Below are 71791 nucleotides of genomic sequence, written 5' to 3' on the forward strand. Positions count from 1 at the left end.
TGTGGCCAGTATTCCGGCTAACGGAGGGGGGGGGGGTATCCCTCATGGGCCCAAAATTGGTGGAATTTGAAAAATGGCCTGAAATTTGGTGGGCCATAAAGTTTTGTGGGCCCTACATTTTTAAGCTCGAAAAGGTATGAGCTTCTGCACCATTGGTGCTCTAGTTGACGTTTCCATTTTTCCTCTCTCACTAATGTATCTATATATATATACTATATATGGTCTAGCATAACGCGTGTGTGTGTGTGTATGGACGCCTTGAACAATTGTTCAATTGTGCAATGGAACCAACTGTAGCTGGTCTTGAACTCGACCGAGTCGTCGGGGAACATGACGCATTTCGGGAAGGGGCGACCGTCCCCCTCCCCGAGCAAATTTTCTCTATGATATCGCTAGTAATTTAAAAATAGACAATGCTTAGATGCAACTTACAAGGCCTGGGAAGTGTCATTTCCAGCGATCTGGGAGGCATTTTCGGCCAAAATTTTGTTGTACGCTTCGCGCCAACCCATGGTGGCGCTTTGCTTAGATAGTGTGCCTACAGGCTTCGCCCTTCCGTTGGCAAATTACTCGCTACACGCCTGTTCGAATTTGTAAAGCAAAGAGCAGACATCACATAATATCAGTGAGCACGAAACTGCATCTTCAAAAATGAACAGCCTCAAAACTGTCTATGTGTGTAGTCAAAGGCGTAGGAGCCCAATTGGATTTGGAGGCTGTAACGACTTGCCCGAAAAATATAACCAAAATTTTTCGCGCGTTCAACATGTTAATGTCAATATTATATAAGCAAGCATAGGTCATTACATCGCATGGCATCGTGTACCGTACGGTCCGTGAAAGTTGCGCAGTCATCCTTAGGATGCTAATGTAAACAACGAAATGTCTTATGTAGATGGAGAAAAAGCATACAGGTCCAATTATGTCAAAACTCTCTTTTACAGTAGTAATGGCGAATTAGTCTGCCAAGCTTAGAACTTTATTTTAATTACCAAGGAGATAATTTTTAAACTATTCACTTATTCTCAGCATATTGCCCGAATTTTCAGGGGAACAAGTTTGGTTGGGGGGGGGGGGGGGGGCTGCAGCCCCCGCCTCCTACGCCTATGTGTGTAGTGTTCGGGTTCGAAATATCTGATATCGGAAATATCTGCTATTTTTCATTTCCTTCAACCAAGTTTTATAATTGCCGTTATAAGAGGTTGTAATATTTGTACACCAATAAATTAACTGTGTCTGAATTTTCGAAAACTTCCAGACCAACATTCTTCATCATACTTCCCTCTACTCGTAGCAATTTTGACCTGTCTGTTAGGGGTTCAAGGAGGTTTTTCTATATTGGTTGTCCATAGATTGAATTTTGTGCAACATTATGTATATGTTTTGAAGTGATTTTCTTCACGAGAAATGTGAATTTTCAAATTCTGAACAAATAATGGGCTTTAAACTTTGAAAAGTGGGGCTTTCGGATATTGTGGGCAGTGACGTAGAATCACCTACAAAAGCAATGATCCACAGGACATGCAATAAGGTCGTACATGATGTGTGACTGGTTACAATCTTCAAAAAGGTTATGGATGAAAAAAAAAATATTGGGAAATACTTGGTTCTCAGGCAAAAGTGTACATCTGGTTGGTCATTTTCAAGCCCGAGAAGTGCCATTTCCGGTGATCTAGGGGGTATCAAAACCTGAAATTTTCTTGTACGCTCCGCGCCAACGTGGCGCTCCGCTTAGATAGTAATTCGCGTCCCCCGGGTTAGAAAATCCTGGATACGCCCCTGATAGACTTCATATCGATGTAGACTCAGTAGTTACTTTGTAGTTGACTACTCAGTAATTGACAATTGACAATTCATAATCATGGACGTTAAATATGAATCTAGTAAGAGACTGACTTCGGTCAGCTTGAGGCTTTGATAAGCCAATGAGGCTTCTTCGTGAGTTCCTGCTTGCAGGATCTAAAATACATGTGTATATATATCCCTACAGTGAAGAAATTAAAACTTCCAAAGCACAATTAAATATTGAAGTTGGAAATTGCAAACTTGACGTTAAGCGGCCGAGTCGCATTGATAACACAACTACTGCAATGACTGTTGAAAACTAAGTTTACGGGGCTTGTATTTTAGTGCTTCAAGGCATTTTAAACATAAAGTTCACGATGTGTTTTGTCATTACCACGTAGTTAATTCATCGTAGCGTTTTTCTCTCTCTCCTATATAGGGTCCTTGATGGGGACTTGAGTGTCCCTCCAGATCATTTTCTCTATACTACTACGACTAAACGAAACATATCAAGCGGTATACAGGCTGATAGAAATGTTCAAGTTTGCTCAAAGCATTGATATGATATCTGTTTGATGTGGTCTCAATTAATTAATTATGCTTTACTTGGCACACGGAGTCGTTAACTATACAGATCGACATCAGTAAAAGCTTTTAACATTTGCCCGAATATGGTCAAATATTTGAATTAAAATCGGTTCTCTTTCAGTTTGGTGAACTAATTGAAGAAACTTAATTTCGTAAGGAAGTCTTTTCACAAAGAATTGTGAATGAATTAATGGAGATCATTTGAACCGGTTCTGTTGCGAAAACTGTCTAAGGACTTACGAATGCGTTATTTAGGCAATTAATAATTTAGGAACTGTATAACACGGATTTGCGGTACTTTAATCCTTTATCCCTCCCTCTTCCTCCCCTACCTCCTGTTTTGTTTCTCCCTCTTCGATTCCCTCAGCTTCCAATTAGTAGATCCTTCTTCCCCTTTCTGCGCTTTCCTCCCGGCACCTTAATATGGTCTCCCCTTTCGACCTCCTCTTCCAGACTCCGTTTATGGCGTCTCCTTTCCTACAATTCCTCGAAGTTCTTACCCCACCCTTCTCCGATCGCCACTTTCTTTTCCCATTCTTTTTTCTACGACAGCCCATTATAGTGCAAAAAATATCGTAATTACGAATTAATTACTCGTAATTACGAATTATTAATTCGTAATAACGAAATGATAATTCGTTATTAAGAAATAATAATTAATAATATAATAATTTTGGAGAAAGCAAAATTGCTTATTCAGTGATTAGCTTGCTATAATCGGTCGACGCACTGTGTTTATCGATCGAGAATCCTGATTTTCCTGAATTTTGACAATTTTGGCTGTCATGAACGTCCACTATAACCCCAAAGATTGAGTGAGAATTAGCTCTTGGCACTGTATGTACTTTACACATAGAGCGTCAATTACATGTACGGAGGGCCTACTTGATGTTTGTCCCTTCGAGACTAAGCTATACCCACTGAGTGTGGTGAACTTCGTTCCAAAATCGAGTATGGCAACGAGTCAGTGGAAAGAGCTAGTGAGAGTGTAAATTAAGTCGATATAGTATACAAATTATTAATTCATAATAACGAATTATTATTTCGTTATTACGAATTAGTATTTCTTAATTACGATCATTAATTAAGAATTACGAAACGGTGGGAAGACTCGCGCACAAAGAAACGTGTCATGTCGGTAATCTGACCTAGTTTCGAATGAGGTGTAACACAATTGTTAGACACCACCATCAATCCCAGAAAATACACACTCAGCTTGCTATCGTCGGTAATTAGACACTAGTAGTGTACAGTCAATACATACAGCTACGGTCAATACCCACAACACAGTGTAGATAGCAGCGATGGACATCTCAGGTCTAGATAAAAGATTACAAGGTATCACGTTTCATTACTGTGTGTATTTGTAGCGACAAGAAGAAAACTTCACTTGCAAGCAACGGAAAGTTAACTTTTCTTCAGAGCGCTGAACGCGGTTTGAGCGAGTCTTCAATGCCTTTAATTCGTAATAACGAGTTATTAATTCGTCATAACGAGTTATTAATTCGTAATTACGTAATTCGTAAAAATATGTTTTGTTTGGCACTATTCGAGTAATGGGCTTTCATATTGTGGAGTGTTAGCTCAGTGGTTAACGCCGGTGCATTCCAATCGTAAGGTCCCCGGCTCGAGTCACTCCAAGATAAATATATTTGGTCCAGTTACAGAGTTGTTGACAATTCATAATCATGGACCGGTTAAATATGAATGTAAGAGACTGACTTCGGTCAGCTGCGGCTTTGATAAGCCAATGAGGCTTCTTCGCGAGTTCCTGCTTGCAGGAGGACCAAAAAAAAAATACAAATACATACTTTTCCACTGACTGTTTCTTGTGTTTTTATTGGGCCGCCTTCATACTTACACTATCGCCTTACTGGCAACTATCCATAGAGCAGAATATATTCTGCTCTAGGCCTATGTATGCCACTATCACAAATTGACATTGTTCAGCTACTTTCAATCCATCTAGATACTTGCAAGGCTACAAGGATGGCCAACTAAATTGCTACGTCCTATTTGTAAACAAGACAAGAGACACACTGAGGTACCACAACTTCTGTGCAAGGTACCTGGGAAGAGAAAAACAGGTTGGTTTTCCTTCCAAACCGATCCATTTCGGTAATACGGATGTTTCAGATATCAGAAGCAACTCAATAAACAAGTAAGAAAGAAACTTTCTGTGTAAATTGACAGACGCATGTCATGTATTTTGCAATTCTCCGTACCTTTGGCCGTGTTGGACAACGACTTCACCTCACAGTTACACTCATAGTGCAAACTGGGCATGATAACTATGCATAACATGTACTACTAGTACTAGCCTATCTTCTTAGTACTATAGTGTCAATGGTGTAAAGTACTACCGACTGTTCAAACAACCATAGACCAGCAGTATCTAGATGGATTTATTGAAAAAATAAACAAGCATGGCATCACCAAAACATATTATAGTGACTTACTGCCATTCTCAAACGTTGATGAGGTTGGCTGGGTATTCAACATATTTTCTGCTTTTTATCTTGAATAGTTTATCTTAAAATAATTATGTAGACTAAACTCTTGACGAAAGTTGACAAATTAAACTATTTTGAATGGAGGAAAATTCTGCTTGAAGTGGAAACTCTTCCATTAGTTTTTATCAGTGTATGCATTTAAACCATAGATCACATGTTCTAATCATTGTTCCTATAACCCCTTTCTGTAGGCATTCATATTATCTTCACTGTAAAGAAAGATTCAACATGTTATTCTGTACATTAACATTTACTCTCTCCTCAATTATCCCACAGTAGATATCCAATTTAGTCCCCCTGACTATTTCTGGAGTTCACTATAATTCCTGCCTAATCTTTTCTTCTGTCATTTCAAAAAATGTAAAGTTTGTGACCATTGAGAATCGTTTTCCAACATACAGTAACGTGTTACTTTGGAGATTAAGCAATTAATGTTAATCATTAAATTTCCCTCTTTCACTATATCTTGAGCATATTTGCTCAAGTAGAGATGAACCTTATAAGAACATTCTGTGCCAGTTTTAGTTTTGTTTTTGTTTCTACTGGTTCATTATCAGGGAATATCTGATCATTTTGGGTCCAAAACATTTCGTCTGATGCATCCCTATTCATGTTCATGGCATTAACTTGACTATGTGAAGACAAATTTGTACAGTAGCTCAGCATAAGGTCCTCTGTATTTACCAGCTAGATACAAAAATTTTATTTGCCAAAGTTTACTTAAATTTTTCTGCTTCTTCCTCCAAGTCAAAATGAGTCGTCTATGCCAGGCGGGAGTCAGAACATCCGCAAAAGTGCATGCTTGGCTCAGCTATGCAGAAAGAAATACAAAATGCACACTTCCCATATTGGCTTGGCATGTGTCAACGTCTGAAGTACATCCCATGCAGAGAAGAAATTTTCACATCAGTATGAGTCAGTACAGGACGAAAGCTGTCATCTTTGACATGGGAGGAGTCATTATCCCGAAGCCATTTCCAGTATTCGATGGTAAGTTGCTCTGCTTTTTGTCCAGTAGTAAAGTTAACATTATTTACATTACATAGGGAAGCACTTTTGTATGATAACCACCCAGATATATCTGAAGCATACTACCCCAAAAATTGGGAAAAGTGAAATTGTAATGATAAACAAATTTAGGCAAAACTAGAGATGTGTGGTTTACAATGACATTGCAAACATTATGGAATGTATGTAATAAAGTTGTGTGGGTACAAAGAGCATGAGTTTGATGACAAGCAGAATCTCCCCCCCCCCCTCCCCTTGCATACAGGGGGCCACCAGTCCACAGGGTGCTAAGGTACAAGTCTGTAAGCATTGACTACTTGCTATTATACGTAATTATATGTATAAGGACTAAGGACACAAGCATAAGTACAGGCTCACATAGCATATGTCGGGTACAGAAGTCAATATGCCAATGTATCAGTTTGGTAAATTGTTTTGTCTATTTCTGCCTGTCAGGAATATGTTGTTAATCTTTATATTGTATCAACACAAAGCTGCCCTTATCTGATAGATCAGCTAGTAATGGTCATGTGCTTGATGTTATCATGCAGTGTCATAGTTCAATACTTGATAGATCTTGTAGAGAAACTTAATTGTGTAAGCAACTTTGAAAAGAAAATTTGGTTTTGAAAGGCAACCAGCAATGTCTTTGTTACATGAGTACCTATAAAACTTCTCTCCATTCCATCATAGAATTTGAAAAGAAGTTGGGCGTACCGAGTAGAACCATTCGTGATGTATCGATAGCTAAGGGCCCTGACAGTGCGTTCTTAAAACTTGAAAGAGGCGAACTTACTGCAGAGGAATTTGAAGAAGAGTTTTCTAAAGAATGTTCAGAGAAGGTAACCATCATTGAGCCATCCTTACATAAATAAGAAGACTGCTTTGTTTATTTGTTCTTGCCCTTTTGTAACATTTTAGTATATTAGTATTTGTATAATACTGTTTTTATGCGAGCATTCAGTTACCCTTTGTGGGGTTTAATAAAGTTTATCTTATCTGATATCTAGGGAATCTATTTCTATATTTCCGTTTTTGAATGCTTCGTTTTGTTCGTTTTACATTCATACAATCAATTGGGGAAATAATTTATTGCTTGCGATTTGTATAGCAGTTTTCAGGTTCAGGTAGTTTGTTTATCAAAGAATGGTGTAAATGAATAGGTTGTACAACATACAAAAGTTGTTACATCTTCAAAGTTGTGAAACAAACTCAGGTATTTTGAATAACTTTTTGCTATAATATGCTAGATAATTTTCTGCCAATGCCATAAGACCTTTGCTTTCTTTTGTGAAGATTTATTTCTTGGCAGTGAGTTAACATCTTCATATTTTAGTGTACGTATTTGTTTCTAGCAATAGTTACACAGTAAAGTAAGGATTATGTTAAACAGCCAGATATGGGGTTTTGCTCCTAATAACTACTCAGTTGCTATGGCTACCATTCAGGGAGGTCATATGTCATAATCCTCATCTGTTAAAGATTTATGAGGATATAACCATACATATACTATACTGAATATTAAAGGGATTGTCTGACTTTTTGGATACATAAATGACCTCTAGGAAAGGAAGCTTTGAGAGGTAACATTCTAAACGCTTCTTTCAATTTGTACCTATAGCTGGGATATCCTGTGTCAATGGTGGGTTTACTTGCCTATTTTGAAGAAAAGACGAACAGCTGTTTACCAGAGATGATTGATGCCATTCACTGTATCCGAGCAGAGGGAATCAAAACAGCTCTCCTCACAAATAACTGGAAGAAAGCTGGCCAGAGAGAAGCCATGCTGCCAGTGGACAGACAACTATTCGATGTTGTGAGTATGTAGGGCTAAATGATTGATTATATGGTAGCTAAGTGTCTGTTAAAGGCACTGAAGACTCGCCCCAAACCGTGTGCCGCGCTCTGATAAAGTTAACTTTCCGTTGCTTGCAAGTGAAAATTTTTTCTTGTCGCTACAAAATGCAGACAGTAATGAAACATGATGCCTTGTTATCTTTTATCTAGACCTGAGATGTCCATTGCTGCTATGTACACTGTGTTGTGGGTATTGACCGTAGCTGTATGTATTGACTGTACACTAGTGTCTAATTACCGACGGTAGCAAGCTGTGTGTGTATTTTCTGGGATCGATGGTGGTGTCTAACACTTCTGTTACACCTCATTCGAAACTAGGTCAGATTACCGGCATGAGACGTTTCTTTGTGCGCAAGTCTTCACACCCAAAGTATTTTGTTTAATTTATTCACAGAGATAAAACCATCTCAACCAGCTGATTGCATTTACAACATAAACTCACACTAAGCTTAATTAAGACCAAACATATTGTTTTTTGTTTCACTTAATAATGCTCTAACAGGTTTTAGCCCATATTGCATATCTTTTTAAATCAAACGATGTCCTGTAGGGCCTGTGGTATATATATGTTTATATGCATACAAAATATGCAAATGTACCTAGCATAGCCTATGTTGGAAAATCAGGACTGAAGATTTATTGGCCATTTAGTGGTGAGGATATTAATTACCAGTTAATTGCACCTTGATGAATGAGAAGGAATATTTCATTTTTCATAAAGAAAATTTCATTTGCGACTTGGCTGAATTTATTTGAGTGGAATATGATTATGTAACTATGGAAACAAATCACAACCAGTTGCCTTAGATATGACTAACCCACTATCCATTTCACATTTGTCTTAAATTTTTCATTGGGATACTTGATTGTTCAAATTTCAGTTCTTTTGTGCTTTTGCCATTAAAAGTTCATATGATTTGCATAACATTTAAAGGTTAGTTTCTGGCTTTCTGATACCAATCCAAGTCTTCTTATTCAGAAACTTTACTTATAAAAGCCAGAGGGCTTAATATTTCATCCATAGCAGGATCTTATTCAGAAATTTGTCTTAATTATGAAGTCAGTTCAATGATTTAGAAAGTGACATATTCTTCAACGGAAGTCTGAAGCTTTACGAGTATGGTTTCAAACAACTTTCTGACAGCTCAGATTTCAGACCTTAAATCTTCTGTCATATACTTGTTTCCACTTACCACATTGTTAGCACAAACAACAGCATACTTCCCCCACATATTATTATGATTTTATGGATAAAATTTTTGACAGAAATAACTGACATTGGTTAAAATGTGGCCTACAAGCTTTTTGAAGATTGAAACATCACCAAAGAATCACCCATAAACAACACTTTTACTTTGTTCATTATCATTGATTGACAGGTAGTTGAATCATGTGTTGTCGGTATAAGGAAACCAACTGCTGCCATTTACAATATGTGCCTTGATCAACTCGGAGTCAAACCAGAAGAATCTATCTTTCTGGATGATCTTGCTGTCAATATTAAAGGTGCTGAGAAGCTAGGCATTGGCACCATACAGGTACAGTTTTGTATGTTGTAGACAAGGTTGCTATGGATTCCATACTAGTGCATTGTGTATTATAAAAAGAGAATGTTACCATGGAGACCATATAGGTACTTTATAGATATTAAAAAGCAGGTTCATGTGTAAAGGGTTTGAAGTCATAAACGTTTGTTTTATGAATATTGTTATAATATTTATGCATAAGGAATTAGTAATTATGTAAGAGAAAGCTGGTATTTAGGTAATAAGCAGGGTACAAAATGGTAGAACAGAGGAGTTTGACATGAAGACTATGGTAAATTTACTAATTTTACGTTTTAGGTTGTCATGGAGATTCTATAGGTGTGTTTGTATGAATGCTTAACACATAGGTGGAGTAAGAGGTCATATCTGAGGCAAATTTAGCTTATTAAAATAAGTAAAAAGTACACTTTTTATTGAATAGTAATTTTCTAAACAGTTTTTACATATGACCTACGATACAATATTAAGCATTCTATGAAGAGCACTTGTACACCATCAAGTGCTAAAAGTGAGATCTTTTCTGTTAATTCATTAGCTCAAAACTGTCTGGTTTGTCAGTTGTCTCATTCAAATTGCCCAAGGATGAAAAGTGTTCCATTGAATGGAAATTTTTAAAAAAAAATACCTTTTCCATATTTAGGTCTCAGATATGAAGGAAGCCCTAAATGATCTGTCATCTAAACTGAGCATCAATCTGGAAGGTTTCAAACCTGGAACATCTGCTGTTAGGAAAGGGATGGAGATTTCTGAAGAGAGCTTAAAGGACTATTTTGAAGGGATCGGTGTCAACTCATCCGATGGCAAAATGAACATCAGACAGTTTAAACATGGACAGTCAAATCCTACATATTTTGTGGGTTATGGTGGAAAGGAGATGGTGCTGCGAAAGAAACCACCAGGCAAACTGCTGCCCTCTGCTCACATGGTTGAACGGGAGTACCAAGTCATGAAGGCCTTAGGGGACCATGGTGTTCCAGTACCAAACTTATTAGCTCTGAGTGAGGACAACAGGTTAGTTGATATAGATATGAGGGTAGATAAATGGTTTCACATGGTGAAGTGGGAGAACCATGAAGGCCTTAGGGGACCATGTTGTTCCAGTACCCAACTTATTAGCTTTGAGTGAGGACAACAGGTTAGTTGATTTAGATATGAGGGTATATATGGTGGAGTGGGAGAACCATGAAGGCCTTAGGGGACCATGTTGTTCCAGTACCAAAATTATTAGCTCTGAGGGAGGACAAGAGGTTAGTTGATATAGATATGAGGGTATTTTAATGGTTTCACATGGTGGAGTGGGAGAACCATGAAGGCCTCAGGGGACCATGGTGTTCCAGTACCAAACTTATTAGCTCTTAGTGAGGACAACAGGTTAGTTGATATAGATATGAGGGTATATTAATGGTTTCACATGGTGGAGTGAGAGAACCATGAAGGCCTTAGGGGACCATGGTGTTCCAGTACCAAACTTATTAGCTCTTAGTGAGGACAACAGGTTAGTTGATATAGATATGAGGGTATATTAATGTTTCACATGTTGGAAAGGGAGAAACATGAAGGCCTTAGGGGACCATGGTGTTCCAGTACCCAACTTATTAGCTCTGAGTGAGGACAACAGGTTAGTTGATTTAGATATGAGGGTATACTAATGGTTTCACATGGTGGAGTGGGAGAACCATGAAGGCCTTAGGGGACCATGGTGCTCCAGTACCCAACTTATTAGCTCTGAGTGAGGACAACAGGTTAGTTGATATAGATATTATGGTATATGAATGTTTTCACATGGTGGAGTGGGAGAACCATGAAGGCCTTAGGGGACCATGGTGCTCCAGTACCCAACTTATTAGCTCTGAGTGAGGACAACAGGTTAGTTGATGAGTGTTTACTATTGGTTTCATATGGTGGAGTGAGACTACAAAGTCATGAAAACCTATGGGTACCAAGGTGTTCCATTTTCAAATTTATTAGCATTGTGTTGAAAAAGTGGAAGGCAAAAGTATGTTAGGTAAAAACAGACGAGTCTGGATTGCACCAAACTATTATCTGTAAAGTTTAGTAGCATCATATATTGTCGCTTCAGTTGAAGCTCATAGTAGGACCTGTGTATATAGCATCTTCTTCTTCTTTGGTTGGTCCACAACCTCACATATCAAGTAGGTAATTAACAAACTAATAAGTGATACCGGGATATCTCGTAAAACGGTCGATGTAAATCATGCTTTTACACCACAGTGTCATCGGTACTCCATTTTTCGTGATGGACTACGTGCCAGGTCGAGTCATCAAGGACCCGACACTCCCCGGCATGACAAAGGAGGAGCGTGGAGCGATTTATGACGCAACTCTGGATGTCCTCTGCAGAATACACGATGCAGACGTACAGAAAGCAGGCTTGGAGGGATATGGAAAGCGAGGTAAGAAGAAATAAGATGATTTTTTCATCCAGATCCTAAAGGCAAATGAAAAATAGGCGTAAGATAGGTTCGAGCCTGCAAAATCTTTTTCTTGATTTCTCGCTCCGGTTTATTCAGATAGAGTGTTAAGTTTCACCAATAACTAAAATTGGACAATCCATGTTGCCATGGTATTGCTTCATTTACATGTAAGTTGCACAACCCGTTTCTTCCCTTTCTGTTGTGTTGGAACATGTCAATTTACTAGCGTACTTTTCAGAAGGAAAGCTAGGAGGCATCACTCGTCGTGGAAAAATGTTGTAGTAAGCAAAGTATGTAGCCTTTCTTTGCCTTAATTTCACAGTTAGTTTTCTTTGATCAGACTTCACATGTACAAAATTTGACAGTTATATTCAAGTTAATAAACATTTGTAAAACACATCTTCAAGTTTTTTTCTTCCAGTTCAAATATTCAAATATTAAGAAAGTCAGTAATGATGTTAATAAGGGTTTTTGCTGATTTCAGAATCTTGAATATATATAATCAGGGAAATGTATTTATCTCCCTTGACAGGTAACTACGTAGCTAGACAGATTGGCCGTTGGTCTAAGCAGTACGAGGCTAGTAAGACACATGACATGCCGGCCATGAACAAACTCATGGAATGGTTACCAACTCAAGTGCCTAAAACAGATGAGACCACCGTAGTTCATGGTGACTTCAGGTAATACCAAACATTCAAAAAAAGAGATCATCTTTGTTTTATACTAATTTTTCTAAGTTCTTGTGATTCTTTGGATCCATATTTTGTGGTTCCATGTGACTTTCTGTGGTCATCATCTTGATAGTTTTGTCATAACTGTGATTGGTGATACTAATACCAGTTGCGTAGCGAGGAATTTGCCAAGGGAGGGGTGAAGCCTGTAGGCAAACTAAGCGTAGCGCCACCATGGGTTTGCACAAAGCCTACAAGAATATTTTGGTCAAAAATGCCTCCCAGATTGCTGGAATTGACACTTCCCAGGCCTTGTAAGTTGCATCGAAGCATTTTCTATTTCGAAATTACTAGCAATATCATAAAAAAATATGCTCAAGGGGGGGGGTGGTCGCCCACTTCCCCCCCTCCCTTGGCTACGCGCCTGACTAATACCAGTGTCATACAAACAATTGTGTGTCATATGTTGATTACTTTCCCTTATTTAGTGCCGACAATTACTTACAAGATTCAAATTCTCTTACTCCTGAATGGGGTTTTCTTTAATATTTGTTCATTTTTATTTTGAGAAAAAAACAACTTTGTTTTGTTAACTTTTTCTTCTTGACCTTCTAGAGTAGATAATATGATCTTCCATCCAACGGAGCCAAAAGTTCTTGCCGTACTCGATTGGGAACTTTCAACCTTAGGGGATCCCCTAGCAGATCTAGCTTATTGCTGCATGCCTTATTTCTTGCCACCCAACCCACAGATGAAGGGTGAGTATGAAAATTCATGCATTATGCATAAATTAGTTTTGATACTTGTGGTTATAAATAGCTGCAGCTCTCAACTAACTACAGATATTAGTGATGTTAATTTGGTTGGCAATGAATCACAGAAGCTACGCAATGCTTTCACCCCATTACAGGGTGGATCATGGAAGGTGGAATGTGCCCCTTTGTTTTGAAAATTTAAATTTTAGCATAATAAGGCACACAGTGAAATAGTTTTAGCATCATCTTTCATGCATGGATTCCTTGCTTGCAATATTTTGGTAGGCACTCCAATTTTGTAGTAATTTCGGTATCTACAAATACTTAGCCCCCCCTGCCCCCCCTCTCTCTCTCCGATCTCCATTTCATGAGAACCTGGATACGCCTTTCATCAACCATAAATTATACAGCTTAACTCCACATTATGGCCTTTAAAACTGTTATCTCCTGAGCAAGTTTGTGTGATTTTGTAAAGATAACATGAATGTGTTTTCACTTTTGTTTGAAGAATACATTTCTTTTATTATAATGTGTCTTGTCAGGCTTTCATAATGTCGATGTTACCGAGCTCGGAATTCCTACAATGGAAGGCTTCATTCAGTCTTACTTTGAAAAGAGAGGGCTCCCTCCAGTGGACAATCTTGACTTCTATATCTCCTTCAGTTTCTTCCGCTTGGCCGCAATTGCGCAAGGTGTTTACAAGAGGGCGCTGCAGGGTAATATAGCTTTCCAATCCAATTTTTAAACACTTCAGTTTGTAAAACTTCAAGAATGGTTTTATTCTCATGGTTTTAAAAAAAGGATATGAAAATAATGATTCATCACAAACCTTTGAGGCAGCCATTTGTATTGTGATGTTAAAGGTTAAGTCAAAAGTCACTTGAGGTCAATTAATTGTTGTATGTCAAAGTTCAATTCTCACATGTTATTCAATATTTAATATCATGCATTGTATACCATTTCATACTAAGATCTCAACCTTCATGTCATATTATGTCTTCCATTTTCTTTAAAAATAAAAAATATTGTCTTCTTCAATTCTTTACATAAGCCCATATGAAACATGAATAAAACTTTTTCTTGCTTATCTTTAGATGTTTATAGGATACTTTTTCAGCATTTTCCTTGGAAATTTGGCAATTGAATTTTTACCACATGTTTCATGATAATATATATAATGTATAAAATAGTCTGTTGCCATGGCAACATATTTATGCCTGCTAATTTTAAGAAATAACTACAATCACATATGTAACAAATTTGTCACCTATGGTAGTCTGAAAATAAATATTTTCTCAACTTCTTTTTATGCTGTAGGTCAAGCTAGCTCAGCTTCTGCTAAGTTGGTAGGCCAATTAGCCGAGGGCTTGGCAGAACTGAGTTGGACCATCGGGTCCAAAGGGTCCCATACTGCCTTTGTAACTGTCAACCATTCCAAAAATGGACCAATCTCTGGTAAAAGATCTTACAGTACTTTCAGCACGACAGGAGGCGGGCAAAAGAGATTTCATTCTACAAGTACAGTAGGTATGTTTGTTATTAATCGAGTTTCTTTAAATAGTTCGTTGAATATTCATCTAAATCAAGTCATGAATATTCAGTTCTATCCATTATTCTTTTTTATTATGTTATCTTCTGTTAGCATGACAGTGCTTGGGATTGGGTGGAGAAATTCCTACATTGTGAAAATTTGATATTTCACTTCAAATCCACCCCACCTCTCCCTCCCCGCCCAAAATGTTGATACAATAAATATGATACAATTGATTTTGAAACATGATATGAACCTGGAATAGGAATTTTCAGTTCAGCTACAATCCCCCCCCCTCCCTCCCCCCTCAAAAAATTGATACGATGAGTTTGAGAAATTCGACTTTGAAACAGGAAATGAATCACTTGTACATTTTAAGTAAATTCATCTGATATTTCACATTCACTGCATACTTTTGATATCGGAAACTGCGGTCTCTTAATATTTCAGGACAAATGGCATATGATGTGAAAGGTTTATCAGAACGTGCTCAGCAGATTCATAAAGAAGTAAAAGAGTTTATGAATGAGTATATTTATCCTGTGGAGAGGGAACTGAATGAACATTATGCATCCAAGGACAAATGGACCATTCATCCAATCTTTGAGCAACTCAAGGTCAGTGACTATCATAAACCATTGATCTGACTCAGCGAGTCAGATATTTCACGAGTCGTCTAAAATTGGTAACGTGTCGCTTTCTTTCGTATTCAAGTCGGGTCACATGAACCAAATTTTTTACACCATCCACTGTCTACCTGAATTTTTCTTAATGGGTAAGAGTTGTTGTAATCACTTGTGTCTTAAAGTAAAGACATACTTTTTAAAAATGAAATGATTTGAATATGTTCTGACAGATTGTTTTGCATAGCAGTAATACAGTGGTTCAATGTAATGAAGTTGGTAGGAGTATAACTTGACTTATTTGTCCTCCCATAGCTACAACATGGAATTCTTTGCTTCTTCCCGAAATTCGATTAAATACAAATTAAGGAGATTTTACTTCTTTTCTTCTCCTTTTCTTAGTTCTTTTCTTAATTCTTTTTTTGTAAGTTATATGTGTACTCTATGTACAGGGAGTGTAACACTAGATAAGCCCACAAGGGTTTCTTGATGCACTTCCTTTCACCTTCCATAACTCTCTGTATTCGCTACTTTTGTTGTATATATGTTGTGAAAAAATAAATAAATAAACGAAATGGAGAGAAATATGCATATAAACAGAATCAAGTGTTGTTTTGTGACTTTGCAATGGACAGTACAAAATTAACACTGGTGGAAAAGATCCTATTACTAGAAGCTCAAGTCAGTTTCAAATTTATTGATCTTCTTGGCTGTATGCTGTATTTTTGTATGTTATTCCACCATCTTGTGAAAATGAGGGTGTATGGCCAGCTGTAGGCTAAGCCACAGCTGATGAATTCTCTGGTTCTTGACTAAGTTAATGTCTAAAAATCTCATGTCTAAATTCCCAGGCCATTTGTCTGAGAGATGGCATGATATATTTATTTCATAGGTTACATCATTGATAATTAATTTTTTTATTATGATGATATGCTGTTGATAAAATCATGGTAAGTGGTTCAGAGTTACTTCAAAGACAGTTAACGAAGGATTTTTCGTGCCTCTAGTATTGTGTGTGACACCAGATGATAAAACGCATTATTCATTCTCTACTTGTGTAATAAAACAACAGAGATTTCATATTTAAGATTCTTAAGCTGTAGCAATCTTTGTTTTCTTTCTTTCAGACCAAAGCCAAAGAAAATGGACTGTGGAACTTATTTTTACCCATAGAATCAGATCCAGAAATGAGATACGGAGCAGGTCTGACCAATATTGAGTATGCACACATATGTGAGCTAATGGGAAGATCCCGATACGCACCAGAGGTAAGAAATAGCATCAGTGACTATACTTGTTTTGTTTTAAAAGTTTGAAAATCAAAGAAAATGTTGATACATTTGCGACGAACATAGAGATCCATGTTTACCTTGGGGACAGAAGAGTTAAGGTTTAGTTTTTTCTTTTGGTGAGATCGAGTGATTCCTTAATTTTAGTAACGTACCTCATGATGAACACACAAATGTGATATACTTCGGTGCTAGGTAAGGGCAAAGAGGCAGAGAGCAAACAATATACGTGTGTTATGATGCTCTACGTACTATATTCTAATCTTCATAACTGTCCGTTATCATCCAATACGGTATATAAAGTTAATAAGAAAGGTGGTGGTATACTACTTCATCTTTACTACATAACAACAAACTGTCAGTGCTTTGATTTCTGGTAACAACTAATGGCTGTTCGTTTTTATTTTGCCCCCTCTCCCCGCACCCCATGTTATCACAAAAAGTGGTTTGGTAATTCATAAGGAACCACAGGTGTGTTGTAACATCTGATGTTGTCTGGTGCCATAGTCATAGACAAGGCATTTAATAGGGACCACTAGTTTTGTTATAAAATCTTTAAGGGGTATAGTGCCATATCCTGTGTGGTTACAAATGACATTTGACAGGGAACCAGAGTCTTGCTGACAATCCTGGAAACCTTTGTTGCCATTTTCAGGATGTGTAGGGTAACTTCTTTTCTGTCCCTGTCACAACAGGTGTTTAACTGCTCTGCTCCAGACACAGGAAACATGGAGGTGTTGGTGAGGTACGGAACCAAGGACCAGCAGGACATGTGGTTGAAACCGTTGCTGGAGGGGAAAATAAGATCTTGCTTTGGAATGACAGAACCGGAGGTGGGTGTTTGAAGTCTCTGTATCTACTACAATCTGCTGTTTATTAATGACATATCGTGATTTGCAAGATCTTTATAAAGAACCAGCAGATGGCTGTTTAAATTATCTACATATTTGATATTAATTTAAAGCTGCCTAGAATGATGAAATGAAATCAGAACCAGGATTGCAGTTTATAATTCACATTTTTCTGTAGAAATATTACTGAATGGCTTGTAGCTTACACTAGACTTATAGAATGAAACTGATTGTTTTTATGTTTTTCATCTTTTAAATAAATGAGCAAATAAATGCAAGCAGGGGCGAAAACTGGGTGATCCAATGGAGGGGTGGAGGGGTAGGAGAGGAGTGGAGGGGTGAGGTAGAGGCCTGTTTGGTGGTTTGATTTTGTACCTTCAGTCAGGGAAGAATTATAGCACTCTTTAGACAAGGTTCTTGTACCTCCCTTACCAAAATGCCAGATCTGGGCCAGATATAAAAATTCCGGATCTGGACCAGATCTGCTCCAGATCTATAATTTATATCTGGCCAGAAAAAAATGGGCAGATATAACTTGATATAAAATGAAGTTTTATATGGCCCAATTAAAATTCTATTTGGTTAAATTTTATTGCATCCATATCTGAGCCAGATAAAGCTTTATCTGGTTGATATAAAGAAAATCCAGATAAACTTTTATATGGCCCATATAAAATTTATATGGTTGAAGTTTATGGCTTTCATATCTTGGGTAGCTACCCAAATCAATAGGGTGAATTAAGAATTTACACCTTCCCCTTTCCCCTGCCACATTTGAAATCCTGTAAACGTCACTGACTGTGAGTTTGTTACAATAATGTTGCAATAGCTCTTTCGTTAATGGTCCAGCCTCGATAATTGTTTGCTTCAATATTGTGACAAATTTCTCATAGGTGACCCAGGTGTAGCCTAACTTGACATAAAATTTTAAGACTCAAACTTATTGCTGTCATCCAATGATAATTGCTAAGAGAAATTACCCAAGACAGAGGTTAGGTGCAAAAACCAAAAAACCAACTGTATAGCCTTGTCCCCTTACATGTAACCATGTGACCATATGACAATGTTACATCAAGTCAAGTATAACAAGTCCCTTTGATAGGGAATAGATACTACACATGATATTGGTCAAGAGTTCTTGATTAATGAACATCCTCATAAGCAAACTTGCTGTCCCGGATGTGTAACTTAATCCTGGTCATTAGTAACTTGTCATGCCTACACACCAAAGTGTGCACAATTCAAACAATCTCTCCTGGGGCACCACAGTGCACCACAGCCATGTGTCCCCTGGGGGACTTCCCATAGGGTGCAGCCACAAACCGGCGCACGCAACTATATTTACAAGTCACCTCGCAAGTCCCCATTTATACACCTGGGTGAAGAGAGGCAATGGAGATAAAGTGCCTTGCCCAAGGACACAACGCAGTGACCTTGCCAGGGCTCGAACCTGTAATCCTTAGATCACAAGTCCACTGCCTTAACCACTTGACCAAAATGCCCTCTTGGGGAGTGATTTAAACTGTGTATCATGATACTGTTATTAAATGATGAGGCAAAATTACTCAGCTAATTGCACCACTTTGTGTTTTAAGAAAGTACTAGAAAATGCTAGAATGTACAGTAATAACCTATAAAAATAGTGAGTAGATTTGTGTTATGTTAACAAGTTAATACATTCAAGATACTTTTAATTATGATTTTGATTACAGATATTTTGAACTTGGTTTTGAAATGTTTGAATTTGTTTGAAATAGAATCAAGCATTACAGACTTTGTTTGTCAAGACTGAGTTCATTGTGACAGCTAGTTGTTCTGCTTGACTCACATTAACTTTAGATTTGTTTCGCTGTGTTTGTGTAGGTGGCTTCTTCAGATGCTACCAACATAAGGTCGGAGATCAGGCAAGACGGTGACGATTATGTCCTCAATGGCAGGAAGTGGTGGACCTCTGGTGCACTTCATCCTCACTGCAAACTATGCATATTCATGGGGAAGACAGACACTACTGGGGAGACACATAAACAGCAGTCAATGATTTTGGTTCCCATGGAAACGACAGGTGTCCAAATTTTGAGGCATTTGACAGTATATGGTTACGACGATGCCCCCGAGGGGCACGGAGAGGTCTTGTTTGATAACGTCAGAGTACCAGCAAGTAACATTCTGCTCGGTCCTGGGAGGGGGTTTGAAATAGCACAGGTAAATATACCGAAAGTAACTATAGTTTGGGAATGGTAGTCATACACTTTATAAGCACACCAGGCCAGCTATGTGTTTATACTGTAATTGGTATTCTCAACATGAAAATATCAAAGCAGTATTCCCTTGAGTGTAAAAGATACCTTACTCTGGTGTTAACATTAACGTATAGTGGTGCATCTCTTCATTAAATACATATTTTCTGTGAAGGTTATGTAAAAGTTACTGAATAGTGACTAATTACAGCCTGTAGTTGCTACCATTTTGGCCTAATAAACTTTCCCTCTGAGTTTCCTGTATTGTGGACACAGGTTACTTTGCTAAGTTGATGACTATTTGTCCTACTCTTGGCCAATATCATTGGTGAGTTTGGTATATATGTAGATAATGTAAGTCTTGTGTTGAAACAAAACTGGAAATCAAGTTATTTGTGGTGGAATCTTACTTTCACTCTGCAGCAATGGAAGAAGAATTTAGTATGCCACAAATGGTCCATCTCTGCTCACTATAAAGGGACAATTACTGGACCTTGAATCAGTGCCACGAGAAACCGTGGTCTTTAATTGGCATTAACTTTGAAACACCGTTTTGTCTAAAGCTTTACAGTTTTCTTAATATATATTAACCATATCTCGTTAAAAATAATCTTTCTCCTCTTTGTTAAACTTTTCATCCTCTTTGATTATCACAGGGTCGGTTAGGACCTGGCAGAATTCATCACTGTATGCGGCTCATAGGTATGGCAGAGAGGGCGCTAGACACTATGAAACTTCGGGTAAATAATCCATTTCATTCTTTTACGTCTTCCTAGGATTTCTTTGTCCAGATTTGTTTCTCCTCCACAAATTTAAAATAAGTTTAACATTCACCTAATTTACAAAATCAAAGGAAACTTGTGCGTTTCAAATATTGTGCCATATCAAAGTCAGGAGTTTTGTAGTGTGAATACGTAGAGGACATGAATGTGGTTCCTGAACTGACCTAAACATCCAGAGTGTCAGTCTCTTGCTTAAAGGGTGTGAAGACTTGCGCAAAAAGAAACGTCTAATGCCGGTAATCTGACCTAGTTTCGAATGAGGTGTAACAGAAGTGTTAGACATCACCATCGATCCCAGAAAATACACACACAGTTTGCTAACGTCGGTAAGTAGACTTTAGTGTACAGTCAGTACACAAGCTGCAGTCAATACCCACAGCACAGTGTATAAACGATACAGCGATGCACATCTCAGGTCCAGCTAAAGATAACAAGGTATCACGTTTCATTGCTTGTCTGCATTTTGTAGCAACACGAACAAAACGTCACTTGCGAGCAACAGATGGCCGCACGCGGTTTGGGGCGAGTCTTCAATGCCTTTAAAGTTTGATAATAATTCAGCAAATCCATAAAACGTTGTATTGAAGTACTTGGAAACTTTTAAGAGGAATATTTAGTAGATTTGAGTCTTATTCTTATTCAGTGTCTTGTTTACAGGTACCCAACATTCCTTGCTCATGAATCGATTCACTATAAACTGTTGTATTGGTGGTGGAGGAAGGGGCTTGGTGACTGATAAACTCTTTACTGTAGCTTCATACTTTCTAATGCCAGGGGTGTCAGATCCACTAGAAGAGGATGGTTGGCCGGGGGGAGGGGGATATATGCTCCCTTACCCACTTTTGTCAGAACCTTAGAAACACTGTTTTCATGTCTTGTTTTGTTACTTTGAAGTAATATTTTTTCATTTTCGTAAGATGATTCATGTTGTTAGGAATACTTCAGGTCATTCTGTGAATTGTCTCCTCAAATCAAAGTTCCCCTCCCCCTCCCCACAGATTCAGTCCTCTTCTGCCATCCTTCCTTCATACACTTTGCACGATGATAGCATTGCAATTCGTTAGTCTTCTTAACCATCTCAACAGGTCAATGAGAGAGTTGCGTTTGGTAAGCTGTTAGCAGAGCAAGGAACCATTCAAGCAGACATAGCTAACTCTAGGATAGAGATAGAGCAGGCACGACTCCTGACACTCAAAACAGCACACATGATGGACACTGTTGGCAATAAGGTACTGTCTCTTTGAGGCTTAAGCAGTATTGTAACATGTCCTGACTAAGTCATTGACTTTTCAAAGTGTGAATTGACTCCAAAATGTTTGTGAAATTTTTCTCCATTGAGATAACACACTATATGAGTGACTGGAATCAGTGACTCAATTTGAGTCGGAAAAAAGTCACTGATGAAGTGGCTGGATGCGACCTCTCAGTTTAAGTAAATCAAAATGTCCAGTATCAACTGTTATGGCAATTTCTATTTGTTCATGTTTCTTGCCATGTATGTAAACAATATCCTATTTTGGAGTTGAGACTGAGTACAAACAATTTGTATCATTTGCTTCTAGGTCCTGTCTATTGCATTTGGGAAGTTGCTGACAGTTTTGAAATTATATGAATATAGTCATTATTTTCTTAATTTATAAGAATAAAAATAGAAAGAATTTGGGGTTATAAACAAAATCTGTTTGTTTGGATAGTATCAGCAGCTTTTGATAAAAAAGGAATCCTTTTTAACACTTTTTTCTTGGTCAATAGTTCTGTAAGTTCTGCTTTATTTTGAAACTCAATAAATGATAAATACGAAACAGACCAAGAAGCTGCTGATAAATTTTGAACGAGCAAAATATCTTTGATTAACTTGGGATTTGATGTAGTGAACTGATTCACACAGTATTTGAATTAAAATATCTTTTTTATCAATATTTTTATAAATTTTTATAATATTTTTTAAATATTTTATATTTTTATATTTAAATTTTATATTTAAATAGTTTTAAATAAAAATTTATAATTTTATAATTTTTATAATTTTTATAGTTTTTATAATTTTTAATTTTTAGAATTGAAAAACAAATTATAAATAAAAAAAATACTATATTTAAATATGTTTTATAGAATTTTTATAAATTATTATAAATATTTTTTGATATATTTTTTATTTTGTAGGTTGCAGCTCCAGAGATTGCAATGATCAAGGTGATCGCCCCCAACATGGCTCTCAACGTGATAGATAGAGCTATGCAGGCTCACGGTGGGGCCGGTGTATCTGCAGACGTACCCCTAGCATCCTTCTTCGCCTGGGCCCGATGTCTCAGGCTTGCAGACGGTCCCGATGAGGTCCACAGGAGGTCCATAGCTAGGATAGAACTGAAAAAGCTAACGGCGAAGAAGTGAAAAGATGATTTATGTCGATTGGGATCGATGAAGCAAATCATTCACTCGATTGAGAGGGAGGGGAATTTTTAGAGAGGAATTTTTGAAATTTCTTTCTGAAGAAACTAAATGAAGTTTCTGGGAGGATGATGAACAAAAACCAATCATGAAAACTGAAAACAGTGGTACAGAGAGGTGACAAGAACAAATTCATTTAGAGGAATTATTATAATGACATTTAAACCCTTCACATGTTTGTTACTTTGTCAAACCTAGTATCAACATGGAGTCAAGGTCTGTGGCACTTCATAGCAGATAAATCTAGGCTTAAAATAGTTTGCATATAAGATTTTCTAGTGACTGCAATAAAGTTTATTGGCCCCGAATTTTAGCAATCTACAAAAAGAGCATATTTACTGATAATTCTAGCTATGTACTTCTATGACACCCAACTGTAATATGAAGTACCACTGCCATGTTTCTATCAAAGGGCTCATTCTGATATAATGTCATTTTTTTTTTTTTTTTTAGCCTATGAAGAAGATCCTGCTAGGATCGAAACGTCAGGCCAACTTACTTTTATATATAATTTGAGGTGAAGAGTTGTTTAATCCTGAAATTGTCATATTCTGAAATAAATAGGTGGATTCCTTTGCACAAGCTAAACAATGCAATCCAGTACATTTATCCACAAGTGAACAATATCAAGTTCTTGCTTATTGTTGTCATACAATTTATGGTAGGATTAAGCATTTAATTTAATTTGAGCATTTAATTATAGGAGTGTTAGCTCAGTGGTTATCACTTTCAATCATAAGGTCCCGAGTCCGAGTCACTCCAAGATTAATGTATGTCGTCCAGTTACAGAGTTATTGACAATTCATAATCATGGACGTTAAATACGAATCTAAGAGACTGACTTCGTTCAGCTATTAGCTTTGATAAGCCAATGAGGCTTCTTCGCGAGTTCCTGCTTGCAGGAGGTTCTAAAGATACATACAATTTCCGACAAAATGGCGATATTTACTGCATCATTTGTAAAGTTTAATGTGAACACCAACAAATCTGACTTTACTCAACATGTATTTTTGTGAGATCAATGGATTTCCAAAGTTGGAATATGAAAGTCTTTACAAAACAATCATTTTTTTACTATTTAGGAACATACTTGTTCTGATTCACCCAAGCTTCCTTTAATTTTTCCTTTGTTTTGCAAAATTTCTGTCACTGTAATACAGAATATGTTCTTGTGCAAGATCTTGGTCAATGTTACCATTATTGCATTGTTTGCTACTTTAATAGATTTATACTTAAACTAATTAAAAGTTTGATTTTCTGCTGGTTATATCCCTCACTCAACCTCTCTCTGAGATGATATTTTTGCTAAAAACTTCAGTCATGTTGTATACAATTGATAATATATAATTATGTATATAAAGATATATATATCTATATATATTACTAAATCTAGTGTAACTAGTCGCAGTTAGTTTCTGCTTAACAAAACACAAAAATTTATTCACATTTTCAGACTTATACATTATTTCTGCATTTGTCTCATCAGCAAAATCTCGGTAATGGTTTATTGAATTTTGGTATAACTTTGCTGTAAATTTTCAGTCATGCATTTGTTCCATCAGCAAAGTCTTGGTAATGGGTTTATTGAAATTATTTTTGTATAACTTTGTTGTAAATTTTTAGATATCATGTGGTTGTTTATTTCAGGAACTCATCACAAGGTTCCATGGTAAAGTAAATCGTGATCTTGGACTAACAAAGCGCCTTTTTTCCTTCTATATATAACATAGTAATCACCCTCAGCAAAATTGTATTCAAACTTTTTGTTTGGTAAAATATTTATTGCTAGAGGTACTCGAATCAGAGTTGTAAACAAGTGACTCTATTTTAAATTAAGATCAAGTCGAGTTATTAGCAGTAACATTTTTGACTTGATTCCAGACAATTACTTCAATCACTGTATTATCTCTAATAACAAAAATTGACAAACTTTGTTAGTCAATATATATTTTGGGAATTATTAGTGACCAGTTATGACTCGTTTTAACACTTGGTTTACTCCAAATAAAGTTGCAATTGCTTAAAGGCATTGAAGACTCGCCCCAAACTGCGTGCCGCACTCTGAAAAAGTTAACTTTCCTTTGCTTGCAAGTGAAGTTTTCTGCTTGTTGCTACAAAATGCAGACAGTAATGAAACGTGATACCTTGTTATCTCTAGCTGGACCAGAGATGTCCATCGCTGTATTGTTTGCACACTGTGCTGTGGGTATTGACCGCAGCTGTATGTACTGACTGTACACTAGTGTCTAATTACCAAAGGTAGCAAGCTGTGCGTATTTTCTGGGATCAATGGTGGTGTCTAACACTTCTGTTACACCTCATTCGAAACTAGGTCAGATTACCGGCATTAGTTGCACCCTTTAAAGTAAGACACCCTTAGATCTTTTCAGTTAATGATCTCATCCCTTTTGAAAAAATTTCATTGGAAATATACTTCTACAGTTTGGTATTAATTACATGCAGAGAGCAATTCAGAAATTTCTAATAAAAGTTTGGAGAATTTTCTTTTTCTTTCATTATTTGCAGTGAAGGTTGATAAGTTAAACTTATGGGAAATTTTGGTATGGAAAAGGAAAACAATAGACCAAAATATACCAAATTAATGTAAATCTTGCAGGCATTTCTCACCTACACTCCCTGCTCATTCCCAGAATTCTTGATGTTTTTCCTTATGTCTTTTTTTTTTTGTTCTTTCATAATGTTTTTAAACGCAGGTCTGTATCGATATTGAAAGTCCACGGACATTAAAGTAAGTAGAACTTTTATTATAATAAAAGTGAAACGAAAGCTCACAAACAATATTCTAATTTGTATAACATAAATAAAATTAATTAAAGTGTGTGACACACATGTTCATAAAAATACAACGAAGAAATAAAAACATCAAATCAAAGTGTAACATTTTTATGGTGATTGTCATTATTTGTACTTTTAAAGATATTGTCATCATCTGACCAACAAGTATTTTTATCATTAAGTTGAAAAACAAAATAACCCCAGTATGTCACCAAAAAATAAATTCTGTTCTCATGTAAAATAAGATATTATTTCACCAAATTTTCACATCGTTTGTATCTTTATTATATGATGTGCTTAACTAAACATTTGAAAGTCTAGACCGGTAGTCCCCAAGAATTCAACCTCTTTTCCAATTTCTTAATCTTGCATTGACCCCTCCCCCACCAAGACAAGATTAAGTAAAAGTTATAAATAAAATATTTATTTAAAAAAATCATCATAGACTAATGTAGTAATTTTTTAAGAACTTAACATTTTAAGAAAAAAATTAACATAACTTCATTGCCCCCCTCAAGTTACCTATAGAAATCACCAGTTAATTCATAATTACCATTACAGTGAGAAACAATGCAAGTTAAATCAGTGTAAAAGTACTCCATTATGTTGTTTTCTTTTTAACTTGAGTTGACAAATTGTATTTCAGTTCATGAACTTTAGTACTGTTAACTCCAATAAGAATGGGTAGGTTAGATGAGAAGGTGGAATGTGCACCATATTGTTGTCATGTGATCTACATCTCCAATAAAGAGTTGCAGATCACATGGCAATAATATGGTGCAGTCATGGTGCACATTCCACCCACCCATCTTATTGGAGATGTAGATCACATGGCAATAATATGGTGCAGGCATGGTGCACATTCCACCCACCCATCTTATTGGAGATGTAGATCACATGGCAATAATATGGTGCAGGCATGGTGCACATTCCACCTACCCATCTTATTGGAGATGTAGATCACATGGCAACAATATTGTGCAGTCTTGGTGCACATTCCACCCACCCATCTTATTGGAGATGTAAATCACATGGCAATAATATGGTGCAGGCATGGTGCACATTCCACCCACCCATCTTATTGGAGATGTAGATCACATGGCAATAATATGGTGCAGGCATGGTGCACATTCCACCCACCCATCTTATTGGAGATGTAGATCACATGGCAATAATATGGTGCAGGCATGGTGCACATTCCACCGACCCATCTTATTGGAGATGTAGGTCACATGGCAATAATATGGTGCAGTCATTGTGCACATTCTTCCCACCCTTGATAACCACAGTAGTGAGTCCATCAATCTAAAACCACACTGACATAAACTAGCACATTCTTCTTCTACAACTTTTCTTTTGGCTTATTGCAGATGTCCGTGAATGCCATATTCCTTGAACAAAATTCACTCAGGCACAGAAGTGCAATTCTCACCCAAACAGTTATTTAAACCCAATCCCTTTCTTTGACTCTTGGTACAATAAACCATTTAGCTGCAAAATTTAACTTAAAGTAAACCCATGCACAATTTATGAATTTCCTGGCAAGGTTTACCTCCAGAAAATGTCTCTCTCTGGTCAATGCCCTTAGCTTTATTCACACAGCTGTGGAGGTGCACTGCCACAATTAATCATTCTACTTTATTTCTTTGGCTACTGTAAACACTATCTTTTACATATTTTTTAGATAAATATTGTTATAGTTCAATATGGTACAAAAATTGATTTTAATGCTCATGTTGTACTAACTTATGTGAAATGGATGCCTTTGTTTATCTAACACTAGAATTTACAAAGATGAAAAAGTAAATAAAGATATAAACACACACACACACATCTTACACACACACATAGAACTAACAGCACTTGAAATTTTCTATGATCAATGTTGGCATGACAACATGTATTACAGAGTATAAAAAATTAAAGTTGGTTTATATAGTCCCTCCAACTGCAGAAAGGTAGAATTTACACAATGAAGTTGAAAAGTCGTAATAAAAAACTGAACTGAGGAAATTAAAGCCACGAAAGAAGCAAAGAGCATATAAAGAACAAGCAGTGTAAATTTTTTTTTTTTATGTCAAATAATGTTGTCATGCAATGTCATGGAAAAAGTCCTAATTGAATGTATCTGAAAATTGTTCATATCTTCCACCGATATGATATCTATCATTGTTATTTGATACCTGCAGAATAGGATAACCATAATAGTTCTCAATGACAAAAGGCACATATCAGCAAAATCATAAATAAAAAAATTATATTACAATACCTTTAGTTCTACCATAACTTTCCACATGAACTTAACCTTGAAAGTCAAAATTATTTAATCTTTATTTTATTAAGTAACATCATTTTACTTTGTTATTCTCCTATTTATTTTTTGACTTTGCATCCTTTTAAACTTACTACAACTTTTGATATTTCTCTGTTGTGTTTGCCCTGTAATCATCCATTTCAGCTGTAATTCATTATGTTAATTCAGACATGTCACCGTAACCATGGTTACAAAGAACGAAGAAGCCCATAGTTTCCCTTAATATATAATTGCATACATTTATTGCATGATAAACCAAGACTACATCCTCATATTAACAAAAGAAGTTAAAATAATAATCAATAGAAGTTTAAAAAATATTAACAAAAATAGTAACATTTTTTCTTTTCTTTTCTTTTTTTCCCTAAAATTTCATCATCTATCAATCCAATCCCTTTATCATCCTAGTAATCTTCAAATCAAACATTCACACAGTTCGATTAATTAAACAGCAATAGCACACTACAATGTAACAGAATGGGTGCTGTTTATTTGATTTCTTGTTCCTATTACTTCTTTCTATTGGTTGTACACATAACAACTGTAATTATGCACATCAATAAAGCTTCTTAGGCACTTCCTCAAAGCCTGTCTCCCCTTCCCCTTATTTTACATCATCTTTTTGCAATTGTGAAGCACTGAAATTTATCCTAAATAAATGTTTTTCAAATAAATAAACATTTGTCTTAAACAAAACTGTTTCAATCCTTTCCACAATATTAATATAAGCATTTTTTATGATGGCAGTCCTGTGAAACTGTTCTCTGACACAAAAACGAATTATTTTAAGGGAACAGGCAAATTACTAACACCAGGTTGTAGTGGGTGGGGTGGAGGAAGTTGACTAACCACATCCTATCTCGAACAAACAAATTTGTATAGAATCAGCTTAGTCCACCCTGATTGCTTTGAATTTTTTTCGCTTGTCAAAGATGTTCATCAAATGTTTCCAAAATTAATAAATTGAACTTGAAAGAAACTGAAGCATATCAATTTCTAAGTTTCTAAAAGGTTACATTCTAATTTTGAAAATTCTAATGAGATATTGAATAAACAAACAAATATGAATTTGTATGTTTCAATAGGAAGAGTTTACCATTGGTTCCTACTACCACTGATGTTACATAAGCTGCTTTATCAGTCTTATCATATCAGCTCACAGCAGTAATGCAATGTTCATATTTATTTGTTTCAACTATGCACTCTTATTCTCAAATTTATGAATCAAGCGATTTAAATCTTCTTTTTCTCCAAACTGATGACGCTCTCAGTTCCGAATCGGTGGAGTTGTGGGTGAGTCGCGGGGTGATGGAGTTCGCAAACCCTAAATAAAGGAAGGAGAAAAAAGAATTGACAAAGAACGAAAAAAAAAGTATTGAAATGAATACATCGGATTGTTGGACCCAGATGTTATGGATCTCTCGTCATTTTAAAGCAACTCTGTGCAAATCTGTTTTTACTGTTTTCAGGTTTTAAATGTATGAATATGAGACTTGGAGATCCCATTTTGAAATGATACATAAAAACCATGAGTCTCACAAACAACAAACTGTGAGAATCGGCAGTAATGGCCCTATTAGTTCAATACTAAGTAATGGTTTTCACCATTATGTTACATATATATATGTACACTAGCATATATGCTAGTTGACAGATGTCCTGTTTAAATTATAAATTACACTCACCTGGAATTTCTTTCTCAGAGCCCTGGTCATGACTGGGGTCAGACCAGTCCCTTCGTCTCTGAAAGCCCTGCGCATCGGTGTCCCCCCTGGACTCCGGGCGACATGGACCTTTCGGAGCTGAGTTCTGAATTGAAGAGCCTCTTGAGATATCCTGTTTGGAAAAACAAAAGGCAGTCTGAGATATCCTGTTTATACAGAAACCAGGGTGACAACCATGTCAGTGGTGAATTGTCAAGTAAACCAAATTAAAATCCAGCACAAAGAGTTTCTGAGAGCAAACACATTGTTACCACATACCTCTGTTTTTATGTGTGTACTGTAAACCACCATTCAGTACAGTTATTGTGGTTGTTTACATTTAGTGTTCAACCGCAAGCTGAAATAATTATTTTTTGACTTTACTTGAACACGATGAAAAGTACTGAAAATTTATGAACTAACTTGTGGCCAAAGAAAAATAATCTTTAAATTGTAAATGAGTGGAAATAATCATTGCTCTTCAAGGAGGAACTGATTTTAACATCTTCCTCAACTCACCTATTTCTTAAAACCATCTTTGGGTTAAGATTCTCAGCATCAGAATTTGTAGTTCTCTTCAATCGAAACGTTTGTAAATCTGAAAGAGATACAAGTGGTCCTCCAATCGATGGCTTTGCCTTCTCTCTCTGGTAAGGGAGAAAAAACAAATGTTGATATTGTTTACATTTTTATTATTAAAATTCTATGGAAGACAAGTTCAGCATCCAGTGGTAGTTCTCTGTTATTTTTTCACTGGAAGGAGGAGGGCGGGGACAGGAGGATGAGATGGTGCTGAATGACATTACCTGCCCTAAAATGTAATTGTTATCTCCCACATCAAATATTGATTCCCATATCCTATCTCTTCAATTTCAAGCTGACTTTTTACCCTTGGAGGCAGCAAACATCTTCTTCTAAAAATTTCTCACAATCTCACATAAGCAGAGCATCATTTGCATATTGCCTCAAGTATGTGTCTTGACAGTTATGTAACTTTACTTTCAACCATACAATACAGGTAAGGTATTATTGTTTTATTATTGTTGTTATTATTGTTGCCCGTTCCCTCCCCAACAAAGATATAACTTTGTCACAAGAAAAATATTTGTGTTCCATGAAATAAATTTGTAGAAATATGGAACAAATTTGGTACTTCATTGACCTGTTTTAAAATTCTTTGAATATTCATTTCTAAGCAAAGAAGGGAAGTTTTTCATCCAAAAGTATAATCATATCATGGAAATGAACAGGACTGGAATCTGCTTTTGCCTTAACACATCTGTGCAGACCTTAATATGGAATTATTTACCTGGCATTGTAATTGCAAATCGCTATCATTGGCATTGCTATGCAAACTGTGCAAACTGCTATACAAGTGCAAAGATATGCAGTAGTTCTTTTGCATAGAGTAACCGAAGTATTTTATGTGATACAAAGTCTGGAGCCTTCAAAACTGCTGCACAAAATTTGAACACTAAATTATTCCCTGCTTAAAGGCGATCACTTTGAGTTAGCATTTTCTAACATTGCCTAGGTCTAGTGTGGAAAATAATGACTAAAGTTGTTCTTTGAAGACGATACACCCCAGGCTTTGCGAATACTGGTAAAATATACCTGCCAGAGGACTAAGACCCATAGGAATAGGAGGCGGAGGGGGGCTGCAGCCCCCCAACCAAATATTTTTTGTAAAAATTAGGGCGATATGCTGGGCACCTACCTAAAGAAATATAATTTGGAATGTGTTTTTCAATGGTTAAACTGATATTATTATTATCATTATTATTGTACCGACTTCCCCAACAACGATAACTTATATGGAAGGGTAATAACACAGCAAATGATTGTACGGTATTGGCATGCAATGTAATAACGGATGAATGCGAATATGATATGCACATTAAGAAGTCCAAATTTTGGTTATATTTTTTGGGCAAGTTGTTACAGCCCCCCCAAATCAAATTGATCTCCTACGCCTACGCTAAGACCAACCTTTTCTTGGGTTTCTGATGCCTTTCTGAGTTTGACATTCTGAATGTCTTGTAAGGTCACCCTCTGAGGAGCTGATGACTTTGACTGAAGTAAAAAAAGACAGAAAAAGTAGAAATAAACCAAAAAGTAAACAGGTATAATAATTCTTTGCCACATTTAATATGAGAATATTTGATAATAGAGCACTTTACATTAGGTTATTCACAGTTGCACTACTGATGACAACAACTTCTTGCACAACTTTGGATCTATTATTGTTAAGAGTTCATCCAAGCTTTCACTTTGGAGTTTATATCATGTATCCAAGGTTTTCAGACTTAGACCAATGTTGACCTTGGACCTCCACATGAAGCAACTAGGGATTTTGTACTAACTATACAGATCAACCGACCAAGTATGAAGTTTATCCAAGCATTGCTGCTGGAGCAACAGTTTCCTGTTAGCTTCAACTGACCTTTCACCCCATATAAAATTAACTGGATGCACGTATTCAGTAAGGTCGAGTCATATATTAAGCATGGTGCTAATGCAGGCTTCATTTTATTGAGTGACGTTTACAAGGATTGAAGGATAAGAACTTAACCTCTGTTCACACCAGATGACCTTTAACCTGTGTCACAAAACTGATAGGCTTCATGTACTCACAAAGTTGTTCACACCACATTATGAAGTTAATGCAGGACCTTATGGGCATTGGTCCTTCATTTGTGAGAGCTCTTCTAATGTGGTCTTAGAACATTTTATTACCACTTATTGATACTGACGTGAATAAGACAACAAGTGATTCAAAATTGTTTAAAAGGTTATCAAGACAAAAATGGAGCTACCATACCTTATCTTCATTGTCTCTTTTCTTTCGTACTATATTCAGTTTTCTTGGTCCCTTGGATAGTAGGGATGGAGGAAGGGGAGGTGGGGGAGGAGGAGGTGGGGGAGGAGGTGGTGGGGGTGGAGGGGCAACCTGTGGTCCATCTGGTACAGCAGTATTCCCTGTGACTGGTTCACAAGCCTGCAATTGGTTGGCAGAGTTTTGGCTAGTACTGTGAAAATTGCACTGACAGCAATTTGACTTGTCTCTTGTTGGCAAGGCAACAGATCCCTGAGATGAAAAAAAAGAAGAGATAGGATTTGATAGATTGTAGTGTTGTAGTAGAGAATTGCAGCAAAAATGTAAACCAAATTTGCAGTTCCTAGTCTGCTTCTAAAGTTTATAATTCAAACATGTATATATTCATTTCATATACATCTTTTGATAAATGATTAATGCACCTTGTTCTTTAAGTTTGGCCAATTTTGGGTTTTGTTGCATATTAAAACATTCATTTTGTTTTGTTAGGCTGATGGTGTATAATTACTGTGTCAGGTTAAGTGTCTGACCAAAGAAAATTTCAGCCTCATAAACTGAACAATTGTTACGAAAATTACATTAAATTTGCAGAAAAACTCACATTTTGTCTTTTACTTTGCTCCGCCTCTGTCTTGAGACGCTCCACCTCTTGGATGAGTTTACTGAGTTGTTCTTGGGTAGCAGTGAGTTCCCGTTGGTAGACACGAGATGGGAACACCGTATCCTTGGCCATCTCTACACTCTATGAGGGAAACAAAATATTTGTGATAGGAAAGGGAATGCTGGACACAGAATAAAACAGATTTAAATTTAAGGACAGACGATATAACTTCCAACATGTTTTCTTCTGAAAAGATAAAGAAGATTATTTATTACCTTGCTAAATTTGTCCAAGCACCATCGGCAAGCACCAAACATCGATGTCGGTAGTTTTAATAAAGTGGATTCATCTCTTTTACCGAGCCACCAACTGACATCCACCGTAGGGAAAGAAAATGGATTCCGACTATAAATACTAAGGTCCTCCACTCGCTCTACAGAACCTGACCTTCTTCTACACCTTCAGAGAAGAGAGAATTTTATTATTTGTTAAGATATAGATCAGTATTTTTTTTAATTATTTTTTTTAAATTAAAAAATAAATAATAAAAAAATAAAAGATATAGATCAGTATATAATCACACAGAATGATATCATGAACTCCATTTCTTTTCTTTGTTTTAGTTCATAGCACATACCTTTCACTACTGCAATTATCCTCAGAGTATGAGAGCATCTGAATTGTTTGATTGTGGTCTCTCTGTCTTGATTTATGACGCCTTCTCTTAGCCCATCTTTCTAGCTGGACGTCTGCTTGTCGTCGCTTTCTACTGGACTGGCAAGATGATTTCTGCTTGTGATTAGGTTTTGCCATTTTTTTAAAAACTGTGAAAAATAAAGCAGACTTTACAATTAGTTTATAAATGCAAATTTGTAAGAAAAAGAGGGAGGGCAAATTATAGAAAAAAATTAACTTACTACTAAAATATGAGCATTAAAGTAGGTCCCCGATTACGGGCAGTGACATGGTTGGGTTTTGCAGTAGTACTGTAGAGAGATTTGACAGGTCTACATGATATGGTATAACTATATTAAGGGTGTAAATTCTAACTTTGGGTTTACTAGGGCTTCGGGCAAGGCTTGGTTCAGCAGTAAGAGTGTCCTCACAATCCTTACGTTCCAAAAATTCTGCCAGGAGCCAGATTCTCTATTCAAAAATCGCTGCCATGCAGTGGAGATGTGCGGAGTCTTCTGTGGATTTGGTACTTCTGGTTTTTGAAATTGGGAAATGGGGTTTTTCTGTTCTTTAGTAGTTTATGAAACAACTTTGTTTGTCATGGCTGCACTGCAGCGATGTCGAATGGGGTGCCTTTGCCTACCTCAGATTTGAGAAAGTGGTCAGATATGCTGGGGTATACACTCTCATCCGTCAGATGGAGAGGTTAAATGGCGGTCCCGGGAGCAGGAATGGGAGCGAATTCACACCCCTGCCTCGTTATCCTTTGAACACTTATCGAAAAGAGAAGGCTTGAAATTAGCCAGTGTTCATCCACGATCTAACAGGGATAGGCTAGGGTCTCAAAATAAGCTATAGCCTAGTAATGCTTCCTGATCCTGGGTCTAAAATAAACTAACTAAACTACTAGACCTTCATGTACACCTATAGTGCAACATGAAGTGGCTATTGGCATGTACAAATCTGCAAATCTTTGTAAAATACAATCATCTTTATACATTTCTTACATACCAACTTCCCTCGGCTATAGTATCTAGGCTAACGTCTAGGCTAAAGTTGTTTTATCAGTCACACTCTGAAAGTCTCATTCTCACTTGGTCAGTACACACAGTACACACTCAAACCCGAGCTAGCATAGGCACCTTATAAAATATCCTTTTCAGATGTACAACCTGATGAATTGGATCAACACTTTTTCCTCGATATAATGATGTCCGAAATTTGTGGCTTTTCGCTTATATTAGTCTCTGAAAAACAGCAAGTGTTCTACGATGTCAGCTGTGCAATTGACATCCATTATGTTTGAGTCTCTATTCTCAGTTTCAAGATGTGGTACATCATTTTCTGAGCCAATCGGTGAGCTTCACAGAGATGACGTACTCAACTAAAAACCGAGGAAGTTGAGTACTGTGACCGTGACCCGGAAGTTGTTTGTTATACACCGGACCGCTGTGTTTTGACTTTAGTTGAGGACACACTGTAGTACCGTAATTTCTTTTTAGTTTTTGAGACAATTCAGCATTGACCGTTTTATTTAAAAGATCACGATTTCTACAAGAATATAGTCAACATTCTGGTAGTCTTTCGGAAACAGCATATCGTTATTTTTGTAGGTGGAGCGTAAATATGACTGATTTTATATAGGCCTAAGCCTACTGTAGTGTAACATTATACAAAGATTAGGTTCGGCCTAACAATAATTCATTCAGTTTCCCACACTACACAACGAATAAATGAGACAATCTCTACATACTGTAGCATTATTGAATGAGCATTGAGCTATAAACTAAACATCTGTGTTTAAATGAGATCTGTATCTTCTCCCCGTAGCTACTGTACTTTAAATTAAACGTTCTTGACATCAGCATGGCAGAACATGAACTTGAATCATCAGTGGAGAAGATGGAAGCCATGGTATGTGATTAAAATTTTCTCTGCATTTGAAATTCACAAATGATGGCAGCATGTAGGCTACCATAAGCAGTGAGCTCCCTGCTATAATGTTGAAACACAACCTATAGCTATACAATTTTAAACATAACATTTTGCCAAAGTGTGTAATATTATACTTAAGGACTAAAGGAGTGTTGCCGGTGCCTTTCAAAGGACAAACTAAAACGAATGACCATTGACTTTGTACAGGGTTAATATTCATTCGCGAATGACAACGGTGGTGAGGAGAGATAGAAAGATTAACGGAGTGGAGTAAATGCGGTTATTGGTTTTCTGCGCAAAAATGATTTGAGGAAAATCGCATGTTACGTGGTTGCAGGTTTTTGGTGTAATTTACGGATAGAAACCACAGGGAAAGTTTTTGTGTGAGAATGCGCTTGAGTGCTGTGCTTTGACATTTACCTCTGTAGATTTATATAGAAAGATAACTGAAGTAATTGTTAGGTGCAGGCTAATTGGTATGTTTGAAACTGATATATCCACGATTAATTTGGGTGGAAAATGCTATGATATCGTACTATTAATACTATTATTACTGGGCAGTGCCATTTCCGGCGATCTAGGAGGTACTTTTAGCCAACAATTCTTTGCTACGCATCAACCTGTGGTGGCGCATATAGCGATAAAATAGTGTCACAGATTTGTGGGCCCGGACCGGTCACCACACTTTTGCCACGGCAATTTCAAACACACAATCTGCCCCGTATTTATAATATTTATTACGTTAAGATGTTATATGCCCCCCCATTATAAAGGGCTGACTACGTAACTGCAAAAATGATGTTAAATTAACTTTTTAAAATGAGACTTACAATTTTGCTTACTACAGTATAAGGTGCGTTTGTATCTTGTCCGTACTTTACTAGATCTGTAAGCCACGCACTTCGCATCCACTCTGTTTGTGTGGCTTTAATATACCCACTAAGTCTGAACTGTGATATCCGGTAGAAGCAAATGTCTGTGCTGTCATTCACTGTCATTCGTTTTAGTCAACGCAATTTTTTAGTGTGTACAACATATTGTCATTCGTTATGTGTAACGCAATTGTCATTCGTTTTAGTAACACCCCCTTTCAACCATAAGTTTGAGTCAATTCAAGATTAATGTATGTCGTCCAGTAACAGAGTTGTGGACAATTTATAATCATTGACGTTAAATATGAATCTAAGAGACAGACTTCAGTAAGCTTGCGGCTTTGATAAGCCAATGATGGCTTCTTTGCGAGTTCCTGCTTGCAGAAGGATCTAAAATACATACATACATACTTCAAAGAGAGGAAACTATTACAAAAATCCTGCATAGGTGAATATTTAGAAAGTGATAAATTTTAAGTAATATTTTTCTTGTCAGGAAAAATGTTCATTTTGTCTGTTGATGGTAATTGTCACTTGCAGTCATTAAGACATGTGCTTTTTGTCTCTGTGTGAGCCACTAATTGTGCATTAACATTTTCTCCATATAGAAGGAGCTTCTCTTGAAATATGCGTATATATATGGTTGTTGTATGTTTCTTTATTGAATGACTTCATGTGAAAGACTCAAATTTCCTTCTCACCATTTTACAGTTCAGCAAGGCAGACAGCAACATAGAATACTTGTCTCGGAAGTTGAATGATGATTTCTGTCAAGGCATGGGTGAAGACTCAAGTGAGGTTAGTGAACCATACCCACAAATTCATTTTCAGATGTAAATTAAGCCTTTCTTCAAATTTCTCTGCAAGAAAGTTAATTTGTGATTTTTGTTTTGTAATGTAACAACCAACCACAGAATCTTCCAATACTAAAACATGGAAAGCAACATTAAAGCAAAACAGTACTTCCACATATTTGGTAGAAAGATAAAGAAAGGTGTCAGCTATGGATAGTGAAAACATATCCCTATTTCTGCCACTCTCAGGACATTTGCCAGACTGAAATAGTAGTTTTCTACTTTTGGACCCTTCTCAAAGCCTTTAAAAAGATAGTTTGTAGGGTTAAAACTGTAAGTAATTTGCTTTTTGTCTGCAACTTTAACAAGTTAAACCTCTCAAGAAAGTGTAGCTTAATAGGTTTAGGCTAGATAGACTTATCTCCAAAATTCACACCATAGCTCCAAGCATACATAATGATGACAGTATCAACAGAAACATGTTCTGTGTTCTGTGCCAATGGCAGAAATTTGACAAATCACTTGAAAAACTTAAGAAAAGTAAGTTAATTCGAGGCAGTACAGCATGGTGTCTTACTGTAACTGTCTGTTAGACCGTTACAAAAGCTTTAAATTGTAGATTAATTTTATTTCACTTTTCTGTCATTCAAAAAGGACCCCTGAAGTGATTATGTATTAAAAAAATGGTGTCTGGTTGAGAATTAGATGGCGAACCCTGATTGTTGCTTTAAAGATTAAAATCATAAACCATATTTTTTTATATTTACTCAGCTCTCGCCATTAGAGATGAAGAGAAGGTTGCAACAGGTTAAGAAAGAATTTAACAGTCTCCAGGACGATGCTGAGAGCATCAAGAAGGCCCAGGAGGAGATGATGTCGCAGTTTAAGAATCAGATCGTAGCAGCCAGTCAAGCTATCCAAAGACTCCAGATTACCACAGGTCTTGATGTGAGTCGTACATGAATGTAATCTTTATATGCGTTACCTTGACATGCCTTGTGTCATAGTGTGACAGTATGCATGACCATGTGTTACCATGACATGCTTTGTGTTACAAATGCTGTTGTTTTTTTGAGAATACTGCATAGTTATGCCACCCTTTTATACTTCCAGTAGGTTCACACTAGTTTTCCAGTCTTGTACATTAACACATAGTTAATTACAAATGATTGGTAACAATTGTATACCAAAGTCAAGAGTCAAAATCTTTAAATCAGTGTTGTAGTGAGTCATGAGTCACATGACTAGGCTTAAACAATGAACTGAATCGAACAAGTTTGTCAGGTTCTTCCCCCGCAGAGATGATGATGCAGTGACTTGAATCGCAAAATATTACCGTTAATGACTCGACTTGAAATTGGTATATTAAACCTTGTCACATTTCAGCTTTCAGTATTGGCTCCAATTGGAGTACGAAAATATTTGAAAAATGCAGAAGAGGGTTATTGAAGTTCTTTAGATAAAAATCTTCATTTGTGCTAGTTGAAAACAAGCACTGAAAATGTACAGTGATAAGGAGAGATTTATTTGTATAACCAAATTAAGTGTGAAGAAATCAGAAATACAATCCCCCAAAAAAGCCAGTCTATCCCTAACTCACAATGTAACTGTGTTGGAAAACCTTGTTCAATTTCCTGCGAACACACTTCCGATTTCCCGCCGGTGTTCGCGCAGCGAACATGCCGAGCACGCGTAGCATGCAAGCATAAAGGCGTGGGGTCCAGGGGCCCGTCTTAGGGCCCTGGTGGGATCAAGGGATGGAACCCCTTGTGGGGGTCCAGGGGGCAAAGACCCCGGAAAATTTTGGTATTTTTGCGTGTCTGGCGATAAAAAAAATCGCAGTTGAGGATGCAAAATACTGACAACTTTTTGAATTTAAATTGTCACGAAGCTGATGAAAATTTTAAAATGACAAGTTAGAGTAGCTATATCATGTTATAAAATGAAAAGAGATTTAATCTGTCTTACAATCTTTAAAAAGTTTAACTTACAGAACTCCCGATATTATGAAACAAACAACGTTTGGCAAAGCCCCGTTTATAGACTGCCTAACAATGTATAGCGCACACTTTACGTACATCAGTTTACAACTGCAATACGGCCTAACCCTACTTAAATACTACGTTAGGCTACTATACATGTACTGCGAATTTTCCCAGGTGCCTTTCCAAACAACTGCGCGCTCATCCCCTGTCTAACACCTGTTTGTTAACATTTTTGGCAAGTTTCCAAGAAACGTTTCATGGAGTATTCCCCATGATACACGAGGCACAATCCATACCATACACGCAGCACATCGAGGCCCCACTAGCTATGGCCATCTTTATGAAAGTAAACCTTGTAATAAAATATGTTTTAGGCCACTTGGCATGAATAACTAAATGCTTAATATTATTTCCATGTTCTTGTAGAAAACATCAAGTTCGCAAAATACGATTAGTTGTGTTTTTGTAGTTACGTGAGATCCGTAACCGACGAGGTGGTTAGGCTACTTGGTACTATGGTAGGATATTATTTTTTCTGTATTTTTGGAAATTCTAGAAAATACTTTCTTTTCCCCCCGCTGAACACCAGATGTGGTCTTACGGTTTATTCATAAATGGGTGTACTAGAGCCTTGTTTCCATGATATTAGTTGCATTTAGCACGATATGCCAGTTTCGCGTGAATTTTTCGAAAGTGTTTTGCTGGATCTTTCATAAAATTTGAAATGTGTACCAACTTACTTTTCGTACACAATTGGTAATTTCTCTACTGATTTTCAGAGTTTTTTTTACAGTCAAGTTAATACGTTGTGCATTGAGTATAAACTTATCGCGAATGCAAGAAAACGATGCGGGGATTTCCAGCAGACAAATGTTTTCTTTGCGGGATTACTGAGTCAATTGAAGGGAATCCCGCACATTAAAGGGAACACCAAATTGAAGTCAAATTCATACGAAAGAAAACGTTTACTAACTAACATATAATATAAGTATAAAAAAAATGTGGAATGGCAATATTGTTCAAAACATTTCCCGCGAGGCTGATTTATTACAGCAACCTTCCCGCGCTGGGCCGTGTGTGTCCGTGTGACATTGCCCTTGTGAGTGGGTTGGGGACACATCATTACCCGTTATAGGCTATTGAGACTAAAATTGCGAGCACGGTCTCTGGACATTTTTCTTTTGTTTCTGAAACTTTTCTTCTGAAATTTTCCTTATTGTTTTTACAGATGTACTTTTTTGCTCCTTCGTGTTTTTTTTTAAGTTTCGTCCCGCTTTTTTTTTTTCTTTTTTTTTTTCCCCGATTTTTTTTTTTTTTCTCCAGCCAGTCTGGATTTCCCGCGAGCATCGCGGATTTCCCGCGAACCTGGTTCGGAAGGTTCGCAAGGTTTTCCAGCCCTGCAATGTAACTCTAAGCATCATCAAGGTTTGATGAAAAATTGAAAATGACCTTTATAATTTTGTTTTCTGTTTATCATTTTAAAACTGTTTTGATGATGATTCACAGTGTGAGGACAGTAAGGATCAGCAAGCAGCCATTGAATCATTGCTAGGAGTAAAACTCCCATCGACTCCTGCCATCTCATCTCCGTCTCCACAAACTGAAGGGAGCCCTTCAGAACATCAGAGTCCTGAACAGGTTAGAGGAAAAACTTAAGTTAACTCAAAACTTAAATGGACTTAAGTACCTTAAGTGGACTTAAGTACATTAAGTGGACTTAAAAAGAATAGTCCAGGTCAAAATTTCTTTTTGAAATGTTAAAAGAGGAATATAATCTAATCATTTTAGTGAAATTTGCATTCAATTCCTATGTACTGTTTTTGAGATATTGACAGTTGAAGTTGCCACCTTTCGTACCAAAGTGAACTTGGAGAAAACAGGTGTGACATCATTGTTGCACACTGATACATAATATTTTGTTTTCCTTTAAAATTGATGTTTAATTTTATACTCCACAATTGGATGCATCCATAATGAGACTGAATAATAAAGAAAAAACAAAACATTATTTTTCAGTGTGCAACTATGACATCACACCTGTTTGCTTCAAGTTCACTTTTGGTAGAATATCAGATAACTTCAACTGTCATTCTCAAACACGGTACATGGGAATTGAATGCAAATTTCACTAGAAGGATGAGATTATGTTCCTCTGTAACATATCAACAAGAAAGCTTGACCTGGACTATTCTTTTAAGTGAACTTAAGGACTTCAAAGTGTTAAATGTTAAATCTGCAAACATTGAATATTTCAACATTTGTACTTTCATGGTCTTTGGTTCTGTGATAAAAGTAAGGTGAGTTTTTCTTATGAGATCTATTTGTACCTCTAGAAATATATTGTGTTAATGTCTTAAAGTGGAATGCTGAGTTATTTACTTCATATAAATGATTTGCCCATTTATTCATTAGATTTTATATCCACTATAACTAAGGCTTAAAACTTGATAATTTTTGTTTCATTTGATCTCATATTTAACTAATTATTGGTTGGAGTATGTTAAATGTTTCCTCTGATATTGCTAGAATTGTCTCCCCCTAATCTTTGTGAGACTGAAAATTTACCCCTCTGTACTATATCTCAGGCCACATTCTGATGCAGGTCAGTTGTGATATTACTTTGAAAAGTAAGTATTTGGCATTTTTGGTTAAAAATTGCCTGAAATTGGGAACTGAATCTAGAAAGCTGCCATTAAATATGCAGTTTGGGTCCTTTGTTTGTTCAAATTAATTTTTTTTTGGCAGGACAATGATTCTCCAAGAACAGAAGAATCTTCACCATCAGGGAGCAATGAAGAGGGTGAGAAAAATTAATAAATTTAATTTATTTAAATTACATCTTCTAATTCAGTTACGATTATGGTAGCTAAGAGAATTACAGCTTTTTTTCTGCCTCAAGAATAAGGCTTATAGCCATACATTAGTGTTTCATAACCTTTTTGATTACTAGCACCCTTCTAGCAATCAAGAAACCCTTTTGCATCCCTCTACCAAATGTGCATTAAGCATGGGATTTGGTAGGGGGCTGACTCATTCAGGAAATTACAATTGTTTATTCCTATAGGTTCCAACCCCATTGGGTCCTGCCTCACACCCCCCTAGGGTGTGTGTGCACCCCAGGTTAAGAAACATTGCCATACATCGCCATGGTCAAACATGAATATTGTCTGCCTACAAATGACTTTGTTACCATTTATCCCGACATTTGAAGCGATATCTTCTTTTAAAAGATGAATTATTACACACAAAAATGGTCATTTCTTTGGTGAACCAGCAAGGATAAAAAATCTTTAGTTTTTATTCAGAAAAAGTAGCTTCACATGAAATGTTGGTTAGTCCGAAAATAACTTACAAACTTTGCAAAAGACACATAATATTCACCATCCATTTAGGAATTACTTCCAATTGTATTCAAATTAAATGTTAAATTAGTATACAATCTGTCCCAATGTGAAAATACAGTTAATGTCAGTAGCACGCTATGTGGTACACACTTCGCACGGACGATTGTGAACAGTTCCGAACCTTTGTCTACTAGAGACTGGATAATTCCTAGTGTTCGTACCGTACGTAGAAATGCTTTAAAAGCGAGACATCAAAGTACAACTTTAAGAAAGAGATTGTCGCAACTGGGATGTAGAAAAATTAATTTTTTTGTCTGAAACCTTCTGTCCACAGATATTCCAATTCATGAACTGAGGGCATCCAGTCTTGAGTTTGTGCCCGTCCACGAATCTGAATTTAAATCCGTATCCGAGTTTGTCCGAGGTCGGTCGGTCCTTGGTGACGTCAATAAGGTAAGTCTGGTCAGTACTTCCGCAGGAGTGACAGAAGACTAATGTCCAGGTTCAAACAATGGCACAGAATGGTACAGTTTATACTATTGTCTTCATTATTGAAACATTGACACATACAAAATGTGCCAAAAATTCTCTGTATTGCCTCTTGCACCACTTTTTCCTTCCAAAAGTTGTCCTTGCATCATTCTTTTAGTATGTTTATAGCAACCTTACATACCTGTCTCTCATGATGCACCCTAGTGACCTATATATCAATGCTAGTTGGTTCCAAATGTAGCACCATTTTGCTCCCCTCCACCCCATTCTGCATCATTAGTGACCTCTGGAAGTGTTAAAGTGAGTCCTTCATACCCCACCCCAAACCCCTCCATTTCGAAAATGGGCTGCCACAACCAAAAATGGGCATCAAGAGTAAAAAATGTTCACCTATTGTACACATTTTGTCCTGTCTAATTTTCGTCTCGTTTTGCCATTATTGCCACAAGTAATTGTGGGAAAAGTTGGCATATTGGTCAATTTATCAGAACATTGCCTGTTATCTGAGACATCGTGCTCTGCATCATGATCAAAGAACAGAAGATGAACTCATTCTCCTCAACCATCTTCACAGGCATATCGGAAATTGTACGACCATTTCCAAGAAGAACCCGACTCTGCAGCGCTGACCGTGAAGGAGATGACCGGTATGGGAATGAGAATCACAGGTGCCACAGGTCAAGCCAAGTTAAAGGTCAGTTCAGAATTAATGGACAGAAGTCTGACCCCTAGGAATATAGGTTTCCTGACCAAGAGAAAAATATGTCGGACTTTCAGTCTATTTGAAGTGCAGAATTTGATTCTGATAAACAGAATTCGTATTTTCAATTGTGTTTTGTCATCATCCCCACAACGCCCCTCCTCTTTGTTTCCCTCTTCCTCCCCATTCTGCTCCCTCAAAAAAAAAAAAGGAAGTAGAAGTTAAATCTTTTTAAGTACTGTGTCATGTTTATAATAGTTTAAGACACTTTTAAGTTAAATCAGTTTTAATCTATCCATCCATCTACTTTATGTTGTTTCGGCAGGTGTTACGAGCTTTGAAGATTATCACTATTTCGAACAAAGGTGATGTCAAGATCGTCTGAGGTCAGAGGTGATGTCTAGATCGTCTGAGGTCAAAGGTGATAGCATCAACAGGATGAAGACAAGTCTGAATGGTAACTCAGAAAGAAGAAAAGTGTGAAGATTTCGAGAACACTCGGCTCTCTTGACGTTTCCCATAAAAGGCAGCAAATCGTAGCGAGAAGAACAATTTCCTGCCAGGAAAGAATTGAATCTTGTCAGTCAACCATTTTTTTCTAGACAGAAAGATGCTGTATGAAGCCATGAAGGTTACTTTTGCACTAGTTTTGGGGAATGACTATTCATAACTTGAGAAAATTTTATTGGGATGTCATCTGTAAGACTTCCAAAACAGAAAAAGGACTGTCAAGTTATTACCAATGAGAACAAAACATTGTTAGGTTATAACTGCTTCCTAGCAACAGGGTCAATAGGTCGTGACAGGTTCAGGTTGAGAAGCTCTAAAAGGGAATATGTGTTTTTTCTGACAATTCTTTATAATCTGTTTAATTTTAAGAAAGGACAAAAGCAAAGAAACTTAATTTCAGGTTATGTTCTATTTCTTTGACAGTATTATGTGACTACCAAGCATTAAAAGGGTTACTGTAAGTCACTCAATTAATTTTGATATATTGTATATGATTGAGAATCTTATACTTTACAGTCCAAATTGTATCTTTCTATATCACTCATATATTTTGTAGAAATGACCCTAGATCTGCTTTATTGGCTATAATTATAGCACGCTATAGCTATGAAAGTTTTGTGATTACGTAATCGAAGTACCACGGTTGTTAATTTACCCCAGGATCTACAATTAGCCAGCAAAGCTTCGTAAAACCATTAGGCTCTTTGTGTAAACATTGTGTGGAAATGTGTTCATGTCTAGTTAATAATACAGCGTTCACACAAAGACCCTCATACGAGAAAAAATATTTGGCAGGCGTTGCAGACTATTTGGTAAAAAGAGGTCATTTTATGACCAAGGCAGGTCGATTACGTAATCTCAAGAAACTTTTCCATGTGCTATAGTTGGGGTCTATACAGCAGACCTTTAAATAAATCATCATGTAAAGCAGCTCATAAAGAAAAGTGGGTCAGTTATTTTTGTGTCCCACACAACACAAAATATGAATTGAAAAGCATGACTGTCATGGCCTCAAATAACATATTGACATTGAAAATGACAAATTTCTCAAGGACAAATGAGAGGGTTCCCTGCTGATATGGAACCTTCAGGAATATGTTTTGGTTGAGTTATTAGCATTTATAACAGACTGGATGAACACTTGACAATTAGGCCTGTACTGAGGAGCCAACAGAAAATAATTTGGTGTTCAAATTTTGTGAAAACACTTTTATAGCAAAGTTGCCTAATTTGCATAGCATTTTGTGATGTGATACTGAATAAATTATTCCCAGGCTGACCCTGTCATCAGTTATTGACCTGAAGGAAGGGAAATCTCTGAGACAGAATACTTAAAAGGAGAATATATTGAAAACTGGAATATCGCTATGGAAACATTACCGTCACTCACTTTTTTCTTTTTGTTTATGTTGCACTATGACATATCAATACTATGCTTACAGGTATAATTAAAGAAAAAGGAAAGGTTTTTGTAATGGAATGATTAAAACAATAGTTTAATGTTAACAATGGTCTGATTGTTAAACCATTGAGATGTCAACTAAGAGCACAAATCCATGGGTAGAGTACAAGTTCTTGTAACTATGCTAGCCGACAAGAAAAAGACTCACTGCAGATCTGTTGTCCATAAAACTTTTTGTTTAGAAATTGGTAATTTTGTTGGGCTTACCCCTCCTTCAATGTTTGGAAGCCTATGTAGTGGGAACCAAAGACACTTTCCAGTTACAAACCTCACTTCTACTCTCATGTTGAGAAAGTCACAACCTCTCAAGAGGTGTTGCTAAATGATGTTGGTAATCAATAGATATAAATACCTGCTTCTTCCAGTTAAAATGAATTTGAATTGTTCGTGGAAAGTCAACAACAAACAACAACAACCACCATTATTATATAGTTACATATTGTATTCATATTGTTCTGTCTCTAAGACAAATATTGTAATAAAGATTAAATTATGATAAAAAATGTGACTGGTATTTTTGTTTTTTCCTTATTTCATATGTTGTTGGGCTGTCCATACCAAAACTTGTAATTAGAGATGTGATAAATATGCATGGAGAATAATAGTAAGTGATTTGTTTAAACATTTTTAGGGGTGGGGAGGATGTGGGGGGTGAAGAGATTGGAGAGGGGTACACCCAAAGGGTAATATCTGTTTTGCCATAGCCTGTGTGACTGTTTTAGTCTTTGCTGACCAAGTATGCTGGTAGAGTATCAAATTTTTAGGAAACTCATTCATCCGTTTTTTTTTTTTTTTTTGCAATATCTTTGTGACATATACCAGTAGAAAATGTAAATTTCACTGAACTGTGTTTTTTCCGGGTTACATGTAATGGTAGTGTGATGCCGACCAAATACAGCTGTGTTTGATATTTCTCTGAGCTATGCCAGGCCCGTTGGGTCAAATATTGAGTATACAGCAGATTCCAAAGTAGTTTCTCACTTTCTATATCTGCCATTCGAATTTAAAGTTATAAAGCAACTTTATTTAATGTCTCTTCGAACCTCTAGTACGAATATTATACCCTACTTTGCCATCCACAAAGATGTAGGTGGTTCCCCACCCCTCCTTTTCCCACACTCATTGTCTTCTTCTTCCATGATACATAAATACGTATTACCAATTTATGATACGTTTTCAAATTATCGTCAAATTATATAACCATTTCGTATACAATTTACAAGCCTGTTAAATTTGCTGAACAGTTACCAAGTTACCAGAGTATTTCTGTTTTTATTATTTATTTGTCAAGTTGTGTACAGATATATAATACAGAAACACAAGTAGACAAACTCAATTAACGCATTCGCTCTATAAATAGGAATATGCAATCATTTATTTGCATTTTTGGCCCTCCAAAACTACCTGACGCTTAGCGTAAAAAAGAAAACCCAGAAAAAGTTTGACGTGAGAACTAAGTGGCTAGCACATACATTCAAAGATTTTAGCATCCAATAGCAATCTGTGTATTTTCCCATATACTTTCCCTGAGTTAATCATCAAATGCCCCATGAGAAAGATCGCTATTGGTTAAACGAAGCCTAAAGAATACAAATTTGAGTTCTGCTCTTTCTTGCCGTACCCCCCCCCCTCTCCCTTCTACCATGGATGCCACGACCAGGCTCCATATACTCTGAGTGGCGTGTGCAGGATTTCACGGAAAAGTAAAATGACCTTGCAGTTAATTCGTTATATCTGAACATCTCACTCCGATATTTCGTACTGGAAGACACTTGGTTCAATTGATGTTTTCAGCCCCTGTTAGGGTCGGTTTAATTGTAGTACTGTTGCAGTATATAACATAACATACATGATCATTTATGTATTTTTTTTTCACCAATGGAAACAATTCACTTGAATGTTGCTCACATTTTGTTTTTAGACTTGTGTATAGGCTATGGAGAATGATGATTTTTATACAACACAAATTGAAACCCCAGGAGCTTCCGGTGGCTTCGCCCCTGAACCTCATCAAGGACCCTATGCAGGCCCCTTGGACCCCACGTGTAATACTCGCCCTTTGCGCTCGTTGGAATTCAATAGTAACTTGTGATGTCCCCTGCGAAATCGCTGTTCCCCCCCCCTTCCCGCCCACTACCCCAGATTGAATGAGATACATTTATCAGGTGCGTATCCAGGGGGGGGGGGCGTTGGGGGCGCGCGCCCCCCGGGTAAGAAAAAGAGGAGAGAAAAAAAGAGAAGAAAAAAGGAAAAAAGGGGGAAAAAGAGGAGGAGGAGAGGAAGGAAGGGAAAAGAAAATGAAGAAAGAGAGAAAAAGGAGAATAGGAGGGAGTAAAAGAAAACGCGAAGACATCGGGAAGAGAAAGAGGAACAGTGACATCATTACAACGCTGAAGGGTAGCCAGTGACGGATCAATGATTTCGTAAATGTGTGACTCACCCTACCCCTTACACCGAGAACTCCATTTTTTGACGTTTCCATCTTCCTCTCTCACTAATGATCTATATATATACTATATATGGTCTATCATAACGCGTGTGTAGAATTGTGCTATGAAACCAACTGTGGCTGGTCTCGAACTCGACAGCGTCGTCGGGGAACATGACGATTTTTGGGATGGGGGCGACCGCCCGCCCCCCCCCCCCCATCAGCATTTTTTAAATGATATCGCTAAGTAATTTCAAAATAGAAAGTGCTTAGATGCAACTTACAAGGCCTGGGAAGTGTCATTTCCAGCGATCTGGGATACATTTTTGGCCAAAATTTGCTTGTACGCTTCGCGCTAACAAATGGTCCTGGGTAGTGCCATTTCCAGCGGTCTGGGATGGGGGCGACCGCCCGCCCCCCCCCCATCAGCATTTTTTAAATGATATCGCTAAGTAATTTCAAAATAGAAAGTGCTTAGATGCAACTTACAAGGCCTGGGAAGTGTCATTTCCAGCGATCTGGGATACATTTTCGGCCAAAATTTTCTTGTACGCTTCGCGCCAACCTATGGTGGCGCTACGCTTAGATAATTTGCCTACAGGCTTCGCCCGTCCCTTGACAAATTCCTCGCTACGCGCCTGTTTGAATTTGTAACGCAAACAGCAGATATCACATCATATCAGTGAGCATGAAAATGGCGTTCCAGGATGAAAAGCCTCAAAACTGTCCGACTTGCCTGAAAAAATAACCAAAAATTTTCGCGCGCGCTCAACGTGTTAATGTCAATATCATATAAGCAAGCATCGGTTATTACATCGTATGCCATCATGTACCGTACGTTCCGTTAAAATTGCGCAGTATACCGCGGGATGCTAATGTAAACAACGACATGTCTCATGTAGATGTATAATAAGCATGGAGGTCCAATTATGTCAAAACTCTCTTTTACATTAGTAATGGCGAATTAGGGGCTGCACCCCCGCCGCGCAGTGGCGGAGCGTCCATACGGTCATGGGGGCGGATGCCCCCCCCCCCCCTGACGGACTCAAATGGACTGCTGGCGCCTTTTTCAGCTCTTTACCACTTTTTACTTATTCTAGATTATTGACTTTTTTACTGCGCTCTCATCTACTTATTGACATTTGTCACATTTTGTTGGTGTAATTTGGCGATGACACCTTATTCTTCGTTTATCTGCAAATTAGCCAGGCCCGGAAAGGGTCATTTCCGGCGGTTTAGGGAGTATCTTTACTCAAAAATTTTCTGTACGCTACGCGCCAACCAGTGGTGGCGCTCCGCTTAGATAGTGTCAAAAGCGCCCCTACAGACCATTCTCGCCCCTCCTGACCAATACCCCTAGCTCCGCCACTGCCGCCGCGCCTCCTACGCCTATGTGTGTAGTATTCGGTTTCGGAAATATCTGCTATTTTTTCATTTCCTTCAACCAAGTTTTATAATAGCCGTTATAAGAGGTTTTAATATTTGTACACCAATAAATTAACTGTGTCTGAAGTTTCGAAAATTTCTGACCAACATTCTGCATCACACTTCCCTCTACTCGTGCAATTTTGACCGGTCTGTTAGGGGTTGAAGGAAGTTTTTCTATATTGGTTGTCCATAGATGAAATTTTGTACAACATTATGGGTATGTTTTGAAGTGAGTTTATTCACGAGAAATGTGAATTTTCAAATTCTGAACAAATATGGGGCTTAAAACCTTGAAAAGTGGGGCTGACGGGTATTGTGGGCCGCGACGTAGAATCACCTACAAAAGCAAAGACCCACAGGAGATGCGATCAGGTCGAACATGATGTGTGCCGGGTTGACAATCTTCAAAAAGGTTATGGATGGAAAAAAAACTATTAGGAAAAACTTGGTTCTCAGGCAAAAAGTGTACATCTGGTTGGTCATTTCAAGCCCGAGAAGTGCCGTTTCCGGTGATCTGGGGGGTATCAAAATAAGAAATTTTCTTGTACGCTGCGCGCCAACCGATGGTGGCGCTCCGCTTAGATAGTAATTCGCGGCCCCCGGGTTAGAAAATCCTGGATACGCGCCTGTTTATTACGTATGACTCCAACAAACAAAGGATCTATACTTGAATTATTTGAGTGCACACAGAAACAAGACGTGCCGAATACATTAACGAAAATGTCTGTTTTTAACAGCAAAAATAGATCATTTCTCGGCTTATATTATGTATCGTGTAGAAAAAAAGAAGATTTTTTTTTAAGAAGAAACTGAGGAAGACGAAACACAAGAGATAAGAGAGAAAGAGAACAGAGAATACCTGATAATTTACTGGATAATTCGGTCTGATCATAAAATATATCAAAGAACTTCTTTGAATAGAATTCGCAATCGTTGTGTGTGTTAGATTGGATTGACTGTAAACGCCACTCTATATAGGCATATACTGACTAACTTGTTTCAGTAAATCATATACCAGCTGATTTTTAAGTATAGGTTTATTTTGAATTTTAACAACGTAAATTACCATGGGTTCTGTGCACAACAGCTGCTATAAGACTTTGCACTTTTTACTAGCAATTGGTCCATTTTTTCCCTTACAATACCTTTGTTACATATACCAGGACAAAATTTACATTCCATTGAACCGTGTTTTATTTTCCGACAGTGAGACGCCAACCGGATGCAGCCGTGTCTGATATCCCTCTGAGCTATTCAAGTTCTGTTGAGTAAAAATACTGAGTATGGCCAGATAAACAGATTCCAAAATAGTATCTTTATCTCCCATTCGGATTTAAGATGGTTCTTTTTAGGTCTTTCCCAACTTCCCATAACAGAATTATTATACCCTATACTTTGCCTTCTACCATAGCTCCATGCCTTCTACAAAGATAGAGTTGGAGCACACTTAAGTTCACAAATTCCGCCCCCGCTCCCCCTCTCTTCCCCTCACCCATTGTCTTATCTTGTCTTGTTTTTGTTAGTTGGTGGTGTATTAGTGTTCACGTATATAATGCAGAAACACAAGTAGACCCACTGATAAACTCAATGGTAGAAGATTAACACCATATCTGTTATTTCCCCTCCTCCAGTGACACGCACAGGATTTCCCCGACCGATTTAGGTGAGGCAATGAAGACATGAACCTTTATGGAAGAACTAAAGGCAAATAAAGGATTTTATAAGTTAGGATGGCCCCTGGGTTTATGAAGCTATCTCTCTTGTAGCCCTGCAGTAAGGGTTTCATAGCTGGTGGTTTTATTTGCGACATCCTCTAATCCGTTCATTTTTATGTTATTGAATATTTACACTTGTACCTTTCGATTGATGTATGGCACAAATTGGCACATTGTATTATTTATGTTTAGGGTGGGGGGGGGGGCTCGGTAAAACTTGATAAAACCTATCACTTTTGGACATGGAATTAAAATTCCTACGCTCTCACGTGACTGCAGGTCACCCTGTGACGTACATGTGCGGAGTCGGTTGAGGAAAAATTTCGATCGAGCTACTCACTTCAGCACTGACACTTCGCCGATACGACACTCTGTGATACTGTTAAAATCAAAATGCCAACGAATTATATCGTAGGAGTTTGCAAAAACACTTCTGAAAGCCATCAAAACGACGATAAACGTCGCAGGCTTGGATTAATTTGTAAATAGCATCCTCGAAGACTTTCTCGCTCCGGGGGGAGGGGGGGGGGTTTCCCACCGTCTGCAGGTGAATATATGTGCAGTGCACAGCTTGGACACAAACACGTATTATAGGCAGTATGTCTATGCAGAGGCCATCTAAAGGTAAAGACTCCCTAATTTTGAAATATGCCTAAACTCATTAGCCAAAATTGCTCAATTGTTTATCTTCAGCCGTGATTTACCCCATAGGTGCAGCAAAAAAAATCCCATCATATTACAAAAGAGTACACTGTACAATAGGCCCTGTGTAACTTAGTTCTCTTTAGCAGAACCATCGACACGACACTATAAGCATGGAGCTAACATAGTGATGCACAACTAACAGATGGTAACAGTTTTCGAATTTTTTAACTGCCTCCAGCTATACATTTTAAAGACTAGACTCCAAATACGCTAGAAGCGCTACAGAATGGTCAGGCATGTATACATAGTCAAATTTACACCAAGCATTATGTGTGCAACACTGTCATATTTTTGACGTTTGGCAGGGTGTGTCAGTTCTCAGTGTGATATGTCCCTTCTACGCTTCCGTATTAAAAAGGGACTTTTTCTCCTGGAAAGCTTGGTACCAGCTTATATCACATGCACTCAGTTGGAACAAAATAAATTCTATACTGTACTGTCCAGTCCACTGATCTCGTTAGTGTAGAGATCAGTGGTCCAGTCCCGCTTCAGAGCACTCGGTGTGTCGGTAGGAGCAGTATGAAAGTCACGTTTCCATATATCAGATATAATCATATAAAGGTTAGGAACTGTGTTTCTACTGTCAGTGCGAGTGCTTTGAAGCATGGTGGGAGGAGAGTTTTGAGAGGTACTGGCATTATATACTTGTTCCAACTGGCTGATAACAACTGTACGTAGCGTAGATTATTATTGAAGCGTACACCAAAATCCTGACGCCGTTATCTTATTTCACCGTGTAGTTGGATGTATAGGCTATAAATATAGTTGTGTATACCCGTACACCAGGCTCAAATTTGCAGTTGATCCGGCCACGCTTGATCAACATTAAAACATCATATTGCGTGCGAAGAAAACCCTATACGGAGCTTAAAGAAGTTAACCCTGTCATATTGTGCATCTCCATTGACTCAAGTTACTGATCGAAAGCAAAACAAACAAGAGCTTTTGCAGACAAGGTTTTCAACTTTGTTGTACATTGTTTACATATATGGAACGTGGTAATGTGATATCATAATTATGTTTATAACGTCATAATGAAATTCTGAATGTCGTTAGAATTAAAGAAAGCAGCTTTAAAAATTAAATTCGGGATTAAAATTATTTTCAGTTATCTGAATTTAACACTCTCAGATATTTCAAGTTTGTTTTAGATATCTACAAATAAGTATTGGTATATCTTATATATATTCAATTTCAGTTATCTGGTATTTGAGTTCGTGATATCTAAAAAATAAATCTGAAATAAACATTCAGGAAATCTGAATTGCTCACTCAGATATTTCATACCGAGTATATCAGTATCTTAATTTGAAATTCTATCTCAGATATCTGAAAATGAGTGCGAGATATCTCAAACTGAGTGTGAAATATACCGTGGCTTGTTCCTATGGTGATGCAGTGTTAAGGGTGCAATATTATTGGCACGTTTCCAAACACAAAAGCAAACAAAAACTACAAGGAATCAGCCTTTCGGCCAAAATGTCTGAGCATGCAAGGTTCCTTTGTCGGTCATTCTTAATCCCCTCAGATTCCAGGATCACGTAATGAAAGGTTGGTGTACACCAGTTTCTGTTGAAGAAGAATATCAAGAATAAACAGTATCCTCTTCTCCTGTAAAACAAAGATTGTCACAGATAAAACGATGTTTCGGTAGTGACGTGAACATAATTTCAAGACTGAAGGGGTGGGGGGGGGTGGATGAAATGTGTATATTTATTGTGGGGCGTCTCCTCATATACAAACAAAAGTTGTGAATTAAACAGATGAATGACCCTGTACCATATGCCCAATTGATTGGGGGGGGGGGGGGCTGTAACGACTTGCCCGAAAAATATAACCAAAATTTTTCGCGAGCTACGCGCGCGTTCAACATGTAAATGTGCATATCACATAGGCATGCATCGGTTACTACATCGCATGCCAATAACATACAATCATTTTCGTGTTACTACCCTTCCATATTGATTATAATTATTTTGGAAGTCGTTACAAAAGTAATCATGATAATAATATCAGTTTAACCATTGAAAAACACATTGCAAATAGGTGCCCATTAAAAGGTTACGATGAAGACAGAACTTATCGGTGGTTTGTCTACCGAATTCAGAAACCATTGTTCCCTGCACAGATATGAAATAAAACAGTAAAATAGTAAATTAAACTTACTAGTATACCCAATCCGAGAGTGGTTATAATGACTACCCGGTAGCTTTGTTCATGCTCTTGTTCCAACATAATGCACCTAGACAGTATGTTGGGCTATCTGACATGGACCAAAGAAAAAACAAGAAAGGTGGTCTTGAACATCTTCAATAGATATAATGAGTCCTGTATAGGTCATGCAGGGTCAGTTATAATCAGAGTCCACTGGGACAGACGGAGACATGTCCGAGGCCAAGGCACCCTGGTTTCTTGTCCGAGTTCGAACCCAGAGTTTGCTCCCGACATATGCTATCTCCTTCAACTCTTCTTCTATACCTGCCTTGCATATACTCCCAAATCATAAATATGACATTGCCAGGGACTGCCTTTTCACTTTACATGGGCTCCCCATTGAGCAACGCATTCAATTCAAGGTTCTTTGTTTGATTTATAAATGTATTAATAAACAGGCCCCTGATTATTTGTGTAAGATGTTTACTAATCGTGTCTCGTCATACCGTATAAGAAGTATATCTGCTACTACTTTAAACGTTCCCACCACCCGCACAAAACAGTTTGGCAACCGTGTATTCTCTGTCAGTGGCGGAGCGTCCATATAGTCAGGGGGCGAACGCCCCCCCCCCCCCCTGACGGACTCAAATGGACTGCTGGCGCCCTTTTCAGCTTTTTACCACTTTTTACTTATTCGCGATTATTGACTTTTTTTATTGCGCTCCCATCTACATATTGACATTTGTCACATTTTCTTGCTGTAATTTTCTGACAAAATGCTCTAACGGCTATTTATTCTTCGTTTATCTGCAAACTAGCAAGGCCCGGAAAGGGTCATTTCCGGCGATCTAGGGAGTATCTTTACTCAAAAAAATTCTGTACGCTCCGCGCCAACCTGTGGTGGCGCTCCGCTTAGATAGTGTCGAAAGCGCCCCTACAGACCATTCTCGCCCCCTCTGACCAATACCCCTAGCTCCGTCACTGTTCTCTGTAGCTGGGGCCAGGCTGTGGAACGCCGACTTGCCGTCTTCGGTTGCTAATCAATCCACATTTCTCTCTTTCAAAAAAGCTATAAAGACAGTTCTCTTTAATGAGGCTCTTTTTCTTTTTCCTTTTCTGTCTTGTTGCTGTTTTTGTTCATTTGTATGTTTTAGCTTTGACTTGTAAAGCGCCATAGAATATCGTTTTAGTTATGACGCTATATAAATGCCCATATACGTACAAGTTCTATCCGAACTACAACCCGCCTTTCCCTTCAGAACCCTGCACTGTACAGAGGTGTACAGTCAAATTTAGTAAATGGGATATCAGCAGTATACGAAAACATTATCAATCTAAGTTAGTTAGGCCTATGCAATCTGTGTATAGCAATATACAGATAGACTATACTGTATGTATATGCTTGCATATATAAAGTATTTCAGAAGCAAAACTTTCTTATAAAATAAGATTTATTCTGGAAATGAAAATGGTTTGATGTATAGTGGATGGTGTACTACGTATTAGTGCAATAAACTACAACACATTTGCTTTAGCGATATAGTTACTCTGACAAATACGTACCCTTTTGTTCATAGCGCTTATTCGCCGCCATATCTATAAACAAAACAAAATGTATATTAGTTAGGACTGTGTAGAAAGAAAGGTGATGATAAGAATTGGAAAGGATGATGGTTGGGGAGGGGGCGGAAGGTTTCGAAGTGGGGGTGTGGGTGGGGGATCAAGCGTAAATGATAATAAGTTGACAGAACCTAAAACTTTACCTCGAGTCAGACTGCAGTTGAAGATGACATTTCTTACAAATACAATAATATCGCTTGTTGATATGGTAAACTCTCTTACCGTTAAAAAAAGGATTTAACTTTGTCTTTTGCGAAACATAATAATAAAGTCGTATTTTATGTTTACTTTACATTATATAAGAAATCTGCGACGTATTAGTTGTAAGGAAGGATTGGTGGTGGTGGTGATAGTGGAAAGATTTGTCTGTTTACTTATCAAATTTGTGTAATATTGGTGTAGTATTTTACATTGGCTAATCTAAGTACGGATGATCCTAATTTCATAGCTGCATAATTTTCGTAAATTTAGAAAGATGATATATTATGAGAATTCGGAGTATACGTTTATACTTATGGAACAAAGTTCAAATCATGAAAACTAACTATAATGACGTGGATAACTATCACGTTTGAACTTTACCTCTTTCAGCAAGGGGAATGCTGCTGCTAACCACAACGAACACCACGAGAATGAGAAGGACACACAGTGAAATAAACCTCATCATGTTAGTGTCTTCCAGCTATGGAGATCAAAATGGAGACCAATATTAATATTGATATCAACTTAAAAATGCACCTCTAACAGGACACTCAAATGGGTTAACATGACAAATTCAATCTTACTAAAATATTGATCTTTTTCGTTCTTGTGTCTGGACTGGAGTTGATGTAATGATATAAATCATCTCTGAAGAAATATCATTGTTCTGTGTCAGATTAATATAATGAGCTGGTTTCGCTAGAATATATAAGAGATGGAATTCTGCTAAGCTTGAAAGTTGAAAGCTTGAAGCTTGAAAGTTAAAATTGCGTCTTGGTGACGTCACTCTTTCTTTCTTCAGCTACTTTTTGTCAGCTTATATATAGTTATTAAGTTTATAGGGATTAATCTGCAAATGCACTCTATATAGAGTTACAAGATACTTACAGTTTCTCAGTTAAAATGTGTCAAAAGGGTTTCTCCGCCTCATACCAAATTTGTGCAGCTTTTCATTTGTAAACAGTATGTTTTGTAGAATATTAAAACTATATGGTCGGCGTCTAAATTTAGAATTGAGGACTTTATTGTGTTGTTTTTCCCCATCATTTTATTGCTCCATCACTTGAGAATTTTTGAGTGAGAAGAAATGACTTAGAAAGTATTGTTTGACTTTTCCTAATAGCCTGTATGTTTGTACCTCTCCATTTTTTGACCAGAGTTGCACCCACGACAGTGCTTTTGGATCCTTTGTATTACAAAAAGGAGTGCCAAGCATATTTCGTTTACATGCCTCATAATAGGCTAAGTTTAAATGATCAATGTTCCATCTTGTCTACCATTACAATGAACATATGCTTTCCCAAATCGACATCCGGCTATTTTTCCCATACCGGGAATCGGACCCAGGCGGCGGAGGTAACACCGCCGAACAACCCCCCCCCCCTTCCCATCTTTTATTTGATGAACCCCTGGATTCACCACATGTCTATTTACAATATGAATGTAGCAAAATTAGAATGACGTAACAATTAATTTACATTTTATATGTACAATACGACATGATTAATTATTAGCAGTTAATAAAACACAATACATCGACATGCAATAATTTGTCTGACAATAAACTTTCATAATTAACATTTCGCCAATAACATCGTTATCAAAACTTCGGAATTAACAAGGAAGTAAGGAACATATTTATAATGTCAAATTACACTTTTTTTCTGTAAGTTTGTGTTATTTACTTATTTTGATTTGATTGCTTAGATTGAAATGCCATTCCGTCCAATTTTTGGTACAATATCGAAGACGTCAAATGAAATAAACCAAAAACAAATTTACAACTGAAAAAATGGAAATAAGACGAACCAACATATTTTTCAAAACTAACAAAAATGAGTACACACATGAACAAAATCACACACAAATGTTCATTTTAAATTCAGGCTGAGGACTCCATCGATTTTCATGGTTCCAATCCACGTACCCTAACCTCATTACTATACCCCTTGACAATAGAATTCTTCTGAGGACGTGGTAATTCATTTCAAATGACATAAGAGGACTTGGAATTCCTTTGTTCAAGTCCTCAGTCTAAATGCAAAACAAGTACACACAGAAACAAGAGGTGCTGCATACATTGACGAAAATATCTGTTAATTTTTTATAAATAAGAATTTGTTTTTAAGCTTGTTTAAACTTATTCTACGTATCGTATTATATTTGTTAAGATGAAAACAGAGTAGAAAGTGACTGAGTACGAGAGAGAGGTTGTAGAGAGAGAATATAAAGCCTACCTGATATTTACCGGGTACTTCAGTTAATGGCATTCAGCTCGATCTAATCATACAAGATATCAAACTACCTGTTTCACAGAATTATCAAATCGTTGTATGGCTCAGATTGGATCGACTGTACAGTATAACACGTGAACACTACTCTATATATCAAACTTGTTTCAAGAAATCCAATACCAGCTTGTTTTTACGTGAGGTTAAATTTAAAATAGCAAAGTGCATTGTATGGTAATGAATATAGTTCAAACTATAATACAGAACAGGACTTTATGCCAGTGTTCTAATTTTAAATTTGTTTCATCATGCACGTGTACCTCATAAAACTACAGATTAATTTAACTCAGCTGGTGCATAACATATCAAATATAATAATCGGTATATATTGTACTGTATGAGCTTAAAGGTCTGCTGTATAGACCCCAACTATAGCACGCTCTCATGAAACGTTACTTGAGATTACGTAATCGACTTGCCTTGGTCGTAAAATGACCTCTTTTTACCAATTAGTCGGCAACGCCTGCTGTTAAGTTTTCTTGTATATGGGTCTTTGTGTGAACGCTGTATGATTAACTAAACTGTAGGCATGAACATATTTCCACACAGTGTTTACATGCACAAAGAGCCTAATGGTGTTAAGAAGCTACGCAGGCTAATTGTAAAGCCTGCAGGTCGATGTACTACCGTGGCAGGTCGATTACGTAATCACAAAACCTTCCTAGCCATAGCGTGCTATAATTGGAGCCAGTGGAGCAGTGCATTGATCAATTCGTCTTGATCGTAATTTCCGAGAAATATTCTATAAACACTTTTTCTATCACTATATTGCAATCTGATCGGTATGTATCGCGATTTGTCACGGAATCTTCTCATTACCAATAGCTTCAATGCAAGCTCTCGGTGTAGGTCATATATCATGGGCTGATATAGATGAAAACATAACAATAGTTGCCAAAGTTAGCGTCATATACAATGGATATTAAGTCGATCATATTGCTGCGTGTAAAACATTCATTCCAGTACAGGCTACGTGTTACCCTATGGAGTTTAATTTTTTTGAGAAGTTGCTTTAGTCTAATCTGTCGCACTATCGAACCATTGAAGTCAAGGCCCCGATTGCATGAGGGTAGTAGATTAAACTATAGTGATCGTTAGTTTCCCGGTATCCACGTAACCGATTCAGAGATATCATCATACAAAAGTCATTCGGAGCGGTCAGTGGATGAAAGTCTATTGAACTACGTGATAAGGTGCCAATAAACGAAGTTGAGTGATGGGGCGTTGATGAACTATAACTATTGAACTGTGTGTTAAGGCGCCGGCCAAAAAGTTTAGGGACGAGGCGTCGATGAAAGTCGCCTGAGACCATGTGATGAGGAGTCGATTTTACATATTTGTGGCATATTGTATAAAGTGGGGATCCAGAGGCAAAGGCTCTGGGAGTTGCAGTATTTCCAGATATGTGTTATACTCCCGTAGCGATACGTCAGAAAGGAAGTGTGGGGTAATTACTTTCGAAAGTATCTCATTCTTCGTGTTTCTAAAGAAAACAATTCTTGGGGAGGGGTTGGGCCAATCTTTCCCGGCTCGTAAGTCCTGTGTTCAATAATAATCAGGGCTCGCAGTGGACCAATAATATGAGACAGGTAAAATCTATTCCAACAACTTGTGCTAATGCTGAACAAAGTCATATCCCAGACTAATCTTGCCATTTCTCAATTTCGCAATCTTTTTTGCCCGTTTCGCGTTCGTGGTAGATTTTCACGTGAAACGTAGAAGTTCTGGACACCGCATGGTCCCAAAAACGTTCGTGGAATCGAATATAAACTTCTTCTGTGCTAAACTGACTCCGAAACCATGGGGAAGGAAAAGAAAAAGGTAAAATTCAATTATTTTGTAGTAGCGACTTGTATATGTAAGGAGTTTTATGGTTGATGTGTCTTGTTTTCAGTCCTAATTCTGCTTCATGTATTGTGTAATCAATTTTAGGCTTCAGCTACTGTATGTACTAGTTCTACGATACCGTATTGGCACATGGTAGCGCCTGCATATAGGCCCTCACAATTCTCAGTGACCAGTAATTTCTTAAAATCCGCCGAAAATGTTAAAAGAATGTAATCCTCATGGACGACGGCCAGCTAAACTACACAAAATAACGATGTAGGCCTAAGTGCCAACGTAAAGTCACCTATTAGCCCCAACAACGTGTTATCTGACATTTAAGCTGTGGTTTATTAAATTTAACTTTCACAAAGTTTCAGTGAACTAGTTTAGCCTAGCATGTTTTTTTTCTTATCACCCTCAGTTAGAATCCTATGCCACTGTATATACTACAGTATATCTATAAGGATTATCAAACACCCTTAATGATTCAGGTTTCAAGAGACTAATACATCATAGTCTAGGCCTCTCTAACAAAGTCATTGAAAACGTAATGCTCTTTTATTAGTCTTATTTACTGTAGCTTGCACTTAGGCCTATATGAAGTGTCTGTGCTACAGATGACCCTGCAGTCATCCCAGTTTAGGAGTATCATAAGTAATGTCTGTGGATCAATCAATATGTCTGTGATTAATATGTTTAATTTTCTTTTGATTCCAGTATCGCAGTGGCCAAGCCACCTCATTCATCACACGGGGAGCATCTATCAGAAAGCTACAACTGAATTTAGTAGACTTCAGGTCGGTAATTAATTATATTATGTAAATATATGAAAAGCATTTGTTGACATACAGTTGGGCATGAATTTCATTACATGCATCTTACCAGTTAAGGCAAGTACAGTAAAACTCTGATTATCTGAACCCCTTTTATCCAAACTGCCGATTTTCCTAAATGGCCATCCGTTCATATATGTTCAAGAATTTTCCACTTTTTTCCCTACAATATTGGCAATATCTTAAATTTTTGATGACCCTCCAAAATTTGAGGTGATCCCAACAAGGGCCACACCCCCCCCTCACCGAACCCCCATCCCATTAACCTGACTCAACTGCCATACACAAATGTAAAATAATCTGTTAGGAAGAGAGGCTTGACGTTCTATCTGAATTACGTAGGAACTCCTTAATTTAAGCTGTTTCCTTTCATCCCAGAAATTGGACTTGCATTAACATAACTAGTTGTAAATCACTCTGTTCAAATTAACAGGAGGCTCTGCATTCTGAAAGGAATTTACCCTGTACAACCATCGGATATGAAGAAAGCTGGTCGAGGTAACAAACAACCTAAGACATACTTCAGAACGAAAGACATTCAATTTCTTTCCCACGAGCCGATTATCTGGAAGTTCAGAGCTTACAAGGTTGGTCTTTGTTTGTTGAACCATGTGTTCCTTTTCATAAACTTTGTTCCCTTCCTTCTTCATATTGTTGGAAAACCTCCACTGTACTCCATTCTGTTGGCACGGAGGCGTTGTTTATGTGCATACAGCTGCATATACAAGTTTCATCAAGAGGTCTTGTGCAAGAATGTTTGAGAACCAATGATTCAGTCTTTCTTAGACTTGATCTTAGGCTATTGTAATCTTTTTATTTTATCCTTAAAACCTTGTGCAGTGGGAGCGTTGACCTTCCACTGTCAAAGTTCTATGTACTTAGAATTTCATCAAATTTAACCTAGATTTTTGTAGAATTTTTTTCCCCTCAGAAGGAGGATGCTGTTCACATCCATAGATTCAGAAAAAATGTTTCAGCAATTTTGCTAAGCTATCAACTTTAACCGTCAGGAAATCCATTTGGCGATTGGTATCTGCCAATGGTGTCTAAATATTCATGAATCTTAAAACATCTCTAGCACATGGACTTAATGAGGATGACGTTTAACCTTGCTTCTCCTGAGGCTTTCACCATATTTTGTTTCGTGTGTGAATGAATGATGTAGATACAAAGATGAATCTTGGTTGCTGATTAGCTTCAGGAGAACAATGCAATTCATGTTAATGGTGTTATTAAAAATTGCTCTTCTCAGACCTACAAGAAGAAGTTGAGAAAGGCTATCGACAAGAGAGAAAAGGGCAGAATTTCCCAGCTAGTTAGAGATGCACCCAGATACAAACTGGATCATATTGTCAAGGAGAGGTAGGGGAAAATATCTTGAGAGAGTTTCATAAATCACATGAGAAATCTTAAAAGGAAGGTGCAGTATCCTTTAAGATATATACTGTTGATTCAGATATAATCAGTAGTTATTTTTTTAATATTTTTTTTTTTAATATAGATATAATAATTTAGATATCACTTTTGAATTTTTGGAAACTTTGAAAGACACTATTGAAAGACATGTCACCATCGAAAGAGAATATTGGCTCTTGGCCAAAGTGGTGCATTTAGTTGACAGTTGTTCAAATGTCTGATAAGTCAACTTTAGCTCAGATTTTGATATCAGAGTTTGGCTGGGCATATATGTGTAAATATATGTAAGTAAGAGTCAGTATCAGCATTTACATTGAAAGAGTAGCGAACACTCATTGATGAATCTCTCTCTTTAGTCTGTTTGCAATATGTGAATTTAAAGGTATAAGAGGTGTTTTTTTTGGGGGGGGGGGGCATGGGGGTATAAGAGTATGATAGCAGCGTTTCTTTTCATGTAGCTTGATGTAACATCAAAACTTGGAAATTGATATTTGTGATTTTAACATTTGTTTACATCTTATTAACAGCATCAGTCATGTGTTTGACATAACTATAAAGGTCTACGGACACCTATGAACAACATTGCCCTCATCACTTTAAAAGGCATTTTGCAAGTCTTTTCTCAATTCATTTATGAATAGACAAATTAGCCAATTATGCAAATTGATGATGTACAGGGAGTGAGTGCCTAATTTACAGATATATTATCCCTCTGTTTTCACAACCCTTCATTCAGAGACACTGAACACAGGTTTGTGGCCTAAGGTGATATATTGAAATGTTTTATCGTCATCTTTGAAAATTAGAACATCACATTTTAACATCAAACCACACAGCAAGGGTACTGACAAACTGGCTAGGTGTCCGTAGTACTTTAAAAAGACTGACTGTCTGACAATGTAACTGCTGCTTATGTATTTGCAGTTTTTTGAAATGTGCATACATTTTTATACAGTAATTTTTTGTTGTGCATTAATATTTAAAGAAAGCAATGTTTTGAGAAATCTCAAGTATCTACTTAAGGGGGGACTTGTTTGCATTTAGTGGTTAGGCCTTTTCTTTTTGCAACTGGTTGGAAGCTATTCTGTTAGAATAGCTTCTTTTGTCTTCCGACATCAATTGTTATGTATGAGATGATCTTTAATTCCTTTGCCAACTCCTCTTGCAGGTACCCAACATTCGCCGATGCTCTTTGTGATTTGGATGACCCCCTGACCCTCTGCAACACCTTTGCTATTTTGCGTAGGAAGACCGGCATCAAGTTTGAGTATATCCCACTCTGTAAAAGATTGGTTTTAGAATTTATGAATTACATCATCGCCTCAAGGTCTCTCAGAAAGGTACGTCATTACAAGTACTGCCCCTCCCCACCCCCCAACCCCTTCCTAACCTTGGATGAAATATTGCTTTTCAGTTAAACTTGTAGTAGCTAACAATGAATTATGACAACATTAGTAGGAGTTGTGAATCTTGTTGATTTTTGTTTGTTTGATAAAGATAATAAAATCCCATAAGTCTATAAATTAAACTGTATATAGAGAAGAATACTCACTGGTGATACTAAAAAATATTACAAATTACTCTCTGAAATTTAAATTATGTGCTTTAACAGACAAATATTAATGTTAGAGTCAAAAATCAAATTAATGCCTTCTTGTTCATAATGGAAGGAAGAATTATGTTATCTTTTTGCATAGCAAGTTTTTTAGTTGCATTGGGGATTTGATTATTAGAAATAGACAAAGTTTTGTAAGAGAAAGCTGTGTAGAAAAAGTGACATGCATGCACATGTACAGGAAATAATTAATTGTTTTAAATTTTGTGCAGCAGTTTTGAAGGCAATGAACTTGCACTCATAAAGAAATATTGTTCCTGCGATACATCTTTGCACAGTTTGCATAGTATTTTGCGATGTGATACCGGATAAATTGTTCCATGGTGTAGTAATCTGTGTAGTACTATGTAATCTGCTTGCATGACATATTGCTATTGAGAACCAAGACAAGTCATACCCTCCCCCCATCCCCCCCTCTTCTTGTTAGGAGATTGAGAAGTGTGGTGTTTTTCACTAAAGACAACTTTGTGTATGGTGTTCATCCATTTTTTGTACAACATAGCAAAGAATCAGGACTGTTGTTTACTGTGTTGACAACAGAGAAGCTTCTCGGAATAACATCTCGTCTCTTGATGTTCTCTTGTCCCTCAGGTGTTTCTCACGATTAAAGGCATCTACTACCAAGCAGAAATCCAGGGTCAGACGATAACCTGGCTGGCTCCATATCTCCTAGGTTACCAGGTAGACACAATACATAGACTGACTCATAGTAAGACAGGCCTATGGAATATTACTTGTTAGTTTGTATTACGGAATGGGGTAAGTGCAGGGATGTGCTCACGCACGGGAGGCGGTGGGCGGCTGCGCCTGGAGGTTCTGAATGCCGCCCGGCACAAACGGTTTTTCCACCCGGCACCATCCTTGATGATTAATTTAACAATTTTACCAAAATATGGGAGAATACTTGGCACAGAAGTTAGCTCTGGAATAGGACACAAGATAGCACCATTTGCCATCCAAGCATACTTACAAAAAATTTCACCCCAACCCCTACGACCCCTCCCCAGGACGTGGATCACACTACCGCACAAACCAGCCCAGCACTCAAATATTCCTGAGCACATCCCTGTGAGTGGTGAACATACAGTAATTTTACCTGAAGTTAGAAGAGTCCATACAGTTAAGCAAAGGAAAAAGTTAGAGGGATTTTGGCTTGAGGGTTGGGAGGGGAGGGGCTTTGCCATCAAAATCATCAAAATGTGATCTTTCTTAGTGGCATTATCCCCTGTTTGATCTTACCCATATAAATTGAGAATTAAATCAGTTCAGATACCTCCAGGTATCAATGAAATATTGAGACAAAGTAAGAATATTCAATTGAGTAAAACTAGTATCAGCATTAGCCAATGTGATTCCAGTGAAACAGACCACAGTGAATTCGATATTTATTTTGAAAATCATAAATTAAGTGTCATAGATGTGCTCTGTTTTTATGTTATCTCTTTAACATTGGAAAGCCTACCTCTCTCTTCCTCCTCCATTTAGATTCCCCGTGACGTGGATTTGAAGATCATTTCCACATTTTCCGAGTTTTACATCACTCTCCTCGGTTTTGTCAACTTTCAACTGTACCGTTCATTGAATCTCCACTACCCTCCCAAGGTTAGTATTTATCAACATCAAAACGTTAAAATTTCAACGGATGCAGTCGTCTGAGTTGTTGCTCCCCACATTTACAGTGGATGACCCTAATTGATAAGTAAGGTACATTAAGTTTATTGGAATAATCAAGTTGGTATTTTTGAAAAATTGAAGATCTTGGGGTTAGAGGTAAAATCTGTCGACATGGGCTGCAATCATCACGTATCGTGAAAGATACAGTGGACAAATCTATGGAAATGATTGCCATCTTAAACAGATTGTTAATTTTCATACTGATTTTAACATATTTCTTTTTCTTGTTTCCTCAGCTTTTCTCAGCCAGTTCTGAGACCAGCAAGAGTGATTCTGAGTACTGCTTAGATGATGAAGGTTTATCAGAGAGGGTGGCTTGTCTCAATCACGACCTTGCAAAAGCCAACGCCAGGCTGAATGCAGAGGCAGCGGACGAAGACGAGAACAGGACCAAAGAGGACGAGGAATTGATCTCAGGAGAAGTGAGTTTAACGTGATCAAACAGATCTCTGAGCACGGGACTAATTTTTATTTCTTTCTCTACTTCTGTTTTATATTAATACTTAAAGGCATTGAAGACTCGCCCCATACCGCGTGCGGCCATCTGAAAAAGTTAACTTTTGATTGCTTGCAAGTGACGTTTTGTTCGTGTCGCTACAAAATGCAGACAGTAATGAAACGCGATACCTTGTTATCTTTAGCTGGACCTGAGATGTCCATCGCTGTATCGTTTGTCTACTGTGCTGTGGGTATTGACTGCAGCTGTATGTACTGACTGTACAATAGTGTCTAATTACCGACAGTAGCAAGCTGTGTGTGTGTATTTGCTTTGATCGATGGTGGTGTTTAACACTTCTGTTACACCTCATTCGAAACTAGGTTAAATTACCGGCATTATACGTTTCTTTTTGCGCGAGTCTTCACACCCTTTAACTGCCCATTTATCAGACTTGTCTTATAGTTTGAAAGACGTAACAAAGTTAAGAAGAAGGTCGAGAGAGCTCCACAAAGGTTGTGAAATTTCATGGATTAGTTAAGGTCATACAGGTCAGACTGAAATCTGTAGACTTGTACTGAAGTCTTTCACTCACGGCAGGTCACTCCCCGATGAGAGTTAATTAATAGATGAGGAAGTTTGGGTAAATTTTATTTGAAACATTACAGTGTTACCGATCATCGGAGTGGCACTACTAGTTAAGCCTTGCAAGGTTTTCTAGGCCACTTCCTTCCTTGTTGTATTTACATGTATGCTAGTAACTATTTACTGGTAAAACTGTATATTGAGGAGAAACAAATAATTGAACATATGAAAATGAAATCAGTCCGAATGGTGGCAGAACAGAAAGGTTTGTGCAATCTGTTTGGGAGGGGATGGGGGATGGGGGATGGGGGAGGTGTGAGGAAGGGTACACAATATCTGAGGGGGTAGTGAGACATGTGACTTTGATTTGATTTTTTTGGGGGGGAAGGGGGGAGAACCACAAAGGTATCTCTATTTCCAACTTCTTAGCCACCAATTCCAGTTTTTGAATGTTTCTTCAATATAAGGGTACTCTGATAGGAGGAACAGCACTTTTTATTACCAACAGATGGGCATGTTCCCTATTCCCTGGGATCCACCACCCCTGATATTATCTTTTGATTAGATTTACTAGGATAATAGAACTATATCTAAATATCGATATTTTCTTAATTTTTTTTTAGAATGTCGACACAGAAGAGTTCAAGAAAGCTCAGGAGGAAGAAGCCAAACTCAACAAGTTTAAATCAATGTTTCAAAATTGCAAGTTTTTTCTCTCAAGAGAAACGCCAAGGGAAGCTTTGACATTTGTGATAAGGTGAGGACATGTTTTCAGCTGTTGTTTTGAAAATATGTTCATGAAAACAATAATTCCCTTGAAAAGTTATTTTGTTGTTACTAATAATTGTGCTTTGTAGAAAAGAAAAGAGGTGCTCATCTGCTTGTCACATCATGTACACAAGTCTGGTTAAAATTTATAACCTGATTAGTCTTATATAATCATAATAACAATAATAATCATAATAATAAGTTATATTTATATAGCGCATCATAAGCAAAGCTGCTCAAAGTGCTTTACAAATGTATATGTGTATATCTTGGTTAAGTTAGTTGTTTGGTTAAGTTAATTGGATAAGTTTGGTTAAGTTTGGCTTTTGGTTAAGTTAAGTTCGTTAATTTGGTTGGTTAAGTTGGTAGGTTGGTTAAGTTTGATTAAGTTAAGTTTGGTTAAGTTTGGTTTTTGGTTAAGTTAAGTTGGTTAATTTGGTTGGTTAAGTTGGTAGGTTGGTTAAGTTTGATTAAGTTAAGTTAAGTTTGGTTAAGTTTGGTTTTTGGTTAAGTTAAGTTGGTTAAGTTGGTTTGTTAAGTTGGTTGGTTGGTTAAGTTTGATTAAGTTAAGTTAAGTTTGGTTTTTGGTTAAGTTAAGGTGGTTAGGTTGGTTGGTTAAGTTTGGTTAAGTTAAGTTTTGTTAAGTTTTAATTGTCGGTACCTGTAGCTACCAACAACTATAACCAATCCATTTGGTGTTCAGCGGTTGATACAAGAATCATTTTAAATACTGGCATGATTTATATCAATAATTCTGATCTTGTCTCTTGTTTCTCTGTTTCTCAGATCGTTCGGTGGAAAGGTATCCTGGGATAAAGTAAGTTTCATTGGAGCTACGTATGATGAAAATGATGAGAGTATCACCCATCAGATTGTGGACAGACCAGAACAGAAGAAACAGTTTCTCTCCAGGTAACAGCAATCACATGAAAGGTGTCATTAAGGGGGTAAAACATGGAGTCAAGTAAAGTAGCTTGGCCAAGTGGCATCAGAGTACAGTGAAAATACTGCATTGCTTCACTTACAGGGTCCCTGATGCCAGGGAGGGGGTTAGAGGGGGGGTATGGTTGGGATCAGGTGAACATCACCCTCCATTGGATTGACTCCTGGTCCATGATCAAGAGAATGCAATTTCCTTCTCCTATATCCTCACAAACAAGAACATTTCACATGGATATAACTATAAGTCGGCAAAGTTGTGGATAACTGCTTTTGGAGTTATAGCTCAGCCAGTTGGGACAATTTCCTAATGCTATTACCTCTCTAAACTATCCTCCAATGACATGCTTCAAAGCACTCATATTGACAGTACAACCAGTTCCTAACCTTTATCTAATAGAAACATGATATTCATTCTGCTCGTACTGACAAATACGAGTGCTCTGAAGCAGGCATGACACTACAGTATAGAAAAATTTGTCCCAACTGGGTGTTATAGCTCTATAACATTAGATGTTTATTCTGATGAGTCTCTTGCATATTCATTGTTTAAGCTATTGAATATTCATCCTTGGCAGGTACTATGTTCAACCACAGTGGGTGTTTGACTGTGTCAACTCACGTATGTTAATACCCGTAGAGGATTACTTTCCCGGGTGTGATCTACCGCCTCACCTGTCACCGTTCGTGAAGGAGAAGGAAGGAGACTACATGCCCCCCGAGAGGCGCATCATGTTGGCCAGACTGGAGGGTAAATCAGGTGAGGAAATATACTTGCAAAGTTTATATGTTTTTGTTTTTTCTCTTTCCAAATCTTGATGAGAGCTCAGGCATTCCAATGAATTGATGGCAGTTGACTAGAGGAGTTTAACCATTTCATAAAGTACTCAGTTTCTCATTGGTAACCCCTACAATGTATCCTTTTTGTGAATGATTAATGACTGGGAGCAGGAGATATTGGTAAGACCTGAAAGATGAAACCAACACAAGATACTAAATGTTGTTTAACACAACAGTTAGCTATTAGTACTGCAACGAAAGCTTCATAAAGGGTAAAGATTTTTTATGCAAATTTGCAAGTAAACTTGAAAGAGTTTGGTTAAGAGGGTGGGAGGGGGGGGGGTGGGATGGAGAGGATTAGCTGATTAAAGTAGTCAATATTTTCATTGCACTGCTCATCTGTTGTCTTGTGATGCATGCCAAGAGGGGTTAACAGGTCCTGTAGAGAGATAGACTAGAGAGGTTAAGGTGGATAAGCAGGGGGTGTCTGGCAGAGAGTTTAACAATAGTGAGGAGTAATTAGCAAGATTTGATGCCAGCAGCATTGTAGGGTTTGCACCAATGGCATGGGCACAAGGGTCTTATCTACGGTCCCTCGATATTGACAATAATGGTTACGATATTGACAAATGGACTTATTCATAAGAAAGTTACATGGTTTAAAGTTCAAGTAACTTACAAAGATATCTTCATGAAAAGGGAGGACATTGGGACCAGTTTCATTTACCTTCTTTAACTCATATTGCAGCAACTCTGTGTTGTTTTATTGTTTATTTTGATATCTGTTAGTTTCCCACCTTTGAGAAAGTCTTCATCCAAGTTATCATACATGTTCTGAGAAGTGAGTGGGTAATAATGGCTAGAGCATTCATCAGCTGATGTTTACATATTTACAAATACATGCTACAGTGTGTTAGCATACCCCATACTGTACATATCTCATTAACCAACCGATGTATCTGTCAAGATAGAAAGCCTTACGAATGTCTCCTTCTGTCATTCAGTGCCAAGTCACGGAGCGTTGACAGCTTCCGGAGATCAAGGAAAGGAGGAGGAGATGGACGAGTTCATCGACGATGAGGACGAGGGAACTTTTCAGGAAGAGGCGGTCAACGAGGACGACTTGGAGGGAGAAGAAAAGCTGCAAGCGATGGAGAACAAGTGGTTGAGAGGAATGGGAGAAGAGGACGAAGGCTCGAACGAAGACGAGAAGAAAACGCCAGAGAAGGCCAAGAAGAAGAGGAAGAGAAAGAGGAAGGTGAGATACGGAAAACGTTTTATTTAACAGAGATATCCGATGTCTTCGGCGATCTGTAACGTGAGAGAGCGGAAGCTCCCCAGTTGATGATGGTTGCTGACTTCAGGGTCAAGCTTTAAGAGAAAACCAGTGTCCTACATCTTTCTCAGCTAGTATGGTACTTTATAAAGTGATAGGAGTGGTCACGTTTGTTGGCGGTGATCATGGAGAGATCATTAAACCTCTTTACCCATCTACAAACTGAATATCTGTAGCATTCTTGATCGACACTTCAATGTTGTTGTTCACTGCTACGATACTCAACTCATATCAACACATGAATTCCCACAGATAGTGCAGAAAACTTGAAAGTGACTATACTTTCAAAATGATATTAGCTCAGTTTAAACCATTTTTGTATTTCAATTTGGTGATGGCTCTTGTCCAAATATCTCGTGAGCAACGTAATAGCAAAGACTAGAGAGTGAAGGAATTGACTGTTTGTTTTCTTTCCTGTCTGCCAGAGCCTTAACGTCACCCCAGGGGAAGTCCTCAAAACAAACGTGGACGAAGAGGCGAGACATCAGGCATCCCAAGAGCTCAAGCTAAAGGAGATGATGATACCCAAGAAGAATCGATACGTCTATAAGAAAATCAGGCAGAAGGAAGAAGGAAGAGCTAAGAAGGTAAGATCAATCAATTCCGTTTTCATTTCAAGAATCATCTTTTTAATGTCAAATTATCCAGGGTGGTGGTGGTGAGAAGGAAAATATCCAAAAAACATCATTTCCATTGGCTCTTGTCAGGGGCAGATCGTGGAATATAAAAAGGAGGGTGTTGTTGAAGCCCTGCTGCCATGTAGGAGAGTCTGGGGTTCCTCCCCCAGAAATAATTAGAAGTTTAGATGTGAATGGTGCATTTTGAGGGCAAAATTAGGCTCTAGTTTTAAGGCTATATGTTAGGCTATCATTGATCTACACTCAAGGTTGTGCTAGTAACTACTGTTAATGTATTCCTTGGGACTGAAAATAACCCCGTCACCCCCAACCCCCTGGATCTGCTCCTGTAGTGTCTTCTCCTGGTTTTTGGCATTTCTAGCTCTGGATCTGATCCACAACAAAGGCAGGCATTGTTAAATTAATTATTTAACTGATTTTTATATTGCTCTGGCAAAATCGGTTCTTTGTCCAGCAGATG

General features: G+C 37.5%; 4 protein-coding genes across 8 annotated transcripts in view; 3 read left to right on the plus strand and 1 right to left on the minus strand.

Annotated features, from left to right (window-relative positions):
* Positions 1–4397: 4397 nt before the first annotated feature.
* On the plus strand, positions 4398–24980 carry LOC139980697 (acyl-CoA dehydrogenase family member 10-like). Of its 2 annotated transcripts, none has more exons than XM_071992533.1 (18): positions 4398–4534; positions 5634–5876; positions 6588–6736; positions 7516–7710; positions 9131–9289; positions 9939–10309; positions 11531–11712; positions 12266–12416; positions 13023–13165; positions 13705–13878; positions 14480–14689; positions 15144–15310; positions 16444–16584; positions 17301–17438; positions 19320–19658; positions 20350–20433; positions 21561–21704; positions 22639–24980. In XM_071992533.1, the coding sequence occupies exons 2-18, from the start codon at positions 5639–5641 to the stop codon at positions 22864–22866; spliced, it is 3213 nt and encodes a 1070-aa protein (XP_071848634.1). In that variant the 5' UTR covers positions 4398–4534; positions 5634–5638; the 3' UTR covers positions 22867–24980. The 2 variants fall into 2 exon arrangements, with proteins under 2 accessions (XP_071848634.1, XP_071848635.1); XM_071992534.1 differs by having other exon boundaries at positions 4407–4460.
* A 2336-nt stretch (positions 24981–27316) lies between these two features.
* LOC139980698 (proline-rich protein 11-like) lies at positions 27317–35182 on the minus strand. Of its 3 annotated transcripts, none has more exons than XM_071992535.1 (9): positions 34991–35182; positions 33811–33997; positions 33449–33632; positions 33174–33314; positions 32558–32824; positions 31726–31809; positions 30256–30383; positions 29719–29869; positions 27317–29357 (listed from the first exon to the last, which is right to left on the minus strand). In XM_071992535.1, exons 2-9 carry the CDS (start codon positions 33984–33986, stop codon positions 29301–29303), a joined length of 1188 nt encoding a protein of 395 aa, XP_071848636.1. In that variant the 5' UTR covers positions 33987–33997; positions 34991–35182; the 3' UTR covers positions 27317–29300. The 3 variants fall into 3 exon arrangements, with proteins under 3 accessions (XP_071848636.1, XP_071848638.1, XP_071848637.1); XM_071992537.1 differs by having other exon boundaries at positions 35021–35176; XM_071992536.1 differs by having other exon boundaries at positions 34860–34992.
* Positions 35183–35325: 143 nt separating this feature from the next.
* LOC139980699 (SKA complex subunit 2-like) lies at positions 35326–46517 on the plus strand. Of its 2 annotated transcripts, XM_071992538.1 has the most exons (9): positions 35326–35457; positions 35679–35762; positions 37367–37453; positions 38221–38397; positions 40941–41072; positions 42180–42234; positions 43113–43231; positions 43845–43964; positions 44296–46517. In XM_071992538.1, exons 2-9 carry the CDS (start codon positions 35715–35717, stop codon positions 44353–44355), a joined length of 798 nt encoding a protein of 265 aa, XP_071848639.1. In that variant the 5' UTR covers positions 35326–35457; positions 35679–35714; the 3' UTR covers positions 44356–46517. The 2 variants fall into 2 exon arrangements, with proteins under 2 accessions (XP_071848639.1, XP_071848640.1); XM_071992539.1 differs by lacking the exon at positions 35326–35457 and having other exon boundaries at positions 35517–35762.
* Positions 46518–60145: 13628 nt separating this feature from the next.
* LOC139981068 (pescadillo homolog) overlaps positions 60146–71791 on the plus strand; it is a 13324-nt gene continuing 1678 nt past the window's right edge. Inside the window, exons 1-13 of the mRNA XM_071993226.1 lie at positions 60146–60305; positions 61029–61108; positions 61578–61731; positions 62397–62506; positions 63729–63900; positions 64767–64856; positions 65661–65777; positions 66086–66271; positions 67494–67627; positions 68425–68550; positions 69156–69337; positions 70362–70615; positions 71119–71280. Coding sequence (XP_071849327.1) covers positions 60285–60305; positions 61029–61108; positions 61578–61731; positions 62397–62506; positions 63729–63900; positions 64767–64856; positions 65661–65777; positions 66086–66271; positions 67494–67627; positions 68425–68550; positions 69156–69337; positions 70362–70615; positions 71119–71280 — 1788 coding nt within the window. The 5' untranslated portion in view covers positions 60146–60284. The remainder of the gene's footprint in view (positions 60306–61028; positions 61109–61577; positions 61732–62396; positions 62507–63728; positions 63901–64766; positions 64857–65660; positions 65778–66085; positions 66272–67493; positions 67628–68424; positions 68551–69155; positions 69338–70361; positions 70616–71118; positions 71281–71791) is intronic.

Source organism: Apostichopus japonicus, chromosome 15 (assembly GCF_037975245.1).
Source record: "Apostichopus japonicus isolate 1M-3 chromosome 15, ASM3797524v1, whole genome shotgun sequence".
NCBI lineage: Eukaryota > Metazoa > Echinodermata > Holothuroidea > Aspidochirotida > Stichopodidae > Apostichopus > Apostichopus japonicus.

Excerpts from the sequence above, each read along its gene's own strand:
- LOC139980697 (XM_071992533.1), top strand. The coding sequence starts at position 5,639 with ATGAGTCGTCTATGCCAGGCGGGAGTCAGAACATCCGCAAAAGTGCAT. Across the intron at positions 10,310-11,530 it reads GCTCTGAGTGAGGACAACAG|TGTCATCGGTACTCCATTTT; the intron begins GTTAGTTGATAT and ends TTTACACCACAG. Across the intron at positions 13,879-14,479 it reads TTACAAGAGGGCGCTGCAGG|GTCAAGCTAGCTCAGCTTCT; the intron begins GTAATATAGCTT and ends TTTATGCTGTAG.
- LOC139980698 (XM_071992535.1), bottom strand. The coding sequence starts at position 33,986 with ATGGCAAAACCTAATCACAAGCAGAAATCATCTTGCCAGTCCAGTAGA. Across the intron at positions 33,633-33,810 it reads GATAATTGCAGTAGTGAAAG|GTGTAGAAGAAGGTCAGGTT; the intron begins GTATGTGCTATG and ends TCTTCTCTGAAG. Across the intron at positions 33,315-33,448 it reads GCTTGGACAAATTTAGCAAG|AGTGTAGAGATGGCCAAGGA; the intron begins GTAATAAATAAT and ends TTTCCCTCATAG.
- LOC139980699 (XM_071992538.1), top strand. The coding sequence starts at position 35,715 with ATGGCAGAACATGAACTTGAATCATCAGTGGAGAAGATGGAAGCCATG. Across the intron at positions 35,763-37,366 it reads TGGAGAAGATGGAAGCCATG|TTCAGCAAGGCAGACAGCAA; the intron begins GTATGTGATTAA and ends ACCATTTTACAG. Across the intron at positions 43,965-44,295 it reads CAGGTCAAGCCAAGTTAAAG|GTGTTACGAGCTTTGAAGAT; the intron begins GTCAGTTCAGAA and ends TTGTTTCGGCAG.